Genomic DNA, 70,740 nt, shown 5'->3' with positions numbered 1-70,740 from the left:
TAATCCTTGTGTTAAGCAGTAGGTAGAACAAAATACCCTGTCTTCCACTTCTTGACATCTCTTCAGAGCTTGCAGCCTAGAATATAGAGTACTTTTTTTATTAGAAACTTGCCATAGCAGTCTATTTTCCGAGTTTGTTTTCTTTGAATGGCCAGGATACTGCACCTGTAGTGTTGTATTAGAATAATTATAAACCATAAACCATTTTCTCATAAGATTATTAAAAACCACAACGACTATAATAATAATACTGATACCTGTAAATCTGAACCTTCTTCCCACAGTAATATAGTAGTCTTTGCTTTATTCAAATACAAACAAACAAGCAAAATTACTCTTACCATCTACCTGATTCGTTCATTAGGGGGCACTGCACAGCTGTAGAAGAATCCGTGGGACTTAGAGAAAGTTGGATGCTTTTCCAGTTACGCTGGTTCACTTTCCATAACCTCCTCTTCATTCTGTCTGGGGGCAGTGCAAGATGAAAGCTGTTGCTGTAATTTAAACTCGGTCTGACTAAGACTGTTTTTGTTGGAAATTCATTATGATTATACAATATTAGAATAAAAACTTTCAAATTCCTTTTCAAATTCAAAACTTTCAAATTCCTTCTCTGTGTGCAGAGAAGTATCTTCATAGTAGTTCACAGTGCTATCTGATCTGCCATTTGTGTTGGTTTCACACTTTAGAAGACACCTCCTTCTACACACTACTTTCTAAATGTTAAACCTGTAGTATAATTACACTCACTGGACTTTGATTTAGTTTGTATATACAGTTGGAAATAAAAGTGACTTCAAATGAATTATGGATTTTTTTGGGATGAATGCCAACATTTTTGAAATTGGAGAGAAATTGCTGTAAAAAACATTCTATAAACACAACATAGGAGGAAATGCTTGGCAGTAATTAACATTAATATGTACAAGTTTGTTTCTGTAAAGAATGTACAGGGAGTCATTTTTTCTAGATATTTGAGTTTATAAAGCACTAAATTGAAAAAATTCCCTATTACTTTATAGCGGTTTATTTTTTTCTTTGTTTGGTTTAGTCCTCTCCTTATACACATTAACCTGTATTTGTACATAGGTTTTTTTGAGATTTTTCCAAATTTAAACAACTTTTTGGGGAGGGGGGGAATGTGGGCCATTTTTGTTCTACCTTATGCTAGGCACCATGCATCTGTGTTAGTTTGAAGGTTATATAAACAGGTTTTTAAAATAACAAAATAATGTGATATGCTTTGTACGGATTCAGCCTTATTTTCCTCAATTTTGTGCCTTTTGCTCCTTATCCTGTCTCCTGTGGTACCCTTGCAAGCAAATGGCAGAATATCATAGGATCTAATAAGGCTTGTTTTCAAGGAGACTCAGCTGAAACAATCTTGTCCTCTGGTGAAGGGTGGCTACCCAGAGATTTCATATAATCTGGCCCAGCTCTTTTGATGGAAGTTGGCAAAGAGGCAGCTCACAAGGCAAAGAGCCTCCTTTGAACTCTTGTGCAGGAAAGATGCAAAGCCTTAGAGGTGGTTACATGTTTTTTTAGCTTTGTGTCAGGACTTCTGCCAGCGGTGCTGCACCTGTCTCATTTGTCTGCAGCCCTCTTTAAATCTAGATGATCTGCACAACTGAAACAAAGGGAAAGATGATACCTCTAAATCTAGATACTAGAGGAATATGATGGAGGAAGTCTTTTCCTTCTTGGAAGAATGTATTCTCCCTGAGATCTTTTGGAAAGTAGTGCCTGGTACGTTGTCAAGCCCTGTATCAGTGGTCATTGCAGGAGTAAGTGCTCATGCCTAATGCTGATTAGGTCAAGAGAATGGCAGGTTATGCTACATAAATCAAAGCTGCCTAGAATAAATCTTGTGATCATCCTTATGACTGAAAACATAAAGTAGTCTTTGACATTGACAGCTATTGCTCTGAATTATTGACTCTGGTTAGGGAAAAACATAATGCTATTGTATGAGCCATTCAAATATCAAACATGAATATGCTGAATTTGGTTGGATGTTGGATTTTGGAGGACAATACTTGCTGTTTGGTTCCAGTGTGAAATGTGTGATTGTACTGTTTCCAATGGCATCTGTTATTCTGGTCCATGCCAGCCTGTCTCTTCGCTTTCACCACCTTTGTCAAAACAAATTTTTCAGTTGTGTGGAGCCAGTTCTTGGTGTGTAATAGTCTGTAATGCTTGTCTCTTAATAGTCCTGTAAATAGTTATCTCAGTTTTATTTCTAAGCCACAGCTGTAGTAATTTTTTTTGCTATTATGTGAAACATTTTATGCTTAAACAAAAACTTAAGATTAAAATCTTAAACATTAATTTAATCATAAGATAAAAACATGACAGATCTTGTTTTAGAAATCCTATCTGGCACAGTGATAGGCACAAAATATTAATACTAACCGTTCTTGTCCAGTTTCAGTTTATACCTTAATATTTTTTTTTGTACTTTAAGAAGAATTAAGAAGGCATTAAGGTAGCTGTGTACCCTGAGACATATACTCTGTTTTTACAAACTGACTATGGTTAGGTACCCCCATGTGTCAGATTAACACCTAAGCAACACCTCCATAGAGGAAAAACGCATACTTCTCCCCACTGTCCCTCTCATTATTGTTTTTTTTTCCTTTGTTGTTGTTTTTTTCATGAAAAATATCATAGTCTTTGTAGCTAATAAGCTTAACATAAGCCAGCAAAACACCTGTGCAGAGACAAAGGCCTGTATTAGCAAGAGTATAGCCATCAGATTGAGGGAAGTGGCAGTGCCTCCCTGTTCTGTACTGGCAAGGCTGCATCAGGAGAACTGTGTGCAGCTCAGGATCCTGTTGGCAGTGGTGTACAAGATCAATGGAACTGTTTTTCAAAATTACACGAGGAATGGAGCATGTGATAAGGGAGATGCTGGGGGAGTGGGCTTACTCATTCTGAAGAAAAGGAGACTTAAGGAGGAGGTGAAGCCTTCCCACTTCAACTGTGTGATAGGGTGGGGAAATAAATATTTCTCACAGCTGCATAGTGCTTCCACATACTCCACTATGAATGGTCAAGGAGGGAAATCCTAAGATGCTATTAGAAAAAAAAATATTTCACCATGAGGGATTTCATTCTTTGAAACGTTGTCAAAAACAGTTGTGGCCTCTCCATCTGATGAATTCAGAACACAATATGGCCCTAGGAAACCTGATCTGTGTTGGCTCTGTTGTTGAGCTGGAGGTAGGATAAGATAATCTTCAAGGTCCCTTCCAGCCTGAAGTACTGGTTAGGCTGTTGTAAATGAGGTGAGAGCCATTGTAATCTGTTTATAAATGTGATGAAGGAGTTTTGCTTAGCTATCCGTTCAGTTTTCCTGTTCCAGGAGTCTTTATATATGTTAAAAATGTACAGACAGCCCACAGACTTGATCTTGTGCTGTAGAATGGTGTGTATGTATGGTATGTATGTAAAATGTATGTATGGAGATCTCCTACCTCACATGTTACTCTTAAGGTTTAGCACCTCTAAAGGATTATTTTTTTTTTTTGAGATGTAACATAAATCATCTAGGTATGAGGTAAATAATGTGTGCCTGAGCACATCTGAGTCTGGAGGACTAGTGACTGCTGCTCTGGTTTTTACTGAGATTAAGTTCTTAGCAGACAGTTGTCTCTCTTGCCTGTGTCAGTAATGCACCTGGTTATTTCATTAATGTTAATAACAAGCAGGTGCATGCAAAATCAGCAGATGGTTGGATTTCTTCCTAGGTCAAACTTCTGGATTTGCACATACCAAAATGCTTGTAACTCTGTGTTTGACTTTCAATGTTCACAGCAATTGGAAGAAAAAAGTGAGGATGAAGAGGATAAAGAATGCTTAAAGCAAGCAATAACAGCCCTACTAAATCTTCAAAGCAGTATGGAACGGATATGCTCTAAAAGTCTTGCAAAACGAAGGCTTAGGTAAACATCTTTCCATTATTCCTGCTTTCTGCTCTTAATGCTTTGCTATAAATCCAGGGCTCCCAGTTTCCTCTTTTAGTAAACAATGAACAAAATAGTTTCTGACAAGCCTACTTTTTCAGAGGAAGTGACATCAAAGCCAAGATAACTTGTTATTGTTTTAAAACCATTTTAATTTCTGTGTCCTTGCATGCTGGTAGTTGAGACATTCTGAGAATTCACTGGTAAGTAGAAAGCTACGGAATTTGTGGTTTAATTATGCTTAGATAATATCCACCTAAAAATATTATGAAAATACATTTCTGTGTGATTAGAGGTGACTGTTCTTGAATTTCAAACTGCTTATTCTGAAAGGTGTTTTGTGCAATGGCAAGTTAAAATTACCACCGGATATTATATAGATGCATAGCTAAGCAGTACTTAGTTGCAGTGTTGTAGCAAATTCTTGAATTATACTGTCTGCTATTTTTAATGTTAATATTTGTGCATTTATTTGAACATGCTAAAACTTTGCTTTTGCTCTTAAAATTTTTAAAATATTTTATTTGCTGAACAAGTTCTGTGCTTCGAAGTGTAACCTTTAGGCTTGTACATGAATGCATTGAACAGCTTATTTTCTCTGAATGTGCTGCTTTCAAATCAGTGCAGCCTGAAATTGTTTGTTGACTATGGGAATAAGTGGTTTGTCAGGCTAAGAACCGGTAATAGCTTGCCTGCTTCTGGTTGCCTGTGTTTAAGTAAAACAATTGTTGCATAGAAAATGTATCAGATGAGGTACTTAAGAGAAACATTAGTCAAGGTTCGGTATGGTGCTGATACTGAGTGCTGAAATTGTATTCTCAGTGGAATTCTCTTCACTCAGAATGATGATCTTATGTTTTTGCTCTTAGTGGTGGTTGTGGTTTTTAAATACATGTATACTAATAGGCTGCCTTCCTCCCATCCTTCACTGAAGTGAATCTGCATGCCGATTCTATACTCAGCAGATGAAGGGGAAACAGCTAGCAATTAAGAAAATGAATGAAATCCAGAAAAATATTGATGGTTGGGAGGGTAAGGACATTGGACAATGCTGTAATGAGTTCCTCATGGAAGGAACACTCACACGTGTAGGAGCAAAGCACGAGAGACATATATTTCTGTTTGATGGCTTGATGATTTGCTGTAAGTCAAATCATGGACAGCCAAGACTTCCCGGTGCTAGCAATGCAGAGTATCGTCTCAAAGAAAAGTTCTTCATGCGAAAGGTACAAATCAACGATAAAGACGACACTAACGAGTACAGACATGCTTTTGAAATCATCTTAAAAGATGAGAACAGTGTTATTTTTGCTGCTAAGTCAGCTGAAGAGAAAAACAACTGGATGGCAGCATTGATATCTTTGCAATATAGAAGCACGCTGGAAAGGATGTTGGATGTAACAATGTTGCAAGAAGAAAAAGAGGAGCAGATGAGATTTCCAAATCCTGAGCTTTATAGATTTGCAGAACCTGATTCCGAAGAAAATATTGTGTTTGAAGAAAACATGCAGCCCAAATCTGGAATCCCCATCATTAAGGCAGGAACTGTTGTCAAGCTCATTGAGAGGCTGACTTACCATATGTACGCAGGTGAGACATTTTGTTTATACAGTCAAAACTTAAGGTGGTGACTAATGTACACTTCTCTTTTTGTGTTAAATACATGCAGGAACATATATGGTGTGTCAAGGAAATACGCTTTGTAGTGCATATATTCTAACATGCTTTTTGAGTATAGATTTTGAGATCTAACTACACACCTCTGTGCCTGTAGCAGTTAAAAATAAAATCCTGTTTGGCAGAATGTAGTGGTACATGCATGTGCATAGGGTTATTCTTGTGCAAGAGATGGGGGGGGCAGGGGCCTGCAGGAATTGAGCTCTAGACAATACTTTTTCCTGTATGCCCCAGGCTACAAGAATTGCCTCCCCTGGAGACTTCCAAAGCTGAAGCACCAGCATTGCAGGAGAGCATTATGGGCCCAATGTTTTCAGTTAAAGGTTATACTCTATCACTGTTACTGGTGTCTGTGCTGGAGTCTAATGAAAAGACCAAATATTAGCTTGCTAGAAGCAGTCATTTGTATAATTTGGCCTTGGAACTTTGCCTTAATCATAATTTCAGTGGGTATTTGATTAAAGGACTTTTGTCTTTGTGTTGAATATACATTTAAGGTGTTAGTGATCATCCAGTCCAACCTCAGTGTGTGTGATGTTTTTCTTGATAATCTCCCAGGATTTCATAGGCTGGACTGAAAATCGTGGGCTTGGTTTTTCAGTTTGGAGGTTTTTCATTATTTTTCTTACTCAACCTACTATGTCAGTTATTCTGAAACTTCAGACATCTTGGTATTAGTGCTTCTCATATTCAACTGTAGATGCTTTGAGTGTTTTTCTTCTTTTTACTTTTTACATTCTGATTATCCCAAATTGTTATTCTACAGATCAGTCTTATGGATATATCTGTAGATACCTGCATAGATCAGGAATATTTGTTAGGGAGAGGTGGTGAGCAAGCAGAATATAATTAGTGCAGTTTAGTACTTTTTTATTATTTTTTTTTTTAATGCTTGTAAATACATCTGTTTACTCCATTACGTTCATTGCTCTTCTCCACATTTCCTTCAGTTGAACTTTCTTAACTTTTGTTAAAAACCCAAATGCAATATCATGCTGGCAGTTTTTACCAAGGCAGTTTCTTGCCTGTCTTCATTTTCTTGTAAGTTTATAAACTTTTAGCTCTTGCCTTTGCATTTTCCATGCATGACTTATGACTTGATTTTATGGTTTTGGAAGTTAAAATAAAGCAATCCAACCTTAGAGAAAGGCAGACAATTTTTTAATTATTTTTTTTAAGAAAAAAAAGCTAGCACTCTATTTGGCAGAGAATTAGCAAAAATAATACTTAATTAATGCACTTGTGAAACTTTGCTTTGCTTAGTCTACCTTCTTCTCCAGGGAGAACTGCCCTTTCCATATGTGCTGGGACTTTAGTGCTGGGTTGGTGTAGCCTTGGCATTGCTCTAGGTGCTAGCAGTTCTGAGACACGTTGTCTCTGTCCAGGGAGTCACAAAGTACATTCTCCTGTTTTGTAAGCCAGAAAGGCCTGTCTTTAAGGACCATGTGGCTTGTTCAAATATGTCACTTGTATAATTATTTTTTTTTGCATCTGCTTGTCTTTTTGGCCTTTCTAGCACATAGCAAGCACATCAAGGAGGAATTCAAATGAATTAATTAAATCCACGTCCATCCAGAGTTACTTCAATTCCCTCCTTTAACAGGCCCTATTTAATAAAGCTTTAAGTAGGTTACTTGAAGCTTTTGTGACCTTGACTAAACTATGGTATGACAAAGCTGAGAATGTGGGTATTGAGGCTGAAACACTGAACAAAATAATAAAAATGATTGTCTCGTGATCTCTGTGGTCTAACTTTGTAGCCATAAAGATCGTAGTGCAACATACACGGACCTGATGCGGAATTGCTAGGTTGCACGTAATTTCTCAACATCCTTAACTTTCATTCTATGCCTTCTGTTTATAATTGATTTTCCATGAGGAAAAATACTACTCTAACCATTCTGTACTGTCTTTTCCAGGGAAGCAAAGAAAAAGATCTAGTGACTCAGCTAAAAATGCTCTGTTTTACAGGAAATAAGGTCCATTTACTATGTAAATCATTCAGTGTTTTGTTGCATTTTATGACATACAGCAACTTTCCCTAGTAACCCTTTAGTTCTTTTTTCATATCACATATCAGCAGAGTTCAAGGCTTAGATTTCACTTGGAGAAGTGGGAAGATGAGTACTCAAGTGATGTCTAGGTAAATGGCTACATACTATAGAAATGCTTTTCTTGCCCAACGTGTATGCATGATAGTAATTTAAAAATAATTTATTGAATTTATATCTCTGCCAGAATAGCAAGCCCTTAATTTTCTGAGGTGACTTCTCTCAAATATGCTGTGACCAGCAGTGATGGCAACTTGGATCAGGGAGTCTAAAAGCAGTGTTTGCCATAGATATGACTTTTCTCTAGGTTTTTATCTTTCAAGGTCACTTCTTTAATGAATAATTACAGATATAATTGTAGAGGTGATACGAATTTATGGCAAGTAGCCAAAGAGCAGTTTAGTTAGTTGCATGTTGAGGAGTGCATGCTCTGTGTTCATGTGGTCAGATCTCAGCTTTTGTCATCTGTGAAGATCCACACAGTCCAGCTCATTTGTATTTGAGCGTTAGACCTTTCTATTTTTCTTCCCTCATCTCCCTGACAATGCACAAACTAGTTTATCAGCTGAAATATTTCTCTAATTCCCTGTGAAACAGGAGTAGGTACAGGCCAGTAGCTCTAACAAAGCAGTGCTGCTGGGGGTAAGAGGTGTCCAGCCACTGCAAGAACTGGCCAAAAGGCATGGCAGACTGGCCAAAGCATCCAGTGGTGGAGAAGCAAAATAAGGAGAAATCTCCTTTGCAAAAGCAGCTTTCCATATTTTTTTATGTGAGAGAAACTGCCCTTCAACTAGAAATTCAGGTTCTGACCCTATTTGCATATTCTGATGGATTTTACTTGTTTTAATGTGTTTCTGCATTCATTATCTGCTCCTTTGCATGAATCTTGTTTAAGAAAATTGGATTAGGTGGTACCAAGATTTGAAAGTTGTGGCAATTTTTTTTCATCCATAGGGCAGTGCTCTTCTATTTTTAAAGCTTTGATATGTTGAAAGTGCTTGTGCGTCATCATGGTGTCCGTTTCCTTTCTTAAGGAATTCAAGGGTGATTATTTATAAATCCTTGTAGAACAAGTTATTGTTCTTTTTTAGCTTTCAAATTGGCTGTATTGAAGAGAGAATTATCACATGAGCAGACATCCTGACTAACTAGTGTTGTCTGTATTTTTTTAACGATTGCTCATATACCGTAAACTATTTTGAGCAACAGTTTTTGCTAGTAAGATAACAAGGTTAGATTTGATTTTCTGTTCTACTTCATTGGAAATTCAATATGTATTACGGATTGAAACACTGGCCCTACCTGCCTGTAAATAACAATAGTTACGACTCATAGCTTGCAGTTCTCTGAAAATGTTAGTTGCTATGGAGGCTTTCTTTTTCATGTAGACAAAATCTGTTTAGGGTGGATGCTGTGTACAGAATGCAAGCTGTGAAAGCGTGAGTTACTGTGCTTACTTCTGTACTTGTTTTTTAGGACAACAAAAATTGTGTATTTTCATGATGAGGATGATGGGGACAGGGATGACATTCTTCATGCAAAAGGATTTGGATTTTTGCCTTTGAAAAGGATTTTAGACTGTACAGTTTCAAGGAGAGGTGGGAGAGGCGTTATGATAAGAAAAACGGAATAATGAAGGACATAGATATGGTAAAACAGAATAGCCAATTGTTTAAGAAGCAGGAATTAGCATACTGTAGAAATGCAAGGAAATGCTGTGTTACACAATACACTGTTAATCTGTGCAACACATTACAGTAAACTGTTGCCCAAATGAAGATCTTGGTAGGATCTAAGGAAGGTAGAATGTTCATTCAAATGGACAAGATGCTGGTATATATTTAGGAAGGATTTTAAAAAAGCTTTTAAAAACCCATATTCCAGGAAACAAGTCTGATGGCTTAATATAATGTTAGGTCAAATAACCAAGGCATTATTTTTCTTCATTACAGCCTATAGGAACTCCTCCTTCAAATCTTGTGTGTTCCCAATTGGAGTTTGTTTTTTGAATCTGCATATGGATTCAATATGCAAGACCATTGCAACTTACTCAGGTTTTTTTGTTAGTGATAACAGTGTTAACCTTTCTAGTCCACTCTGTGCAGTGTCAGCAGGCTGTCACTCCCACTTCCTCATATTTGAAAACAAATGGGTTTGGTTTTGTAATTAAGGGAGACACTTCAGTTTTCTGTTTTAAATATTTTCATGTTTTTAAAATGCGTTTTGAGTGTTTTAAATGAACCAATATGTAATTAGTCAATTTAAATATATTGGTTTTCTGGAAGATGAATAAACATAACATCAAAATACAGCTGTCAGTTAGCTGAAAAAATACCTAGCCTGCTGTAACCACAACTGGTTATCAGTTATACCGGTTTAGGCAAAACATTCTCCCCTTGAAAAGAAGGGGAGCTACTTGCTCCCCTTGCTGCTACTTGCTGCGTCACTTGAATTATCTTGTTCTTATCATTGTCCAAAATAAAGTGTTTTAATACGTGTCTCATAAATAAATATCTAAAAAATCTGGTCTTTTAATAATTGAAGGGAAAGAAAGTCATTATTTTAATTTCCAACAGAGTAAAAGTAGTTATCTTAAAATTCTGCTCTGTATTGCTATTTTAAGAGGTTCTGAATTGTTACCAAAGCAATTTTGGTTTGTCATCTTCTCTGTAAATTGATAGGCCAGCATCCTTAAAAGGACATTAAAGGACACTTGAAGTTACTTAAATTATATTTAAAAAAAAATAAGGTAATAGCTGACATGAGCATAAAACTATTCTTTGTCTTAGATCCCAACTTTGTTCGGACTTTTCTCACAACGTATAGATCCTTCTGTAAACCTCAAGAGTTGCTGAGTCTGCTAATAGAAAGGTATGCCACTGTTAAAAATGTTGTTCATATGAAGTGTAAATTTTTTTGTTACTATTTTTAGTTACAATAGTGTTTGTAAAATTGTTGTTTCCCAGTTAGCTTTGATTCACTCCTAACACTTTTTAAAAGTTGTCAAATTCAAGGATCGCAAGTAAAATGTTCAAGTTCTATCCAGAAACTCTAGGATTGTTCAGGTAGCTCCAGTAACTTATAGCATCTCATGGATTTGTCTTTGAAGTCTGTTACTGAATTTAGCAAATCTTTCTACGTGCTTACCAAGATGTAAGATTCTCGCTTGTGGAAATGTTCTGAATTACAAGCTATCTTTAATCAGCATTTTATTTATGTGTGCTGTGAAAAAGATTAGTTTAATAGGAGCCTAATACCTGTACCCATCTTCTGTGCTAGATTTGAAATTCCAGAGCCTGAGCCAACAGAAGCTGATCGTATTGCTATGGAGAATGGAGACCAGCCTCTTAGTGCAGAGCTGAAAAGATTTAGGAAAGAGTACATTCAGCCTGTGCAGCTACGGTGAGTGTTGCATCAATGTGAGCTGAACTGACTGCCTTTACATCTTTTGATGTACCACATTTTGGATGCAGTGGCTCTTGGTGATACCAGGAGTCTGTCTTCTGCATGCTTTGATAGAGAGCATGTGTGAGCCATTTTGACCTTGCTACTTTAAATCCTGGTGGGAATTTGAATTCATTACATGAAAAGCTTGTGAAAGCCTTGTGCTGGTTTTTCAGACTACTAGTGTGCAAATTAGTTTCTTACACCTGCCATGTTTTTTTAATCCATGTTTCTGCAAGGCTGTAGAGCATAAGTGTACCACAAAGGTGTAGGCAGAGAAGACTACAGAGAATGTTCTTTTTATGAACAATAGCATTACTGTGACTTCTTTAAAAGTAGAAAAATGCTGTTGCTGGTCAAGAGCAGACAGTAGAAAAATTGCATGTGGTCTGCTGATTCAGGTATTTGTGTGAGCCTTCACCTACTTAAATGCTAGACATGAAGATAGGCTGTTGCAGAGCGTTTACGTTTCCTGTACTTTTGCAGAGTGTTAAATGTATGTCGACACTGGGTAGAACACCACTTCTATGACTTTGAAAGAGATGCTGACCTTCTGCAACGTTTAGAGGAATTCATCGGAACAGTAAGAGGTACTTAGGGCTTTTTAAGTGCTGGCATGTATCATAAAGCATCCTTTTTCAAAGGTATGAAATGGGATCACTTTTTCTTTCACTGAGTAGTTAAAGAAAAACAGGACTGATTGCTCATTAAATACTTAACAAAGAACAAAACAAACCTTAGTATTAAAAAAGCCACTGTTATTCAACGTCTGGCCCCTAACATTCAGAAGAAGAGTGTTAGTTACGTCTTGGTAAATAAGTGTTGGGTTTTTTATAAAGGGAGTGAAATAATGCAAAAAATAAGAACTGAGTAATGATCAGAACAGAGTAATTGCTTTGGTTGTCATGTTAAACTACACACAGGGCTAAATGCTTAAAAGTTTGATGGTCGAAACCAGTATTTTTTTGAAGCTGGGGTTTTCCATCTCTTTCACAATGCCTAACAGACCTTTAAGACACCTTTGTATTGTGATCATACAGATCTTTCTTGTTCCCTTGTAAGAAAAACAGAGACAGCTGCAGGAGCCATTGATAACAAAATACTATGTTAGAGAGGTATTTAATGGTTATTTAGCAATTAAAAAGAGGAAAAGAATGAGCCAGCTAGTTAAGTGTGGATGACTGGTAAACTTTCAATGGTCTTGCCATCTCGTGTATGAAATTCTTGTGGTGTAGAGCTAAACAAGCATTTGGCCTAATTGAATCTAAATGTAGTAGAGGGAGAAGCTTCCTATCCCTGTTCCCTGTGTTAGCTGCGGGAAGCACACACTCTTGCCCAAAGTACAAAATCCAGGGTGTTTGCTGAAGTGCATTTTGGAGAAAAGAGGACTAGTTCTGATAAACTCGTGGCAAAGTCAGAAAAGAAAGGAAGACATCTGATTCAGAGCAGGAGCCTAATTTGGGTGTCCTGAATTGTGCTTGGGCAAACTTGGCATCCTCAGTGTTGAAGATTTCTTCTTTGTGTTCCAATGCTGTGAGACTTGTGCAAAAACGACACTTAGGCACTTCTAAAGAAACTATGGTTCCTTTAAGGTAGCAGATTCTGGGTTTAAATTGAAAGATTACTAAATGATATTGACCTCTTTGGAAAAATGGTATTAAGAGTAACTAATCAGTAATTTTTTCTCTGTGTGCCAGGCAAAGCAATGAAGAAATGGGTTGAATCGATCACAAAAATAATCAACCGGAAAAAGCAAGCACAAGCCATTGGGCCAAGTCACAACATTACTTTTGAGAGCCCACCTCCAGCAATTGAATGGCACATAAGCAAACCAGGACACATAGAGACTTTTGACTTGCTCACTCTGCATCCGATAGAAATTGCTCGGCAGCTCACTTTGCTTGAGTCAGATTTTTACAGGTAACTTTCTTCCACTGAAAAGGACATGACATATTCTCCAGCGTGAAACTGTTTCTGCAGGCCTGTACTGTGAAGCCCCCGTGGTAGGTCAAGGGACTTTACCAATGCCATGTAATAATTACTATTTTTTCAGAAAAAAATAATCTAAAAAGCAGTATTTGTCTCCCCAAGTTAATGTGCCGTGCATGTGACTGATGCATACTGCAAATTGCATTGTGCTGCAGGTTTCTCTTGACATTTTCCGTGTAGTTCAGTGTTTGAGAAGTATAAATAATAATTAAATCAGTTTTCTTCATATCCTAGTTTTTAAAGCAAATTATGGACTGTGTCAGATCTCATCAGGTGTCTGTGAGAGGTGGTTCAGGTGCTGGAGGCTCACATTCTGTTACAGTGAAAATGTAGACTTCATTCTTCATATAGATGAACAGAGGTGGTTAATAGTCACATAAAGAAATATTTACACACCAAAAACAAAGTGTTGAAATACCAGTCACTTAGTCATACGGGGAGCCTAGCATTATGGAAGTGCTACCTTAAGAATTTATTTCCAAATGTGCTTTACAAAATTCACGGGAAATAAAGAGGTTTTGGGAAAATAATACCTTTTTTCCAACTTCTAATTACATGTGTTGATACCTGCATACTTTTCTAGAGCTGTGCAGCCATCTGAACTAGTTGGAAGTGTGTGGACAAAGGAAGATAAAGAAATTAATTCTCCCAACCTACTCAAAATGATACGGCATACCACTAATCTCACTTTGTGGTTCGAGAAGTAAGTGACTTTCCTGAATCTGCACCTACTCCATTTTTGGACATTTACAGTCTATTCAGAAATATACTGTGAAAAATGCTGTTTTGAGAGAATTCTAGTTTTAGGTCATGTTTATATGCTGCCATAATAGTCTCAGCTTTTTCTTTTTAGAATATTTTCAAATGTTTTTTCTCTGAACACTTTCTAAACTGTGTCAAGTTATTTGATAATCTTTTCATATTTGTGTTACAAATTAATAGTGTTGGAAAACTCATCAACACTTCAATACAGAATCAAATGTTCTTGTGTATTTAGGTGCATTGTAGAAACAGAAAACCTAGAGGAAAGAGTAATGGTAGTGAGCCGGATAATTGAGATCCTGCAAGTTTTTCAAGAGCTAAACAACTTTAATGGTGTCCTTGAGATTGTCAGTGCTATGAACTCTGCAGCAGTGTATAGGTTGGATCACACATTTGAGGTACAGTGAATATTTTCCATTTTTTTGGTATGGAAGTGTAATGCAGTGTACCTTAGCTACTCTAAAAGCCTGTGTTTTCAGTAAGCATGTCCTTCAATGAAGGAGCAAGGAAAGTAAATTTCCCAACAAATGAATCAATGAGTGTGTCATAGAGCGCATTTTTTTCTTGGTTTCAGAAGCAAGAAATCAATCCTCACTTAAGAAACACAGGAAAAGGTAGCAAGATCCTCAGATGGTTGGGCATTACCCTCATTGTCACTGTCTTAAGGATCAGTGGGAGACAGTTACTCTGTATTGTTGTTGGGCTACACTTTTACTCTCTTTCCAAGCAGCCTGTTTCATCTCTCTATTTAGCAAATTCCAAGTCGCCAGAAGAAGATTTTAGAAGAAGCTTATGAGCTGAGTGAGGATCATTATAAGAAGTACTTGGCAAAACTCAGGTCCATTAATCCTCCTTGTGTGCCTTTTTTTGGTATGTATGTTTGGTTTGAAAGAACTGTATCATGTATAAATATTTGGAAAGAACAGAGCTAGGGCACTAAACCAAATTATGAACAATAGTGGGTTTGAATTTCAGGTGCCCCAACATTAATTGCTTATTTGTGAAAGAAAAAGTAAAGTGACTGTTAATTGCAGGAGTAATTTGCAGTAAAAATAAGTATATCCGTTATATATTATTTACATATTTACTCATTCTTGCTTTGAAAATGGTTTGGACTGTGTTCTGACCAACTATAAATGTCTTAAACAGAAGGCAGTAACATGAGATGTATTATTGCCATTGGCTAGAAGAGAAAGAAGGACCTCTTTGCCCATCAAGTATTCCAAGGAATAAAGCTAGAGTTTTAATTTTTATAGTTTTTTATAGCTAGAGTCTTACCTGATTAAAAAGTCTGATTCTATAAAAACAGAGTTTGGGAAGGAAGCCTCTCCTTTATCATCAAACTTGAACAGTTCTTCTTTCAATTGCTTGCAGTTTCTGATGTTCAGCAAATTGTGAAGTTAAGCACATGGCCTTCCTGTTCTTTAGCAAGCTGTGTGGATGTTTGCAGCAGATCAATTCCAGCTCTGGGCATTGTACTTGTTCAGCACAGGCTTCAGGTCAAAACTGAAATAAAACCGTGTTGATGGCTTTTTTGGCCTTTCACAGACTGGGACAAGATATACTCCAGAGCTCTGCAAAAAGACATTAGATCATGTCCTGCTTCAGAGATGAGTAGAGGTTAGCAGGATCACACGTGAATAGCTTCAGTTATTCTCTCAAGTTAGACTTAAAAGAGTCATAATGACCATTCCAGATACATTATTTGTGGACCTGAGACTGGTCTTTATACTCATCAGATCGTTTGATGCAATTATGAAGCTAGGAGTGGAGAGTGGAACAGAAGAATAAAATCTGAAAGTAAATTTTGGAGCTTAGCTAGAGTGTCTAATGGAGTAGAGCTGAATTGAGGCAGAGCAATTGAGAGAAAGTACTCTTGTGTTGCAAAATGATAGTGGTGTTCAGTTGTGAGTTTTCTGAACAACAGAAAGATGTCCAGACTTGGAGATTTTGATGCAAAAAGGGGACCTTTTTGGGAAAGGCATATTAAAATATTTAAATGTTGTCCTTATTTGAAAATGACATGCAATTGACCCTAACAGAGAATTTTTCTAAATAATTAGAATGCCCAAATCAAATTGTTTAAGAATTCTTTGTATTCCAGTCATGTGACTTCCTCCTTGTTTTGTACTATGTATTGAGAACCTCTTCTGTGTGCTCTTTAGGGATTTACTTAACTAACATTTTGAAAACAGAAGAAGGCAACCCTGAATTTTTAAAGCGACATGGGAAAGAACTTATTAACTTCAGCAAGAGAAGAAAAGTAGCTGAAATAACTGGAGAGATACAGCAGTACCAGAACCAGCCATATTGTTTAAGAGTGGAATTTGACATCAGAGTAGGTGGCATTATTTCCTTGAGTCCATGCACCAGGCTTTTTTTATGGTGGCTCTGTCAGCTGATACACCATAAGTGTGTGTTGGTGGTGCTGATGTTCACATTTTTCTTTCTCCTAGTGTCTCCTCCCATCCTTCTTTCCCCCCTCCTTCATACCTTTAAGTTATATTCTTTCAGAGAGTCACAGGACAGGTTATCTTAAGAGATTCTGCAAGATTTTCTATTATTTTTTCTTCTCAAGGTTTGGCAGAATGCATTGTGAGAGCAATCTTCCGTGCATCCTTGTAAAGATGGACTACATACAACTTTTTCTGAAGGTGTTTGAGCTAACCTGGTCTGATTTTTGCACTGCAGAAAGTTTTTAGGGTACTTGCATAATTGATTTTTAGACCAAGCATAGCAGTAGCAATGCCCAGCAAAGGGCAAAACAGGTTTAATAACTTAAAGTGTATCATTCCTTCTGACTCCAGCATTTTCTGTCTTCTCTAGAATAGTTGGGATCGTTTGTGCAGTAGGAAAAAATAGTAGTAAGCACTAGGAAGTGGCTTAGCTGATGACTTTTCTACCTTCTTGTATTTCAGAGATTTTTTGAAAGCCTGAATCCCATGGGAAACAGCATGGAAACAGAATTTACAGATTATCTGTTCAACAAGTCACTAGAGATAGAGCCACGAAATGTCAAGCCTCCACCAAGATTTGTTAGTATTCAATTTATTCTTAGTTTTGTGTTGTGTTTGTTGTTGTTTTTTTCAAAAAATGCTTACATCTATCTTTCGAGATAGCAGAAGTCATTTCAGGTGTCTGACTTCATAAATACAAAGCTACATTTAGCTGGTCTTACAGCCTTTTGATTTTTTATTTTTTTTTGTCGTTTCAGCCCAAAAAGTACAGCTATCCTCTCAAGTCCCCAGGTGTTCGTCCCTCTAATCCAAGGCCAGGTACCATGAGACATCCTACACCCCTGCAACAGGAGCCAAGGAAAATTAGTTACAGCCGCATCCCAGAGAGCGAGACAGAAAGTACCGCATCTGCACCCAACTCTCCGCGAACTCCCTTAACCCCTCCCCCTGCTTCTGCTACTTCAAGTACTACAGATGCCTGCAGTGTGTTTGACTCAGATCCTTCAAGTCCCTTTCATGCAAGTAGGTGCTAGTAGATAGACTACCAAAAATGTATGCTTCTTTTTGGTGTTAGGTGAAAATCATGCTTAGTCTTCTAAGGCGACTACAGAAATGGTTTATCTCCTTGTGGCAGCAAAAGCTTTCAGTGTGTTTTATTCCTTTTTTTAGTAAGTTTTTATTGTAAAGGGAGAAACTGAACAGAAATAGTTGTGTTATGTAGAGAGTATTGCATGTCTTTGGAGAAGCTGTCAAAACAGAAGGCAGAGGTACATCTCTGCCCATGTTGCAAACAAACATTTGAGGAGTCAGCTGCCATGTGTCTATGCAGTGAATATATTCACTAAGAAGCAGTTTGATGGTGAACAATGAGAATAAAAAGGAACGTTTTGTGGGTGCCTTATTCTGCTGTCTGCCATTCTGAACTGGTTTTATTGCACGAGAATGTTCTTTTCTGCAGAACTTAAAATCAGCATTTCCCTGCTTTAAATCCATCAGGACCCATCCACACCTTTTTTTTTTTTTTCTTCTGTCTTCACCAACATACAAGAAAGCTCGTATTCTATGATGTGCTTTCAGTAACTTATAGTGGACATAGCCTCCAGTCATGTATGAGGGCTTTCAAAGGAAGTACAGGGTTAATCCTGCGTTCAGCTGGTTGCCACAAGGAGGTGAAATGACTTGCTAAAGGAAGAAGTTGCTTAGCAAAGCCAGTGACCTTGCTGAGCATCCGAGCCAGGTCTCTGGAGTATCTCTTCAGAAAAAGATATTTCTTCATTGTTGAGTTGACCCATTGACTGCAAGTTCATTGTTTTAGTGCTCTTGTGATACAAGAACAACTTAGTTGTGTGGTCTTGGTCTCGAAGATTGCTTAAGAATGAGCAGGAATTGATGGCCATAGAGATGATTGCAGCTCAGAAAAGCAGCTTGTTTGGAAGCTGCAAGTTAAGAGGGTTGTTTCATTGTCTTTCTTTCACATCCTGATTCATGCTACTTTTGAGCAATTACTTGATTATTTATGACACCTTTATGTGCAGCAATAAAGTAAATATAGTGAGTGGAACAAAAGTTCATCATTATCAGGTTTGGGTTTTTTTATGTCCACTAGGATCTGCCTCTGTGTCATCCATAAACTTTACCAAAAGTTCAGATGAAGCTCATGTCCCACCTCCGGTTCCTCCACGCAGACGACCGGAGTCTGCCCCAGCTGAATCTTCCCCATCAAAAGTAAGTAAGGAGAAAAAAAGGGCATTTTTTTTCTGGGAGATGAGGGCAAGGTATGATAGAAAAGTAACCCTTAAAGATAGTACAAGATTTTCAGAAGAACTTTTTGGAAATCTTTGAAATTTTTGTAGAACTGCAGGTAAAGACTAAGCAACCATGTATTTCAAGACTTCACAGTTCTGCCTCATTATGTCCCGGTCCCAAACAAATAAAAATTAACAAATGAGGTATAAATGTAAGGTTGGAAATGTCTCTTGTCTACTGATCCCTCACGTTGTCTGTGAGAAACTGAGGCTTCAGGCAGATGCTTCTGTATCTGATAATTATCTCAGGGTATCATTTTGGGGTGTATGGGTGAAGGTAAAGATCTGAAGAACAGCAATGATGGAAAGTGATGTACACATCTCAGTCCTCTGGAAGGTTCATTAGAGTATTTGACCCTGATGCTGTAGTGTTCAGTGCTTTTTTTCCCTTCTTTATTACCAGTCCTGTCTGCCTGCCTGCTTGAGCCATTGCTGCATTTTGCTTTTGTATTTGTCTGATGTTTGGGATCTGATCCAGCCTTTGTTGCAGACAGTGTCAAAAGTCTCTTGATTTCAGTGAGGGCTGGTTTGTGACTTCAGAGAACTGGGTGGATTTGAAAATCCCACTCAGAATCAGTTCAGAACATGTATGTCTTTGAAGAGAGCTTGTATATGACTCTTCAGTAAGTTGTTTTCAGACTACAGGCGACTATGCCGTCAGCCAGCGGAGTTAAACACCATGTTCCTACCAACATGTAAATGATTAAAATATCATATATGTGATAAGGTTTTGGAGACCTATGACCCTGTCACTGTGGTCTGCAGCTTGGGCACTGTTTCAGTCAATAATTCTGACTACTTAATTCCATCTTCTGAGCATAGGTCTTTTTTTCCCTGTTCAGCACCATCTCTCTCTCCCTTTTCTTCATTTTCTTGGAGAAATGTCTGGTGTTACCACCCAAGTGCTTTTTGATTGGGGAGACATACCTAGCAAGCAGACATGGAACTAGCATGGAAATTGTTGCTTTGACCACCATCCTTGCCTGGCCTCTTCATTCCTTCCATCCTTGGCTGTTAACTCATGTATTGATATACCCCTGCTTTCCTCCCGCACATCCAGTCTGTCTTTTGTGTCTGCATTGCTCTGAGAAACATGTTTTTCAGACACTGCCACTCTCTTTTGCTTCTTTACTCTCCATCTTCCTTCTGCAACTGCTTGCTGTGCCACCTCTGTAACTGGGTAAGAGAAGTCTGCAGGGCAGGAGCTCTTCTTCCATTTCACAGCAGGGACCTGTTCTTTACTGCCACTCTAAAATTGTACTGAATAAAATGTTTGTGTGCCTCAGATTTCTTCTGCGCACCTGGACAGCCCACCAGCAATCCCTCCTAGGCAACCAACCTCGAAAGTGTATTCACCAAGGTATTCAGTGCCTGACCGGACCTGCATCTCTGACCCCCCTGAGAGCCCTCCTGTGTTACCACCACGAGAACCTGTGCGAACTCCAGATGTTTTCTCTAGCTCACCACTACACCTCCAACCTCCACCATTGGGGAGAAAAAGTGAACTTGGTAACACCTTTTTCCCAAATAGTCCATCTCCGTTTATTCCTCCTCCCCCTCAGACACCTTCTCCACATGTAGCACGGAGGCATCTTCCATCACCACCTTTGATACCACAGGATGTGGACCTTCATTCCGTTGCTGGACCACCTGTTCCTCCACGACAAAGCACTTCTCAACATATCCCAAAGCTTCCTCCAAAAACTTATAAAAGGGAGCACACACACCCGTCGATGCATCGGGATGGACCACCATTGCTGGAGAATGCCCACTCCTCCTGAACTATCCCTTGCACTGGGAGTCGTGTTTTCCTGGTGCTACGTCTGTTGCTGGCAATGGATGCACTGAACCTGGTGGTGCCAAGGAGTTGGGATGTGTATGCCAAACACTAAAAACTCTCCCAATAGATTGGAAATGCAGTGTACAGAAATGGAATTGCAAAAAAAGACATTCTAGTGGAAAAATCAGTCACCTTGGTATTCTTATTTTAGTATGGAGGACACTGTTCTAAAGTAATTGGACAACTGATTGTACCAGAAAAAAAGACTTGAGGGACTTCTTTGGCCAATGAGCAGAGACTGTTTGTGTAATGATCAATAATGTCCAGTACAGGAAGGAAAACAGTCTTGTATCCATCAGTTCCATACAGTAGCACAGTTTTTTGGAATGAAAACATTATGCACTTTTTTAAAATCTCAAACAGGGAACTTTATATCCTTCTTAATTTTCCTTTTGCTTTACTCCCTGCTTTAAAATAACTTCCTAAAATTATGAGAAGGACTGCGAGGAAGATCTGGGGTACTGTCATGGTTTGACTCAGGATCAGCAATTAATCCAGCAACAATAATGCTCTGAACCCTCCCCCTCCACCCCGGTTGGGTAAGGAGAGAGAGAATAAAGAGAGAGAGACTTTCTGGTTTGAAAGCTAAACTAGACAGCTTTCATTAAAAACTAATGTTAAGAAAATATGTACAATTATATACAAATGTGTTCAGGAATGTGCAAATCCCCTATTGCCTCCCCCCACCCCCAGCAACTCCCACAGCATCTCCTGAGCTGTGAGCAGTCTCGAAATGTCTCGGAGCTGCCAGAGAGCGGCAGAGCAGCCAGGAGCTGAGGGGAGAGTGATGAGGGTCAGGGATGCATGAGCCTGGGGATCAGTGGTGATGGATAGATGGAGTCCTCCCTGGACACTGGCCACGGATGGAAGAAGAAGGAGCTTGACCTCCATAATCCCTGACCTTACACCGAGGTTACACAGATATATGGAATGGAATACTTTGGTCAATTTTTGCTGTCCATCTAGTGCACTTCTTCCTGCAGGAGGGCTGCAGATACGACTGAGGCCACAGAGCAAAGTGTCTTTGAAATCTTGGCAGTAACATAAACATTCCAGCGTTAACCAGTTCACTAGCTGGAAAACTTGCTGCTCATTAAAAGAGACCTCACTGAAGGAAAAAAAACCAAAATCAGTGAAAAGGAAATTGTCCTCATCCTGGCTCAAACCAGGACAGGTACCTTGTGGAGCTAGAATTAAGGCAAAGCACTGTATTGCAGTCCTGTTTACAAGTTGTTACAATGAGTAGTAGGGGGTACCTAGGCTTCACCAAAGAGGTACTTTATTATTATTTTCTGAAATGTTATGGTGCCAGTTCAAAAATAAATTTTTGCCAGGAAGCATAGTGTCTAATTATTGCTTTCTTTAGATAAAGCAGATGAAAGTCTTACATCATTAAGATGACAGCTTTTTCTTTTTTGTTTTTAAAGGCAGCACTATCATCCGAAGTAAATATATTGCTACATTTAGAAGACTGTTAATCTCTGCTAGGTTATGTCATGTTCTTTTTAAGGTTTACTGATAATCCATTTCATGGCTAGTAGCTATTCTTTCTCAGTTATGCCATGAAAACTGTCACTTGTGAAAAGGAGCACTCACTGGTCATCTTCCATAGCTATTGTCATGTTTTACTAACAATAGATTAATCAACATACATAGAATTGCTTTGCAGTTGCGTAAATCATGTGTATATAGTGAACATTGCATAAATATACTTGCAGATTGTTTTTAATTTAATTGAAATAAAGATACAGATATGTTTGGCTGACATATGTTAAGTTATTACGCAGACAAACGTGCAACTCAGTTTTTCAGTTAAGCACTGAAGGGGTTAAAAGTACATGATGTGGTACGTATTTTTCCTAGTTCAGTGTATCTATTTTAGTAATAAGAGTCTAAAGAGAAATTGTTTTTGGCATGAGTTACAGAGTAATAATCTAGTAATATTTGAGAAGCTGGGTTACCCCCCAAGTGAATTATTCTACCTTGTAAAACTTCTCCTGTATGACACTTGTTAGAAAATGTCAGACTTACTAATCTTTACAGTAGCTTTCTATGTCCAAAATACACATGATGGAACATGTACTGGTATAGGTATCATGACATGGATTATCCATAAACCTGTGTACTGTTCTTCAACATTATACAATACTGTGACAGTAATGCATGGCAGTTATTGAAAAAAAGAAGTCCTGTAATCTCCACTATGGTATGTATGTGAAGTGTGAAGTACTTCATCTTCAGTTACTGTGGCTGAGGAGTCAAAGTAAAATTCTATCCCATTTCCTCTTTGGAAGAAGAATACATTTCAGCATCTTGGAAAGCTGTGTCATTAGAGGTGGTGTTAGGCAAATGATGATGGGAATCACCTTTATGAATGTTTTCTGTGATGCCATTGATCAGTGCCCCTCAATCCTTCAGTGTGGTAATTGCATTTCAGAAAGTGTTCTGATTTCATCAGCAAGAATGGCAGTTTTCTTCATAGTCAAATGTTGACATTATGTCTTTAACAATGTTCTTTTGAAAAAATTTTCTGGCAAAAGAAGAAAAGTGAAGAACCTTGGCTTCGGAGGAGAACATTATATGGGAACTTTGTAAAAACCCTCAAGCTACAGGAGGCATAGTTTAGGTTATCAGTTCTTTGGATATAAACACCACAATGGACATACCGTTGGCAATGCCGTACCAGCTCATCAGTGGATTAGCAGGGAAAACTCCTTACATCTAGACTATCTGATCTGTGTCTCTTCTTCTGCATGTTGTCTGTGCTATTTCGCAGCCAAGGCAGAAGGAACAATCCAGTGGTTAGATTGCTCAGTTAGGAGAGGCATCACATGGATCCTGCTTATCAACAGTTTTCTTGAATGTCAGTAAGTCTCTCCCTTTGGGAAATGGGGAATAGTGTTTCACATCTTTGTGGCTGAAGATAAAAATCCTCTACTTTTTGGTAAGGTACTTGGACAACAGGTGATCATGGTCACCATGCAGGAACCTAACCTAAACATGCCTTGGAGCCCAACAATGAGTCAATCATACAGTTCAAAATTGTAGATTTGACTCAGCAGCCAACATGAATGGTTGAGAATCAAACCCATTGCATTTAGGAGTAAACTGCTAAGCCAGTGGTTTGTCTAATGACTGCTTTATTTCTGTTACTAATTATTTAATTTGGAATTACTTATTTGGACCATGTTTGCATTAGTGACAATACTTTCCATATAGAAAATTAAATATTTTTAATTATTCTATCTGCCCCCTTGGTAAAATGACCCTGGATGGTCTCATGTGGCTTGAGTTGATAATGTGGCCTGGACAATGAAACATGCTTGTGTGGAGGCTGGGTGAGTTGCTCTGTTACCCTAGAGTGCTGATATATGGCTCAAAAATCAGCCGAAACAACTGCAAACTGTGGACAAGGCTGTAGAGGTCAGCAGAATTTTATACATATGGTGCTTCACAATTTGTGCGTTTTAACCTCAAGGTTTCTACTGTATATGTAGACTAGTGCAACAGTGAAGCATAACCTGGGTTTGTTGTTTTTCTTCCTGATTGTTGTAGTTGTGTATTAGCTCAAGAAAATCCTTCTGGAAATTTGTAAGTGCTAGAAGTCCCAAGCGCAAGGTGCTGCGTCTCAACGCAGGGCAACCCCTGGTGTATCAGTACAGGCTGGGAGATAAAGGGATTGAGAGCAGCTTGCAAGAGAAGACTTGGGGTTCTGGTGGGTGAAAAGCTGGACATGACCCAGCAGCGTGCAAGCGCAGCCCAAAAAGCCAACCATGACCTGGGCTGCATCAAAAAAAGTGTAGCCAGCAGGGCAAGGAAAGTGATTCTGCCCCTCTTCTCTCTGGTGGGACCCCACCTGCAGTACAGTGTCCAGCTCTTGAGCCCTTAGCACAGGAAAGACATGGACCAGTTGCAGCTGGTACAGAGGAGAGCCACTAAATTATCAGAGGGCTGGAGCACCTCTCCTGTGAAGACAGGCTGAGAGAGCTGGGGTTGTTTAGTCTGGAGAAGAGAAGGCTCTGCGGAGACTTTACTGCAACCTTTCAGTACTTAAAGGGGACTTATGAGAAAGATGGGGACAGAGTTTTTAGCAGGGCCTGTAGTAATAGGGGGTAATGGTTTTAAACTGAAATAAGGTAAATTCAGACTAAATAGAAGGAAGGAATTTTTTACAATGAGGCTGCTAAAACACTGGAACTGGTTGCCCAGAGAGTTGGTAGATGCCCCATCCCTAGAAGCATTCAAGATCAGGTCAGGGCTCTGAGCAACCTAATCTAGTTGAAGATATCGCTGCTCATAGCAGAGGGGGTTGGACTAGATTACTTTGAAAGGCCCCTTCCAACCCCAAGCATTCTATGCTTTTCTAAGTGCCCTGTATTTACTTCTCTTCAGTATGCTGGATGGAAAGTCAGCCATCGTGCTGCATGGTGACCCCAAGGTATATGTTGTTGTCATGACGTTCAGCAGCCCAGGGGAAGTTATTCTGTTGCTGTCTTCTAATGGAGGAAATTATCCTGCTTCAGATTCAGTGCTGTGGAAGCATCTGAGTGCTCTGTCCTCAAGTGGCCTTCTCCACTGTGGGCTAAGCTGTTTCTCTGATGTGCCCCTCTTAAAATAGGGAGAGAAAAGTCTGTCTCAGTAAGAGTGTGTTTATGCTAATGCACTGGATTTAGATCTTTCAGCATTTAGTGACATCATGTGATGCTTAATTATTTTTCTTTTGCATGCATTTTAAATTAAAAGTTCTTTTGAATTGGCTCTGATTCCAGCTTGGTGACGTCACTGGAGGTACCACTATTGAAGGTTTATCGTGTTTCAGGGAGAAGGTTTTATTTTGTTACACCCAAGGAAGTTTCTTTTCATCCTGAGGAGGTGTTGGAACAAATTTGCATCACAGCAGGTTGGGTGGCAACACCAGTGCATTATAATAGGCATCAGTTCCCTTCTTAGTTGTTGTCTCCAACCTAGTGTGGCATTTTACAGAGGCAGCCTCTACTGTTGGTGTTTCTAGCTGCAATTTAAGTTCAAGTAGAATTCATGAAGGGCTTGCAAATTACATGCAAGTCAAATAAAATATTCCTTAATGTTTTGCTGCTGTGATTGGTGCAATTTGCTGCAGTATGTAAAAATCCATCCTTGACTTCCTTCTTGTTGCCTTTTCCAGCCAGCAGGGAGGGACTTGTTAAAAAAAGACTGGTTTAAGATGATATTTAAAAGTTTTGCAAATTCTTATGGTTTTCTCCCCTCAATTTTAGTTGTTGAATTGTCAGTTCAAAATATAGATGATGTGAGAGCTGAAGCCTTTTAATTCTTACTTGTTAAAGAATGAAACCTGTGGCCCAATATTATTGTAACAACAGAAGCACTTTTAACTTTGCAAATTTCATGCCTTATTTTCCTTTTAAAACAAAACAAAAACCAAAACCCTCTTAAGTGTATTTTGGTTTTGTCAACTGTGAGCAAATTTCTCTTTTGCCTTCAGTGGAAAACAATGCACTAAGTAGCCAGCTGCTGCAACATTATAAGGCAAACAAAATAAAGAGTAAGAAGAGTAAGTTGATTTTTTTTTAAATTATTCTTTTTTTGCTTTCTAGCCAGCAAATGCAAAATCCTGTACCAGGTGGTTGAAAAGTTGAAATGGGAAAATAAAATGTAAAAAGCATATGCCAGATGCATGACAATTCTAGTAGCTGCCAAATGTGCCTTTTATCAAAGAACATCAGTAATAATTTTAAAAAGAAGGGTAGATGAAAGTAAAACTATCAGGGGTGCAGTTGTTGGAATGGCTTTGGACAAATTTGTTTTGGAATAAGCCTTTTGTTGTTTGTGAAAAGAACACATTTTAGGTTCCAGTAAGTTTGTTCAAGTGTGTGTGTACATTTGCTTTGGATTACTTGCCAAAATGAGTGAACTTAACAGCTATGTCAGTCCAGTTGTAAAAAGAAAAAAAAAAAAGAAAAAAAAAAAAAAAGAAAGAGAAGTAGTAAACTTTAGCTGGCATATTTGATGACCTGTGTACGTAACTGTCTTTGTATGCTGTGTCTGCAGTGGTATCCAGATTGCATTTAAGTGAAAATTCAATAGTGGCTGTTACTTTTTGGCATTGAAAGTTATGTTCTAAAAATAAAATAATTTTTGAAAGCCCTATGTGTATCACAGAAGTGTACACTTTGAAATATGTCAGATAACACTGAAGGTGTTTGGAGTGTGAGACTGGCTTCCTTAAGTCTAAATATTGTGTGCTTTACACTAAGGACAATCATGAGTCTGCTACAGAAGTAGTTTTTGCATAGGATAGGAAAATATTAAAAGACAGTAGCTTGTGGGCAGAGGAACTGTATGGAGTAGAAGACAGGTAAGCAAAGTGTAGAGGTAGAGGACACAATCTTTTAACTGTTGTGCTCTGCCATGGGATTATTTGTCGTAGGTGCTACTCCAGCTCTGCTCCTTTCTTTTGAACTTACTGCCTCAAAGGATCTGAAGTCTAAGGGTAAATACTGTCTCTTCAGTTTCACTTCATTCATTTTTTAGGTAGGTACCTTCATGTAAGAGCTCACATTTCATCTTGTGTTTGAATCAGATCATGGTAAATAAAGGGACACTTGTATCTAGCAACAGGCAAAACATCTGCTTTCAAAGAACAGAGTAAGTAAATGAAAACCACTTGTGTGTAGAAACTGCTTAATAATCGTGGTAGTCCCCTCCATCTTGTCCACCCCACTAAACCAAACAGTGGCCAAAGACAGTACTTAGTGCACATGCCCCAGCTCCTGTGCAGGCATGACCAAGGCTTTAACAACTGTGCATCGGGTTTGGAAAAAGCAACTGGATTCCTTAGAACATGTTGATTGGGTTGTGCCCTTACCAGGGAATATCTGTACTTGTAGCACGTGCTTGACTTCTACTGAGGTGAAAATACTCCAAGAACTTGCAGTGGAAGCCAGGATTGCAACTCTGGAGAAAAAAGGTAGGAGAAAGAGCCTAAGTTACATAAACTTAGAAGTAGCCTCAATTATGCTGGCTTAGAGAAATGAAGTAGTGAGAGAATACATCTGACCAGCCATGGAGAGGTGATCTAGAAGAGAAAGCCACAAGAAGAGCAAGTCCTAGTGGGGGCTGTCTCAGTCTCAGGCAGTTTCCAGCTGATAAGCATCCCTATGATTGAAAGGGATTTGAGGAGGAAACATTGCAGTAGATTTGCACAGGAGTAAAACTACTTGTGCTGTTGATGGAAAGCTCTGCTGGTGTACTGTAATCTCTGAGACCACTGTCCTCGAGTGGCATGATGCTGCAGGGAGCTACAGAGCAGTAGAAGGAGTGTTACACATGCTTGCAGGTGCCAGTATGGGAAGGTGTGAGCACAATCCACTAAATTGTTCCTCTTTGTGCTGTCATTGCTTTGGACCTGCTGAGGATATGACAAAGGTAAGATAGTGTTGATAGAACTGGAATTATCTTTTTTTTTTTTCTAAAAATGCTATGTGACAGACATTGCAATATACAGGAAGATATTAAGATCTCTTAGAGTTGGATAGTTGATATTGAAGAGGAGTGTGTGTCAGTGAAGGAGGCTCATGGGATTTTTTTGTGAAAGCTCATGTGTCTGTAACAGAAGCAGACACAGGAGTAAAGGAGATGGAGGAAGGAGCTGAAAAAATGTCACAGTGAGCTGCAGTAACAGGATCTTGACCTGAAGGCTAGAGAGTGAATCAGCTGAGTGCTGGGTATAAGAGTTTTGGAACCAGCTGTATGGAAACAGTCTTATATGACTGTGTGTGCAGAGGAACAGGATTTTGTAAGTAATGTTGCCTCAGAAAGGGACCTGGGAAATGTTTCTTCTTTTAACGGCTGCAACCTTAGGGCTGATTCACTGCAAAAGACACATCAGTGTTAGTTAAAAGCAATGTTTATTTGGCACAGGGAGAAAAATAATCCAGAACACACATACACTAAAGGTGAATTTGGATCAGACCTTGCAAGAGGTGTTTTTCTGTGTGGTGCTGAGCATCATTAATTAATTTTATTTACATTTGCAGATTTGGAGCAGGTACAAGGAGATCTCAAATGATAAGTATCAGCCTGGAAGTAAGAACTCATACAGGATCAGAAAGAAATAACCATCAATTCTGACCATGCCTTAAGTCACTAAAACAGAAGCTAAAATCCATGTGCATTTTATAAGCAAGGATCTGCCACTTTGGAAGGATTTCCTCACCTAGGAGATGTTAGCTGGTAGGTTCTCTCCTTTGTCCTGTTTCTGTCCTGGTATCTGCCTGGTAAGTGTGAGGAGCAAGTTTGTTCGTAAAAGTGGTGTTCTATATGAGACCAAAGACAAAAGCATTGGAGCCCTTGACAATATCAGTGCACAGTGGAAACTTATCCACATTAATACAACTCTGGTTCCATGGACAAGCAAATAGGTCTGTCTGTGACTGATTCCTATGCAGAACAAGCAGGCTTTGCTGATTCTTCTGTTACAAGATGCTTCTATCCTGGCCCTGCACTCTCTTGACTGGAAGCTGCAATGTTCTAGAAGTGTCTTTGTGGTGCAGTGGCTGATGTGTGGCCCTAATGAAAGGACAGAGCAATTTGTAGTTTAATGGATGTGAGGGAGAGGGAAAGATACTGTTTAAAAACCTTAAATTATAAAAAAATCTTCCCAAAATAGTTGTAAAAGCTGTTGGGTGAGGAGATGATGATACTTTTTGTAAGGAGAAGTGGATTTTTGGGAATTGTTTTGGGGCTTGGGTCCAGTAAAATCTATAGGGCAGGTATCAGCTAAAACATTTTAATCTCTGGAGTTTTATTTGCTCGCTTTCTTGAACTATGGGGAAAACTTTGTGATAAAGGGTATTTTTTGTCTGTCCACAAGGAGAACTTGTGACTTCGAGCGTATGGCACCATCGCCTTTCCTGCCGTAGTGCCTCAGTTTTAGCTAGAAGAACTGCTCCAAAGCAGGGTGCTGCACATGATGAGGCTTTTAAGGTGGTGTCAGGCCAAAGAGAATTAGGAAAGAGTATTTCAGGTGTAACACAGACCAGGAGCTAGGACGCTGGTTTGACTGTGTCAGTGTCTGCATCGATCCACTGTGGGGACAGCGTGGAGAAGAGTCTTTGTCTCTTGTGGCAGGCCTTGGACTCAGCCTACATCACCTGCTTGGAGACACAGGCAATTCCAACAGCAGGAGCAGAGAGTCCACAGCAGGAGGCAATTCAAGAAACAACACAGCACTTGGAAGGTGAAGGAGGATGTTGGGGAGTGATGGAAGTCCAAAAGAAAGGAAGCTGCTGATTAAACAGTACGAAGCCCAGGTGCTCCAGCTGATGCTTCTTAGGCCTTCTTAAACCAGCAGGGTGTAATGCAAGCTGGCCTCCTGGAAAACATCTTTGATGGTGGTTTTTCTTTGGAAAGTGGAAGAAAGGGGAATTTCAGGCTTCTGACCAGGATGCCAAGGCTGCAAAGGTAGCCCATCCATTGTGGGTAAGCCCAGATTAGACCTGGCTTGAATTCAGAAGAGCAAAGATGTATGGCAAATCAAGCAGCGTTAGGGGATGAGGGGGAGGAGAAGATAGTGGGATTTGGCCAAAGCTTTCCAAAACTGAGGAAGGTTAAAGTCAGGCGGGGGTGAAAGCTAGCAAGTTCCTGTGCTTATTGGACCTGCTGGCTGAGCTCCCTTTCAACCGATAGCCTGGCCCTGCCCTGCGCTAGGAAGAGCAGGATGCGTTTGTAAGGCAGTTGTGACAGTCTCCTCTCCCCCACCCCTCCACCTACTGTGTTAGTCAGGGGGCATCTTGGGGCCTCGCTGTCTGTCTCCACCCTCAGGGACCTGGGGAAGCACTGTCGCACTTAGGCTGTGGCCTGCCTTTCTTGGGGCTGTTTATTTCTTTTTGAAGAGCTTGCGGAAGGAGCTCCGGAAACCCCCCTTGGGCTCGTGCCGTGGGTTGTGGTCGCTGAAGGATGTTTGCTCATTGTCATCCTTCTGGCAGAACCTGGTGTTGTCTTCTGCATGGAGCTCCTAAAAGGGAAAAGACAATTTAACCAGCATTTGCAACCTCACATCGTTGTTCCCTTGTCTCTCTCTCTCTCTGTGCTAGGAGGAACCTGGTGGATGACAAGGTGCTGGCAAGGCTGGAAGACAACAGGTCACTCAGGCCTTAGCAGCACTGTTACCTCTGCAGAGAGCTTGTTGCTGGCTCTGAGGCTGAGGCAGTGTCAGAGGAGCGGAGAGATAAGCCTTGTTAGCAGGAACTGGAGTCTTCCTTGCTAAGCTTTTTCTTTAGAGGGAGCTTACTAGTCCCTTTTCCAACAAGGGAGCAAGCCAGCATGGGGAGTGAAGGAACTTCCCACCCTCTCCTTGTTTGTGAGCTCTGTTTACCCAAGGGCAGAGAGGCTTCAGGCTTCTTGAGCTAAGAGTGTGAAAGACACTTCTGTTGGCTCTGCTGCTGCCTGGTTTTCTATCTGTGTAACAGAAGGCCTCATTAGCACACACGCCTTGTAGTAAATGTGCCACTAAAAGATCTCTCTCTGTTTCAGGAGAGTGCCAAGTTCCTCTCAAAATCCCTTTTCTCCAGTTCTGCCTACCAGTGCCACAGTGGTCTCCTTAGCTCCTGCAGTTCTGGACTAGCTCCCCATGAACACCCTGATGTGGGCCATAGCTTTGTGCAGGTGAGTGCTAAAGAGCTGACAGGCTCCTTTTTCTGGGAGGGCTGTCTCCATGGCTCTTCTCCCTGGTTCTGCCTCATCTCCCCACCTCAGCTTCCCACCTCCTCCTTCACTCTTTTCTTTTGAGGTTTCCTTGCTAGCTATTCAGCCAGACTGTTTGAACCATCCTCCCATCATCATCTGCATCTTGCCTCATTTTAAAAGGAGAGATTTTCTTCAGGCAGCACTAAGAGAACTAGCTAAGCACCTCACAGCACCCTCAGCCTCTTCCCCAAGAATTTTGAAGAGCATCTTCCCCCCTTTACTGTGACAGCTCAGAGCTGACTCTGAACAGGCAGTGCAGGCTACAGAAACATTGTTCCTGCAAGACCTGGTATCCCTGAAGGGCAGGCGTGCTGCCTGCCATGCCTGTGGTTCTCTGAAGAGCACTGATGGTGGGCTCTGTTTTCACATGGGCCTTAGCATGTGTCTGTGATCCATGCAACACACGCAGGTAAAACAAAACCCATGAGCCAGATCCTTGCTGGTGTAAATGGCTTGAGTTCAGTTGAGCCATGCTGGTTTACACCAGCTTAGGATCTGATACTATTGGTTTTCTTAACCCAGCAATCCTCACAGCAGGTGGAAAGGGACCTTTTTAACTGAGTGCTACCACGTAGCACTGATTTCAAACAGCCTTGCTCATACTGACCCTGATCAGAAGGAAGCTCAGTGACAGCTAGAGACACAGGAGAGACTACCTCGTCTCAGGGGTTTTCTAGCTGTCACTCAGCCAGCTGTGTGCTTCAAGTCCCTGCTTGTCCCTGGGGAAGACAGGTGTGAAAAGGAGCTGCCGTGTCCCTCCCTTGGCTTGTGCATGCCGATGAGTACTTGGAATGTGTGGACATGGAAGCTATTTTGCCATGTTCTGCCCTAGCTGTATCTCAGCTCTTTTCTCCTGCTGGTGCTGCTGCTTCTGCACTACCATGTGCCTTTTTTACTTTTTTTTTTTTTTTACTCCTCCTACTTAAGCCTCCTTACTTCCAAAAAGCTCGGTTTTTCACCCGCTCCTCTCTGTGGGGGGAAGTAGCTCCTCTGGGAGCTTCGAGATGAGGCTGAGATCATGTGAGGCTGGACATTCCTCTCCTGCTTTTGCTGCAGGCGGCTCCCACTGCTGCTCCGTGTGCTGTAGAGTCTGGTGCTCATGCCCTCAGCGCTCCTTGGCAGCTCCTTCAGGGACCTGCTCAGCTGCTTGCCTTTGCTGTGGAACATCTCACGCTTGTAAGTGCTGCTGCTTACTGGAGTGCAGCTCTTAGGCAATGGCTGTAAGGCATGATCTGTCCTCTCTGGTTCTGATGTGAAGTTAACAGGCCTAAGAAAGCAAATGTCTAAGCTGGACTCGGAAGAAGCCGGGGAGCAATTCTCAAAGAGAGCAAGGTTTTGGAAGGCATCATCTTCGTAGGGGCCTGGCAGGGTAAAAACCTCCCCAGGGTGTTCAAACTCTTCGTAGCTCGGCGCAAAGTTCCTCGCATCCTGCAGCAGCTCCACAGAGGTCCTGATGGCTCTCTCAGGGTTCCCCACTGCATCAGCTGGTGGTGCTTCATACTCCATTTCAGGGATGGATTGTAAGGGGGCTGTCAGAGCCTTGATTTCCAGGCCTTAGCAGCACTGTTACCTCTGCAGAGAGCTTGTTGCTGGCTCTGAGGCTGAGGCAGTGTCAGAGGAGCGGAGAGATAAGCCTTGTTAGCAGGAACTGGAGTCTTCCTTGCTAAGCTTTTTCTTTAGAGGGAGCTTACTAGTCCCTTTTCCAACAAGGGAGCAAGCCAGCATGGGGAGTGAAGGAACTTCCCACCCTCTCCTTGTTTGTGAGCTCTGTTTACCCAAGGGCAGAGAGGCTTCAGGCTTCTTGAGCTAAGAGTGTGAAAGACACTTCTGTTGGCTCTGCTGCTGCCTGGTTTTCTATCTGTGTAACAGAAGGCCTCATTAGCACACACGCCTTGTAGTAAATGTGCCACTAAAAGATCTCTCTCTGTTTCAGGAGAGTGCCAAGTTCCTCTCAAAATCCCTTTTCTCCAGTTCTGCCTACCAGTGCCACAGTGGTCTCCTTAGCTCCTGCAGTTCTGGACTAGCTCCCCATGAACACCCTGATGTGGGCCATAGCTTTGTGCAGGTGAGTGCTAAAGAGCTGACAGGCTCCTTTTTCTGGGAGGGCTGTCTCCATGGCTCTTCTCCCTGGTTCTGCCTCATCTCCCCACCTCAGCTTCCCACCTCCTCCTTCACTCTTTTCTTTTGAGGTTTCCTTGCTAGCTATTCAGCCAGACTGTTTGAACCATCCTCCCATCATCATCTGCATCTTGCCTCATTTTAAAAGGAGAGATTTTCTTCAGGCAGCACTAAGAGAACTAGCTAAGCACCTCACAGCACCCTCAGCCTCTTCCCCAAGAATTTTGAAGAGCATCTTCCCCCCTTTACTGTGACAGCTCAGAGCTGACTCTGAACAGGCAGTGCAGGCTACAGAAACATTGTTCCTGCAAGACCTGGTATCCCTGAAGGGCAGGCGTGCTGCCTGCCATGCCTGTGGTTCTCTGAAGAGCACTGATGGTGGGCTCTGTTTTCACATGGGCCTTAGCATGTGTCTGTGATCCATGCAACACACGCAGGTAAAACAAAACCCATGAGCCAGATCCTTGCTGGTGTAAATGGCTTGAGTTCAGTTGAGCCATGCTGGTTTACACCAGCTTAGGATCTGATACTATTGGTTTTCTTAACCCAGCAATCCTCACAGCAGGTGGAAAGGGACCTTTTTAACTGAGTGCTACCACGTAGCACTGATTTCAAACAGCCTTGCTCATACTGACCCTGATCAGAAGGAAGCTCAGTGACAGCTAGAGACACAGGAGAGACTACCTCGTCTCAGGGGTTTTCTAGCTGTCACTCAGTCAGCTGTGTGCTTCAAGTCCCTGCTTGTCCCTGGGGAAGACAGATGTGAAAAGGAGCTGCCGTGTCCCTCCCTTGGCTTGTGCATGCCGATGAGTACTTGGAATGTGTGGACATGGAAGCTATTTTGCCATGTTCTGCCCTAGCTGTATCTCAGCTCTTTTCTCCTGCTGGTGCTGCTGCTTCTGCACTACCATGTGCCTTTTTTACTTTTTTTTTTTTTTTTACTCCTCCTACTTAAGCCTCCTTACTTCCAAAAAGCTCGGTTTTTCACCCGCTCCTCTCTGTGGGGGGAAGTAGCTCCTCTGGGAGCTTCGAGATGAGGCTGAGATCATGTGAGGCTGGACATTCCTCTCCTGCTTTTGCTGCAGGCGGCTCCCACTGCTGCTCCGTGTGCTGTAGAGTCTGGTGCTCATGCCCTCAGCACTCCTTGGCAGCTCCTTCAGGGACCTGCTCAGCTGCTTGCCTTTGCTGTGGAACATCTCACGCTTGTAAGTGCTGCTGCTTACTGGAGTGCAGCTCTTAGGCAATGGCTGTAAGGCATGATCTGTCCTCTCTGGTTCTGATGTGAAGTTAACAGGCCTAAGAAAGCAAATGTCTAAGCTGGACTCGGAAGAAGCCGGGGAGCAATTCTCAAAGAGAGCAAGGTTTTGGAAGGCATCATCTTCGTAGGGGCCTGGCAGGGTAAAAACCTCCCCAGGGTATTCAAACTCTTCGTAGCTCGGCGCAAAGTTCCTCGCATCCTGCAGCAGCTCCACAGAGGTCCTGATGGCTCTCTCAGGGTTCCCCACTGCATCAGCTGGTGGTGCTTCATACTCCATTTCAGGGATGGATTGTAAGGGGGCTGTCAGAGCCTTGATTTCCTGCTCTGTGAGCTGGGAGGATGCAAGGATGTTCTCTGGCCTCTCAAGTTTCCTACTTTCCATTTCCCAGTCAGGGGGCTTTACAGCCTGGATGTTCTCTATCACAGTTGGCTGAGGTTTCTTCATCTGGGGCATCAAATGCCTTTAAAATAAGAAAAACAAACAAAAACAGAAGGAAGCGGAATACTAAGGATGACTGAGAGACAGTGTGACAAGCCCTCCTTCCCCCCTCCTCTATCCCCCAGCCCCATTCTCTTGCTTTTAAGGTATTTTCACATCTTTGAGAACAGTAACAGAGCTGCCACTAATAGAGATTGCCTGAATGGGTTTGCAGGAGACAACTTGCAGGAGTAGAACTGCTTATCCAGTAGCTTTGTCTAACTTTTGTACTCTACACCATGAAATGCATAGAAACTGAGATGAGAAGCCAAGTGCTCCATCTCTCTCCTGTTCATCTGCATTTTGGATTTTTATTTTCCTTCTCTTTATGTAATGTAGAGGCTGTGTCTCACTCTCCTGTGGTCTGATTGTCTTTTCAGGTGGACAAGGTTCCTCTCTTGGGTAAGATGACTCTGTCCCCAGAAGTGTGTCAGGAGTACTTGGAGGGCTTCTACCCTCTGTGTGTTCCAGTTAAGTTGTCAGAGGGTACTGCCTTGGATGAGGCATTAGGTTCAGGATGTGCACCTCCATGGCTCTTAACAAACACCTGTTAGGAAAGTCTCACTGCCATCTTCTGGGAACATAATGAATGGCGTGGGGGAACAGAAACCTTGTGATGTTCAAGATGTGCAGAGCTTGGCACCTGGGGCAAGATAACACCATGCATCAGACCAGGCTGGGAGACTGGGTTAAGTCCTACCAGCAGCCCTGGTATGAACTTGGGGTTATAGCCAAGGCAAAGATGAGCTGGCAGTATGCTCTCATGGCAGACAAAGCAAACCTGACCTGAGATGTATTAGGAGCTGCATGGCCAGCAGCGTCTGTTGAGTTATTTTCCAAACTTCTGTTCAGTGCTGACGAGGCCCCACCTGAGCCTATGTTGGGTCCTCAGTTCAGGATGAATGTGGGGAAGCTGGGGAGGCACCAGCTGAGGACCTGGGGCATCGCAACTGTGAAGGAAGGGAAGTTGTCTAGGGTAGTCTTGTGAAAAAAGGGGCTTGGGACTGATCTAATAACATTGCCACCCTAGAGGGACTCAGAATGGTGAAGCCAGGCTCTTCTTGTTGGAGGCAAATGACATAAGGAATCCCAACAGACACAAATTACTGACATAAGAATAAAAGGTAAGTCTAGTGTGTTTCTCAGATCATCATCTCAGTTGGCACCTGTCAGTAGGCTAGAAATGGTCAAAGATTGCCAGGTGCTACTGGTAACTGTCTTTTTGTCTAATGTCTTGTGTCTTTTTGAACCCATTTGTTCTTGCATCTTGTGACAGTGAATCCCATCATTAAAAAAATGGGCTGTGTGGAAAAGCACTCTTTTTTTTGCTAGTCTGAGACACTGGTCATATTTCCTGGCTCTTGTCATGCTAGCAGTGAATAATGCAGAGTGGCACAAGGCTGCCAGAGCTCAGAAATGTTTCCTGCTTGGAAGCCACATGGTAGTGGGTAGCAGGAAGGAGCCAGCCCTTCATCTCCATGCATACATAGGGAGTAGTCTTGGAAATGACAGTGTGTAACTGCCTAGAGTCACTGGCATAGTGTGGGTGAGGAGAATGTTTTCAGCCTACTTTGAAAGCCTACAAAGACAATAGGCTTACGGGGTGGTTGTCCCAGAGGAAGGTGCTGGTGGAAATGACTGGATTGTTTCTTCAGAGTGGATCCCGCTGTCCCGGATAGATGTCGCACTGGGTGTTGGGGAAACCTCTTGACTCGTACACTGGGAGGTGAGACCTTTGTACAGTTTCACCAGGGATGACCTGAGGGAGGAGAAATCCATCGTCGTGCTAAGAAATAAGGCAGGGAATAAGCACAAGCATGTAGAATCACAGAAAACAGGGCTTGGAGGGACCTTAATATTCCCATTTTCCTCTTCCCACCCCAAGAAGGGACCTGTTCCAACTAGTCTGTCCCAGTCAGCAGGGCATCCTGCTTTTGGTCCTGTTCTTAATGCCTCTCCTGATAGCAGTCCCTCCCCAGCAGTCTGTTCCAGCCCTTTGGAAGCTTCCCTTGAAGTCTGATAATTTCCTGCTCCCTCAGTGAATCATCACAAGGAGCAAAGGCAAGGAGATTTTTATTTTAATAAGAAGTCTTGATTTCAAGGATCACTTCTGAATCACAACTTCAGAATCTACAGTCAGGGTAACTTCTACTGCAGTTCATCTCAAAGAGGTTGTGAGAGGCTTTTGTTTCTTCTACCCCACCCCCCCCAGTAAAATAAGAGAACACTGCTCTTTCTTAGTCTTAGCCTGTGAGGGCTTCAGGCAACAGTCTAGGTGTTCACCAGGGCCCAGAGCTGCCAAAGCAGCTAAGTCCCCATGTATTCTTCCACTGGGGAGTGACTTTGCCATCAGCTTAAGGAACCAAATGTTCCCACGAAACATATGGCTGCTCTGTTTAGAAGGATTAAACTGATTTTCCTTTCACTGAGTTAGAAGGGCCCACCCCAAACCTGACCTCAGTTTGGAGGACAAATGCCAATAGCCTTCTCCAGCATTCAAATGCACTTTGTTTAATTCCAACAGAGCAATGTGCCCATTTCTCTTGTCTAAACCTAAGCCCCCAGTGTTCAGGCTTCCCCGCATCTCCCTTTCCCTGGTGATAGAGAGAATGAGCTGATGTTGTGCTTACTTCTTCAGCTTTTTCCTCTTCTGAATAAGCAGGTCTTCATTGCATTGGAAGAGGAGGCTATAGTGTGAGATGAAAACCCGAAGGCGCTGCACACACACTAGTAGCAGGTAATAATCAGGATGCTCTTGCTCCGTGAACTTCAGGACATTCTGGGACATAGAGGAGAGCAGGCTATTTGGAGGGTGTCCTAACCCTTTCTGGGGAGAAGATGCTATTTGGACCATGGAATAGTGCTCCAGAGTGCCCATGTCAGTGTAAGCAAGGTGGGATTACCAGTTTCTGAGGGACTTGGACAGGACCTGCTTCAGTGCAAATACCTAAGTAACCTCTGTAAATGTAATCCTGGGATGGATGTTTGAGTTTAGCATTGGATAAACAAACTGATGTCTTGTTTTATAGGGCTTTCTTTTGGTGTCATTTGCCTTGTCTGAAATGTTTTAGTACCATTCAGATAACCCTCCTGTGAACCAGAACTCTTTTTACCAGCAAGCTCTGTGTAGGAAAAGTTGTTGGGCCCTATGAGCCTCTGGCCCTCTCAGTTTCTCAGCTACCAGGCTTGTGGACCAGTCACAAAGAGACCATCTCTGTTACAGGAGCTAGGTCAGAGCTCACTGCGCCATCTCTGACCTCCTATTCTCCCAGAGCAGTAGGCAGCAGAGCTTTTGGCTTCCCAGGGGACAAAAGTTGGTTCTGCCAGGCTAAAGGTAGAAACTGGCAAACAGAAGCAAGCTTCAGGTCAAAATGGTTAAAATTACACCATTCACAGCTGGTTTTCCCTTTCAAATTTTTTTTCCTTTTTCTTTTTTTCCCCAGAGAGCCCACTGGCTTAGCCAGCAGCCCTTGACAGGCCTGAATACCAGCTCTGAGCTAAAAGCCACATGTTGTGATAAGAGTTCACTAAGACAGTTTCCATCCTGGGGCCCTACCTGTAGATGAATAAGGTATTCAGGGATTCGCTGGACGATATGGAAGAACAGAATGTAGAGATCGGACTTGATTTCTTCTTCTACCTGAAATAAGAGAAACCAACTTCAGGGTCTTTTCCACCCATAAAACCTGTCTGCTTCCAAATGATTCTGGGGTTTAATGAATATTTATGCTGTAAAGAGTTGTAACAATTCACAGGATCACACCAGTTGTGGCATTGGTGTGTGACAATACCCTGGTCTTCATCTTGCTTCTGAAAGGAATATTTGCAAAGACTTCCACCAGCAAGACTAGTCCTAAGAATCAATTCCTTAGATTGGGGATTGCCTGTGAGGGACACTCAGCATAATTAAGTAGGGGTGTATGTTAAAAATGCATTCATTCTGTTTCATTGAAACTCTAGGTAGATGCTATTGTTCAGAATGAAGTTCTTAGTTTAGGCTCAAGTGAATTGAACAAAATGAGATTGACTTTAGTTGTCTTGGACATCTTAAATGAAGATGTCTTGGAAGTGAACTGGTGTTTTTTAGTTATTGCACTTTAAAAACTACCTTTATATTTAATTTTCCTGGTGTAAATCAAGAATCAAGGGTATGAGACCAAATAGGTGTTTTCTCTCTTACAGCTTTACTCTTGGTCTCCCTGTTTGGATGAGTCCTTTATTTTCCAGGAGACACCATCTGCCTGGGACAGATCTGGATAGTGTGTACATAGACAGGCTTTCTGGGAGGTTTGATCTGAGACATTATGTCATGTCACAGAAGAAATACAGCTTTGGTTAAACACAGTGATGAACATGTCAGTTGCCTTTGTAGCTGAATCATGTCAGCCATAGTGACCTTTGTGAAACTGGCATTTGGTAACAGAACAAGGGGATTCACAGAAGAGTCCTGTCATGGGCAGGCATAACAGGAAGAGATCCTGACTTGCATGTCTGTGATGCAGGCAGGAAATTTACCTCCTTCAGGATCACCACATGGATCAGTGAGATGCATTCTGGCAGGTCCCTCAGGTAAGCAACATAGTAGTCCAGGAAATTATTCTTGAAAAAAAGAAAAGAACAAAGAAACTTCAGAGAGAGTTTTGATCATAGAGCCAGCAAGAAGAAGAAACCACTGATTTCCTGCTGTCACTCCTAGGAGCTCATCAGTACAGCAGAGCTTCTGTCTATATGAAGCTTTCAGGGTTTGGGACTTCTCAAGAAATGCCAGTTAATAAAGCACGTTCAGATGTTGAGCATGTTCACCCAGTTGTCATAACTCTGAGCAAAGTGTATTGGGGAAGGGGAGCATAAGCAACATGCTCTTCTCACACCCTCACGGTGAATACAGACATCCAAGCTGTCGAGGCTCATATCTGGCTCCTGCAACCAAGTCCAGACCTCTTGCATTTATCACAGGGTTGTGCTAGGTGGCTGCTTGCCCCCAGCTGGGTCTGGCATGTGGGCTCAGTGGCCAACCATGTACTCCAACAAAGGGGCTACCATGCACTGGGACCTTGCTTGAAGGAGGCTGACTGAAAGGCCTTGCCCTAGCCACAGCATCACAACACAACTCCTCTGCTGCAAGATACCCTGGGCCATCAGCACAACATTGTGAATCATAGCACAAGATTCCAGAGAGGCTTGTAACATACCTCATCATTTGTTAACTTCAGGAAAATGTCTCCTAGGATCCCTTGTCGTGGCCAGCTCAAGACTCGCTCCTGGAGAGCGTGAAGTAAATCGACGTGTTGCTGGACCAGGTATCTCAAGGAGTTGGGGAAGAAACTGAAGGGAGATGATATCAGACTGGTTACACAGAGCAGCAACTCAGTCTTAAGCATGTGCTGCTGGACTATGCATTCATGGGTGGTCAGCGCAGGCTTGCTTGGACATGGGTATTATTAACTACTTTGCGGTCCTGGCTGCACCAGAAGGCCTTGTTTTGTCTGCTTATGTACACACAGGTACCCTCTCTGGTAGGCTCTTATCAGTGTTTTGAAGGTTTCTTCGGCTTTACTGTCCAGTGCAGTGTGTAGCTAACCAGAATTTGCAGAACTAAGAAGCCTGGGGCAATGTTGCAGAGACTCATGGAGCAAGAAAATGGTCCTGAGCCATCCCATAGAGTCCTTGGAGAAGAGCTCCCCAGCTTTATCAGATGTCTAATTTGTGAGGCCCTTTTAACAAGCTGGTAAAAGTGTGCTACTACTTGTCTGTTATTTATGCTGGTTACATCTAGAATCGGAATGAAGATGTCAAGTATCAAAGTATTTTACCAGATGGAAAGGTCCCAGGGAAAAAAAAAAAAAAAGTAAAAAACTCACTTGGGACTCTCATGCTTCAGTTTGAACTGTGTGTGCCATGTAACTGCTTAAATGAGTCCACATCAACCCATGTACCACATTTTCTACAGTGGACTTCTGTCACATGGTTCCTTGGATGTGGGACTCCTACAGACAGTAGAGAGAGCCATAAAAGAGCTAGCAAGGATTGGGCTCCCCATGTGTATTTAGGGGCTAGAAACTCCCAGGATAAAGCTGAGTAAACTGGGGAGAGCTGTAGGAGCCATTCCATCCTGGGAAATAAGACACTTGTCACAGGGGATGGCCTTTGCAAAGAGCTGGGTTTTACTGCTAAGCTGGGTCAGCCCCACTCATCTTGTATCTGTGTGTAAATCCAGGTGTCGGTCTGTATATATTGACACCTGATGGGGGGCAGCCACTTATGCCCACAGCAGCTTCTAGAGCTGGAACTGTGGACTGGGAGAACCAGGCACCAAGCTTTGTTCCCATCCAGGAAGGAGGCATGCGAGAGTACAACAGGGGACTGAAATTAAGTAGTTGTGAAATGGTTTGGGCTGCAAAGTGGACAGGCAGGGAAGTCCTTAATCACTGCAAAAAAACCTTCCAGTGTCCAGTTTTCAACTAGAAATAAGCTCTAAGTGTTTTGAGATCTCTGTGTGGATGAAAGAAAAGTGGGAGAGAGGAATGAAATTATGTAGAAAGAATATTGACTGAAGAAAACTCCCCAAAAGAGAAAGCACACTGAATCAAATACCTTCTCTCTTTGGTGCTCCTTTTCACATCTGGCCCTTGCAACGTGGCCTTGATCTTCAGTATTAGGGAAAGGTTGATGACATATTTCCTTTCTGACTCCAGCAGCTCCAAGGCGATGTTCTGTCTTTTGGCTTCCAGAAGATAATGGTTAAGTTTAAAAAGAAGGAAATGCTGACCTCAAAGGCAGCCTCATGTTAAACTGGTGGTCTGGCATTAAGTCATGAAAGAAGAAACTGTCAAAATGTGATACTAATGTCTTGCCTATGTGTGTTTACTTTCCCAAAAATTTTAAATTCTAGCCTGATGCTACATCATGCCCCAGATGTGACTGGAGCTACATTTTGCTAAGAAAGCTCCAAAGCAAATGTGTTTTCTCCTACAAATATATATATTTTTTTTCCTAATAACAAAACAAGCAATCAAAGGCAAAACAATTCATACTGGGGATTCACACCCAGTTTCCTGCAGAATGAGAAGATGTATTTTTCACCTGCCTAAGCAACTGCACTGTCACAATTCCACAAGTACTGTAAATGTGCCAGATCTTGAAAAGGGGAATGGGTGTCCTGGGTGCAGAGTGATTCTGGCAATGGCACAGACCAGCAAATACAAAGGCTTTGAAGTCTTGGAGGCTGAGACCCTGAGACATATTCCCCTGGTAGGAGAAACTAGCTTGTGTGTCTCTAGAAGCTGATTACCAACCAGCTCACACTAGGTATGAATGCAGCTTTAAGCCTTTCTAGCTAGTTCTACATTCTATCTTACCAGCCAAAGAGGGTTCACATATAATGTTGTCTGATGAGCTGTATCTGCTTTGGCCCATGTCCTTCCCTCTCTCCGGCTGCTCTTTGGAAATGTATTCATCTCCCCAGTCCTTCGTGTCCTTGGGCTGCTTCCACACTGTTGATGGCAGATGCACTTTTGACTGCCCCTCTGTTGCCAAGGAGGGCTTGAGGCTGTCGTCTGTCTCTGTGGTTGCTCCTGCAATGACCAGCAAGCTGCATGGATTGACATCTACAGGTAATGCTACAGCAGGCAGCTAATCTGCATTATCATCCATTTTAAGTACTGGATGGAGAGTGAAGCATTCTCTGTGCTTCACAAGGGCTGTAGCCCTGCAGTGTTAATTTACAAACAGAAGTGCTGTTGGTAAGCACTTTGGCTGAACAAGGTTTGCACTCTTCCAGAATATGTTTTCAGGCTAAATAAGGTCCAAAATTAGATTTAAATTAGAAAAGAGAAAACATATATTCGAAGTATGGTTGCACTTCAGGGTTTTGGGACACTTCAGGACTTGGCAATACCACATTTATTGACAGGTGTTGTAGAAACAAAGTATTATTAGAATTTGCATTTAACTGCTACTCTCAATGGATGTAAACTGTCATGGCTCTTAATTATTTTTTTAGTGTGATGTGATTATACAGCAGCAGCAGGACTGATAGTTTGAGGCTATTAAATCACAGAGAAGCTATAGGAGGGTGCAAGTGAGTTGGAGACTTTGGGCTGGAATTACTTTAGTGCAAATACTTCGAATTTGGGTTGCAATGAACCATTTTCTGTAGCATTTGTTTTCTCTCAAGTGGATTCAAGCAGAAGAGTCATCCAAAACATTTTAATATTTCTAGTGAACAGTGCAAACACCTAATGGTTTTTCTCATGTGTCCTTTTGCTGGACACTATACCCTTTTCTTACTTCTGAGCAATTATTTTTTTTTGCCAGAAAAACTCCTCTATTCCTCTTCAGACAAATCTGCAAGGTATCTGGAAGCTGGTGAGTGAATAAACACCTCACCAGTTCTACTGGTGCATACTTACTGCAAAGATCATCTCTTCCCAAGTGGCAAAATCACCCTCTCATTATTCTTTACCATAACAAAAGTGTCAATTCTTTCTTCAAAGGCACTTAGAAGCTGCAGAAGCAGCAGCAGAAAAGCTTTCCCTGCCAAGAATCAATCCTTTGCATTGTCTGTCAGGTATTTGGCACATCTGGGTTGCAGGTTTGTCCTGACATCTCAACCACAGGTATCAAAATGGAGGTACACAGAAAAGTGAAAGACATTCCTGTGAATTTCCTGAAAGCACTTCTACAGTACAATAATGCAACCACTCTAATGGAATGATTCTCCTACTGTTTTTTGACAGTTCAGTGTTTTCCTACCTGGACCTGCTACGACTTTCACACTTCCTTCTCCCATTGGCATGATCCTGGTGTCAGACACTGTTGAAGAAGAACGGAAAACTTTACAAAGGAAGTCAGCTGAAGAGCATGCTTCCTTCTGCCAAGCCCAGCCAGTAGGGTTAGATCTTCCAGTCTTTCACATTTTTGCAATGGAAACACCCACATCAGTGTTGTGACTCTGGTTGTGTTCTTTGTTTCAGTAGCACCTGCAGGCAGCCCAGTGTGGATGTCCTTGTGTGCTTGGTGCTGTATGACTGCAGAGGAACATGAGCAGCCTTGGCTTGTCCTCACTCTGTAGGTGCATGTTGGGTAGAAGGCACCCAGCACGAAGAACGAGAGAATGGAGGCCTGACACAGAGACGTGGCTGCCATTTTGGGTAGAAAGGAGCTTATTGAAGAGTGGAGGGGTGAGACAACTGGAAAGAAATAAGCAGTGGGAGAAGTGGATGAGAAAGGTGGATTTGCAAGAGGGAGGTGAGGGAGAGGGCTAAATACCACCTCAGAGCAGGGCAGAGGGGAGCCATGACTGTCCAGATTCTGAGCAGAACCGAGTTGGAAACAGCACATGGTTTTCATCCAAATTATATCTTTGTGGACATCTTACAGGTATATCTTTTTAGTGTCTTCCTATCTGAAGATAGGAGAGATACTTCTAATAGATAAGGAGAGATACTACTAATAGATAAGAAGAGAATGGTAGACCAGTTTAGACCCCCAAAGTTAATTATAGAAGAAAAGGTTCTGGCCCTTTCTGACCTTTTCTTTTATTCCAACCTTCACAAGTGTTTGGCAGTTGTCAAGAGTTTTCCTGATCAGGGTTTAACCCTGACACCATGGGCTAACAGCTTCTGCAGCTATAAAGGGAGAGTGAATTATCCTAGCAGTGTGCAGATGCGAGGAGGAGTGACACCAGTAGCTGACTGTGTATATGTACCAGCTCCCATGTCCCCTTGTCACATCAACTGCTGGCATGGCCCTTTAATGACACCAGGTGTTCTCTATCAACCCAGTCCCTGTGTTCCTTCTTTTTATGCCTTAATCCCTTACATGGAAATAAATCCACATTTTGTAGTATTTTTATCAGGCCCCTACTTGGCTCTCTGTTTGTGCCACTAGCATCACAGGGAATAAGATCCAGCCTGCTTCCCTTTCCTTGGAGGAGGCAAGCAGTGGCTTTTGGGACACTATGATCACAGAGCAGCATCTCCTGAATCCAGGCCAGCACCACAGTTGCTATCCTGAGACCCTGTGGTGAGGTGTGTGCAGGGACTCAAGGGCAGTGCTGCCAAGGGGAGCGCTCCCATTCTCTTTTTTTGTGCTGCTGGTGCCTGAGGAAAACTTGGTGTCCTCTTACCCTAGTGACCTTTTTGAGATTATTTTTCTTCCCTGAGGGATGCCCTGCATTCTATTTCCTACCTTTTTCGTAAGTCACGTTGTGTAAAAGACTTGTAAAATCCTCATTGATCAGCACAGGTTCTGGGAGATTAATGGATCGAAATGGGCTGCCCTGGAGAGGTGTAGGCACTGTCTGTGACCCATGATCATCCTTCTGTGCTCTCCTGTACAAATACAAAGAATGAGACAGTTGGGAAGTCTGAATGCTACAGATGAAGCTCTTACACTACAGTTGTGGCAAACACCAGTGCAAGTACAAGCACAGAATCAGAAGCAGGACCACTCCAGCAGAAACTGGGAAAGGAGTTGGCTTTGAGGCAATTAATGAACAACGTTCTGGAAGTAACTTCCACTGGTGATTGGAGAATGCTATTAAAAGGCTTCATTAGCCAATGAGCCAGCCTGGATTTGCAAAGTATTGGCATCAGGGCAGCTGTACATCCATCATCAAAACTGGTTTTAGAAGGAGGCTAATCAGGGCAAAGGTGATTAAGCTGTCTGCTTTATCACAGCACTAGTGTGGCCCAGCTGTGTGCAAACATAGTCCTGCATGACCCTGCTCAGAGAAGAAAAGGCTGGTGACAGGAAGCAAAGCATGACTGCACCATCAGGAGCCTGCTGAGCCCTGCATTCTTGGAGGGGCAAACTGCAGTGCTATTGTCTGGATGGGGGTGGCTTAACAATAGCTTGGAATGGTGGAGGGTCCTAACTTGCAAAAATATTCCTGCCCCAACATGTCTCTAGCAGGTCTGTGTTTCACCAGGCCCTGGTTTCCCTCAGAGCTGCTGGGGCTGTTTTGCTGTTGGAATCCCAGTGAGGTGTTGGTGAGTTTCTGCTGTATTTGCTCTGGGGGGTATGTGTCTAAAAGCCTGGTGTGAACCGAAGGTTAGAGCTTCCAATAGTAAGCAGGGTTGATACATATATCTAGCCAGGAAGAGATTAAGAAATTAAGCTATAAGGAAATTAACAAAATGGATGCCACTGCTAATTAGCAGTTTGGAGTCCTGGAGTTTGGGCCCTTACTTAGCTTTCACTTTCCGTGATTCCCGGCGCTTCTCTTGCTGCAGCTGCTCAATTTTCTGTTGCATTTCCTCCTGCTTGGCACTGATTTCTTCAATCATCGACTTTGCATCACTGAGCTCCTCCTAAGAAACAGGCAAAAGCACAGCATTCCCAGGCTGCCCATCAGCCTTGCATGGCACAGCTTTGAATTCTGGCAGCAACGCTTCCAGGGTGCTGTGAAGAGTGGCTCTCTACACTCTCCCTGGGTAGGTCTGAGGGATGCTGTTAGTACCTGCCCTGCACAGCATGGCAATCCTTCATTCAGCTACAGACAACTCACCCAAGCCAGCATGATGTCACTTGGTGAGGGCACTGGTGGAGACACGGGGCTTCATCCACCATCAGTTGAAAGCATTGGGAGGAATCTTGCCTTTAATGGCATTCCAGAGGTGGACCTGAGGAGGTGTGTTTCCCTCTGCAGTTCTCCTGCATATGTATTCACATGTTGTGCTTGGTTCAGAGTCCAGTGTAATCACTCACATGTATTGCTAGTCAGCTTTGGAGCTGCTTCTTTTGCCTGGTTTGATAAGGAAATCAGATCCTCTGTAATCTCCCTGTCAGCACATCCTCCCTCATGCAGTTTACAACCAAGCCTTACTTGGATGTAGAGCTCTCTGATGCATGAAGTTCCTGCAGATTTCATTAATGTGAGCAGTGGGATGGAGGAGAGACACTCAAGAGTGTCTTGTAAATCAAAGGAGAGAGATTTTCTCCAATCAAGCAGGTGGCTTCACTGGGAGGTCAGTGTTTGGACAGTCAACATGGGCATGAGGCAGAGGGAGAAGAGCCTTTGCCCCTCTTGTTTCTTGCATAATTCCTTGTGTCCTTCTTTCCCCATAACAATGTCCTGGATAACCCTGTCTCTGGTTGCTTTGAGATCTCTGCCGTGTGTTCTTACACTTCTTGTCATCTTCCCTGCTCATCGTGGGCCACAGGGCTCCTTTTGCTCAGTGCCATCTGTCTCTCCCTGTCACAGGGTCAGTAAAGGGCTTTTCAAATAAGCAGCCTGCTCTAAATTCACAAAGTATTATTGACTCAGCAAAACCCCATGGGGAAAATTTACAACACAAACAATGAAACAGTTCCTCTGCCTGCCTCCTTGCAGGCAGTCATCCAGTTTCTGCATGGAGAGACTGGCTGGTTTGAAGTGTACATCAAGCCTTCTTGCTAGGGTCTACCTCCAGTCCTTTGTCTTTATCCTCTTGGGCTGGATCAAACCAGGCAGCACTTCCTCCCAGCAGTGTGGGAATGCAACTTCAAAAGGTTTAAGGGTTTTGTGTTAATACCCTGCTCCACGGTGGCTTTGGCTCCTGCAGGAAATGCAGGAGACCTGACCCATGAGAGGTATGGCCCAGTGGCAGCCTGTGGACAGGCCAGATGCCTGTTGCACGTGCAACCCAGAGTGAGGGTTGCTTGTGCCCAGGGTAGCTCACAGCACTGCTATCGAGGAGGCTGAACATGCCAGGGTTATGTTTGGGTTGCAGCAGGTCAGGTGAGACACAAAGCCAAAGAAAGTGCACCAGATGCATCTGAAACAATTGCCAGCTTGGCTTTTTTGGGAGTAGGCAGGACTGATGGAGGCACAGGAACGCTGCCCCGTGCCACCTGAGCTAATATGGCTGATGATGAGCCATTCTGACCCCCCCACAAGTCACGCTCCTACCTTGAATGTATTGAGGGAATTCTTCATCTCAGCCACCTTCTCTTCCATGGCACAGCGGCAGCTCTTGACCTTCTCCTCCAGGGCATACTCGCCATGCTGGATTCGCGACAGCTCCTGCATCGCTTCTGTGAAACCCGCTTTCAGCTCAGAGGCCAGTGCCTGCAACTAGAGGAACCACAAATGTGGTGGGTTCAGGCCCTCCTCCCAGACACAGGTGGCCGTGTCCCCAGCATCATCCACGGTTTTGAGTGGCATGAAGGCTGGGTTGAACCTATCCTATGAGGTGCTATCCTCTTTCTTCTCCTTCTGTCATGGCTGGGACACATGAAGGGAGGTTTGGCCCCTGCTGCAGCCTCTGTACAGGGTAGGAGGTGTTTGTCTTGGGCAGTCAATGTGCCCCTATTTCAACTCAGTATTATTCCAGGCTTCCTGGTAGTTTGCAGCCTGTCAGGCTGTAGGAGGAAAGGACAGCCTGAAACATGCCAAGAAGGTTTGCAATAAAAGCAGCCAGGTTATCAATCCCCAAAGCAGCTGAGCAATCAAGAACATTTTTTGAGCAAGTCCTTCTCCCCCACATTCTTGTGGGGCTGGTGCTTTCCCCAGACAGGTCTAACACCTCCTTACTCTCCAAGGGCTGAAGAGAAGTGCTGTCCTTGGTCAGCGGGCCCTTTCCAGGGAGCAAGGCAGCCCTTCAACTCATGATGGGGAGGGAGCAGGAGGTTTTCTCCTGGCATACTGTGCCCACTCTCCCTGTTTTCTGTCCCTAGCGCTGCTGGAAGAGCTCACAACCTAAGCTGGACACAGCTGGTTGATAGCTGGGCAAAGCAGAAGACAGACAGGGGCAAGCCAGGCTGGCAAAGCAAGCAGACAAGGCAGGTGTGGAGGTGGCAGTGAGGGGAGGCAGGCAGCTTGCAGCAGGAACAACCTCTTTGGGAGCAGCTTGGGCTGGCAGCCCTGAACTCTGCCCCCACTGCTGTGAGCAAGGCACTTGTTCTGCCTGCACAAAGCCCACAGCAAGGTCACAGCCCAAGGTGCTCAGGAACCAGTGGTTTTTACCTTTACAACAGAAATTCGGCCTAACATCTGGTTATAAACTGAGTCCAAAACTGGAACACTGATGGTAAGAGGACAGCCACCCCGGAGAACTCAGGCGCTTGAGTCCTGTAAATGGAGCAGAGATGGCTTCCGATACCTCAGGGCAATGGCATGCACCATCCTCCTCTGATGAAAGCTGGCAGTGTCTTCACACAGGACATCTGCCTGACATCCCCACTCCTACCCCAGTGCTTACCTCACCGTCCCCAGTCTGGTCTGCCTAGGCACACATTCCCAGAGCTGCCTGGGTAGGAGGAGCAGGGCTGACAGGAGCTGGGACAGTGCTGAGGGGAGCAGGAAGCTGAGGGCATATTTCCTTCTCAGGCAGTCAACTCTGACTCCCCAAGCCAGTTGGAATTCCAGATCCCTTGGTTCAACCCCTTCACCTGCCCTTCCTGGCCACGGGGTACATCTTCACGTGACACTCCTGTGTCACAGCACTTGTCACCTGGAGTGTAGCCTGAAGAGTTAGAAGGGCTGCCTGGGGCCATGGTTGCTAGTGGAGGCAATTACCATATTGCAGCCTCGGTGGGGTGGTGAGACAGATGGTCTTAGCATCATCAGACATCGTAACATCCATGCCTGGAGAACTGGTGGGACATGAAGGGCTGCAGCTGTGCAGAATGTTAATATTCCCACCCCTGTTCACAGGTGCTTGCCACACTTCCACACTGTGATGACATTGCCAAGGCATCTCCCTGCTGGCCTGCATCAGGCCCAGGCATCACACACTTCAAGTGAAAAGGGGTCTTTCTTCACACCTGCCCCTTCCAACTGGAATGTGCTGTGCTGCACATTCTATCCTGCTTCAGGATGGAGATGTCAGCTTCAAGTCTTTCAAACAGTGAAGTCTGGAAGCTGGCCCTGGAGATAACTATGTCTAAGGAGACATAGTTATGGAGACTATGTCTAAGGAGACATTAAATGTTTCTGCCCACAAGCCTGGCCATATCCTCCTTGGGTGCATCCAGAAAGGGGGTAAATTAGATCCTTTGTGAAGGATACAGGGATAGGAGTCATTGATGATTTAAAGGTTTCAAGAGTTAAAAACTGCTAGTCATCAGCAAAAGTCAACAAAAAAGGACCACTATAGAGACTTTGGTGTCCATGTGCACCAAAATGCTCTGTGACAACCAAGTTCAGGTGGCCACAAGGAAGATTTGGACTAGAACCTGGATTAAATACCCTCTGCCTCTCAGAGCAGTCACTTGGTATTTTGAGGTTCACTCTTGGCCAGTCTCTGCTGCTGCAGTCACAGTGCTAGCTGGGTTTCTTTGTTTATCCTTCCCAGTGCTCCAGACCCGAGCCTGGGTCTGTACTGCCCGGTACATTCATCCTCGACCCCATGCAGCTTGCAGTGACTATTTCAGACACTGAAATGCATCTTACACTTGCATTTCCCTTTGTTGCCGCTTGATGGATGAAAGCAGCCAGCAACACTAATCAGCCACATCTGCCAGGGCTTGGAAACCCTGAGAACTCCCTCCTCTGCTGCCCTCAGTGCTCAGAGCATAGAAAAGAAACACAAACAGCCTTGTGGAATTGGATGCAAGTTTGATCCGAAATTGAGTGGAGTGGTACAGGAACAACGCATTAAATTTGAACTCCTGGCAAGCACATTGTAGTGCTTGAGCTGTGGATTTTAGTTTCAGCTCATTTCTAATAAGATGTAGAAAACCATCCTTTAAATCCCATGAGCTGTTTCAACAAATGGAAGCCATTGAAGCATCAGTTCATGCTTATGTCTTGCCTACATGATTATGCCTACAGGACCAGAGAGACATTTCACAGGTTTGTGAACCACTGGAAGGTAGAGCCAATTCAGTATTTCTAAAGTACAACTCAGCCAGAAACAAACAAACAAAAAAAAGGGCAGATTTTATACTACCATGGAAACTTGGCAACAGCTTAACTGTAATGTGTTGTCCTGGCTCACCTACTTATGGTAATAAATACAGTTGAAGAGGAGAACATCTTAAAAAATCAGGTTGAACCACCTAACTACCTAATACCTAGAGAATATCTGGATGGTCACAGGGAGTCCTTAGAACCTGCCCAAGAACTGTTAAAAAAAAAGAAAGCATTTAGGCATCTAGGTAATTTAGTACAAGATACACATTTCAGCCCCCACATGCCTTTGGGCTACAAAGTCACACTCTGGAGTGTGGTCCTCAAACCTGACAAAGCAACAGAGTGAAGGATCCAGCACCATCCATCTATTGCAGATTTTGTCTTTCTTGAGAGCCCTGACTCCCATTTTACCTGCTGCCCTGATGTTCTTCAGTTCTGTGTGGAAAGACCATGCAAGTAACTGCACTGTGCTCTGAGGGTAGCTGCCCATGGGGAAATGAAGGATTCTCCTCCCCTATTTCAATTACTCTGATTAATAGGACACTCAGAAGCAGTCACTCATAACTTTCACTTGTTCTCCAGTCCAACAGGAATATGAACTCTCTGTTGAAGTCCAACTAGAGAGGGGAGTAAGCATTTTCCAACATGGTGGAGGGGAACTATGACCACATGGAGGAGTTAATGGTGGCTAGCAGGAAGGAGAAGGGTGAGACTGGAAGGCATACAAGGAGCATTTCTCAGCCTGGTTTTGACTTTACTTTTCAAGAATGGAGCTGTATGTGTACGTATGTGTGTGTGTGTATATATATACATATATATATATAACAACTGTGAAATCTCCTTTTCTGAGCCTCTACTCTTGTCTCACCTGCTGTACTGTTCTCACAGGCTGGTCGGGACTGATGCTGCTTCCAGGACCAGAGGCAGCAAAACTGCAGGGCCTTCCCCCCCATTCTCCCTCAGTGGCTACTAGCAATTTGAGCCATTTGCAAAATATAGTGACCATCCCTGCAGCCTAAAACTTTGTTCAGACTTTGAGGCAGCCCAGAGAAGGTGGTTGTGGCCAGGAGACTGGAACGGCTTTTGGAAGGAAGGACTTGGATGGAAAGCAAAAGACAGAACCTGGTTGAGCCAGGTTTACTGGCCTGGCTGCCACTGAAAGGATGAGAACCCTTGCTTCTGTAAGTAGCTGTGTCCCTCCCTACATGTCTCTTCCAGCATTAGTCAAGCTGTCCAGGGCTCTGTGTCTCCAAAGGGATGGCTATTCGCATCTGCTGCCCTTGGCAGCTGCCTAGGGTCCTTACACTGGGCCAGGGCCTGCTCTCAGGACCCTTGAGCTGAAGCCTGTCAAAATCAATAGATAACAGGTTCATGATGAAGAAATAACTGCACAGGAATAATTCTGCTGTTATAAATACATCCTAGAAAAGAGCAAAATGTTCTGTGGCCATGAAGGGGTACTGCTTGTTACTTTCCTCAGCTTATCTACTGTCCATCACTTAGCACATCTTATGTGGCTGATCTGAAGAAGTAAACATTGTGTTACTCAAAAAGGCTGCCTGAGAACACTGCCTGAAACTAATCTGGCACAAAGTCCAACACATGCCACAAAGCCTTGATCTGATTTTTCTGAGCTGTAGGGTGTGTGCTTGTAACATGGAAAAACTAACTTCTAGCACAGCTACTGACTGTGCACTTCTACAGCCATGGGCAGCACTTCTACAGCCAAGCATTAGGAAGGCTTGCAATGTCTGATAGTGGGAAAGCAGCAGACCTGTGCTGATTCACAGTAGTAGAGAACCTGGCCCTAGGACTAAATCCAGTATTTATATTCCTAGGCAAGGATGGTAGGAATAAAGACAAAGCAGCAGGCTGAGGACAGAGAGAAGGATGGGAGCTGCAAGCTCTCATTTCACAGCCATGCAATCTTTTTTGGTAATTGCAGTGTCCATAGTGCCCTTGCTGAAGCAGAAGGAATCAGGTGGCAAAATTAATTAAATGGATTCATTAGGGTATCCACATCTCAGCTGGGTTTTTCTGGAAAGCAACACATGTGCATGGTGTTCCTAACACTGTCCCATCACAAGCATGCTAGCTTTCCAGGCATGCTGGATGCACTGTGGTGGGCCCTTCAGCAATGCAGTCACAGTTCCTGCTTGGAGCTCTCTGGATGGGAAAGAGGATGAGACCAGAGAAGCACTGACTAGTTAGTGGAAAGCAGTATCTTATCTGCCTGCCATGGTGCACTTGCAAGCAATTACAGACATTAGTGTTGCAATGGTAAGGAGGGAAGTCTCAAATAGTCAGGGTTTCCAGCTCAAGAATATGCTTCCTTTTCAGACTGTGGTTCCATATTGAACCAAACCAAGGTTTAAAGTGCTCAAAACTCTGTTGCATTTCCTGCAGATTGTAAATGTGTAGGAAACATAACTGTGGAAACACTGAAACTGCATCTTACAGGAAGATTTCTCCCTGGGTTGTGGTACAGACAATCTTGTTGCATCCGTGCAAGAATGTTAACTCAAAGAGCAGCTGCAGAGCTCTGGAAGTCCTGATCACCTTGAGCCAATATGGCCTCAAAGCCAGGGTTTCCAAGCTCCTAGAGACATGCAACAAGACTCAACACTCTGGCTGCCCATCTGATCTGGATTATCAGGCAAGCAGAGCACCCCATGGTCCAAGGAGCTGTAAGGTTGTCAGGATAACCCAGAGCCCTCCAGAAGACTTGGCTCCCTGCTCCCCATGTCCATCAACACGTCCTTGCTCGTGGGACTGTTCATTTGGTTTGGTGAAAGCTCATCAGAGCTCAGTCATGAAATCTCTCTCCGGCCCAGTGAATTGACAAATTGGTGCTAATTATGCCATCTATTAATTAGCTGAGCTGACAAATCACCTGTCTGAACACAACTAGTTGTGATATATATGACATTTATTCAAGTACTGTATATATTTTAGTTGCCATGCTTCTTTTAAGTGCCTACATTTTTCCTTCCACTTAATTTAGCTTTTTAACTACTGTTTTATCTATTAATAACTCTTTAAATTCTCTGAGTTATTTAGGGCATTTTGCTCATCTTTACCTGGGAAATCTGTGTTGCAGGGGTACTCACGGGCACACTTTCAGTCCCTCCTGTGGGAATAAAGAACTTCAGTCAATTAAAATGACTTATTATGGTTGCTATAAATAACTGAAACAGAGGGTTTGAAGTCCCTTTTGAGGTACAAATCAGTTTTAAAGGACTCAAGCCTCACTTTAGGAGCTGTGAACACGATATCATTTGTGAAATAAACTGCAATTATAAACCAGAAAAGGCTCACTTATATCAGACATCAGATTCACCTGATTTTTCTGTCCTGTGTCCAAAGCTGAGCCATGTGAAGAGGAAAGAAACCTTGTATGTGCAATTAGGACTAAACTGCTCCCTGTGAAGTTCAGTTCTGTATACCAGCCTTCAGTATTGTTTTTTTTCCCTAAAACGTTACTGATCCATCTCTCTTCTGAAATTGTGGCTTTGATCCTCTACACATATTTGTACATTTTTCTATTAGCTCCACAAAGGGCTGCTCTGATCTGTATATTTTAAGCCCTAAGTTATATTTTGTCACAATTCCAAGCAGTAATAATGTCTTTTGTAACACCAAAACCCCCCCATCTTCTCATCAGTTTTAAATCCCTAGGTTTTTGTGGCTTTGTTATCCCACCTGATCTTGTACAATGGAGGCAGCCTTAACATTTCTGATACAGACTTAGCTCATGGAGGAGCTTGTATCTATTTTGCAGAAGTGTTTTTGACACCGCAGAGACCTTATCTCTAGGCATTAATGGGTTCTTGATTGAAACCAAGAAGTCTGTATTTATTATTTCCTCTTCCAACATTGTATTTTCTGTGCAGAAATCATCAATTATCCAACAGAAATTATCGCTGGTCATGCCACCGTTGCACTTTGAAGGAATTGTAGTCCAAAGGCCATCAGTTCCTATGTTATTCCCTATGTCAGGCTCCCTGGCTGGCCTTCATTCCAAGAAAATACAACAACAATACTACCCAGTTTCTCATCTGGATCACCAACAGGTCACTTCAGGAAGTGGGTTTTTTTTCCTTGCCTCCAAGAATTTGATTCATCCATCTCTGCTGTCAGTCACAGACATAACTGGTGACCTCATGTCTAGTTCTACGGTCAGCCAAGCTCTCTCTTTCCATGCTGACTGCAGATGCTTAGTGCCTTACTCACCTGGGCCTTTAGGGCCACAGGAATTCAGTCCTGCAGAGGCTTGAAAGGCTGTAGGGAGGACTCTATGTAGTCAGCAAGTGCATGAAAGATGAATGATGAAGCCTGGAATCAGAGCTTCACAAGGCACAGCTACGTTTGGATTTCTTTACCCCTGAGGGGGAATATGGGTTACTGCCAAGGGCACCTATGAATTGGCCTTGTTCTGGTCTGTCTCTAGGATTTGTCCTGATTCAAAGGAATGTGAGCAAATTCCCTAGTGACTCACAGAAGTGAGAGACAGAGAAGGAGAGGCTGTGTGCCCCTGTCTGCCAATATGCCACCTTCTCCATGTACTGGCTGTTGTTGCAGCCGTGGGGTTGAGTAGCAAGGTCAGACATGGACCCTCTGGGGAATATCCTTGAGGTTCCACCTGGTGAAAACAAAGGGCAGCAAGCTGACTGGATGAAGTAACCAAGGCCCCAAAATGCCAGCTGTTTTTCAGATTTTTCTCTGCAATCCCACAAACTAGAAACTGATTTTTTTGGCCTGAAGTGAATGATGAAGCTTTCTCATGATGCTTAGTAGTTTAGGCTTGAGAAGACAGCCAGTGTCTACTGTGATCCTCCTGAATAAAGAAAACTGAGGTACACGTCCATTCTGATGCAAATGTTACTGCTGGACTCTTACTGTGGGATGGTAATGACTGCCCTGAAAAGAGCAAGAGGACATGATTCTTAATAAATAGCACAATGCAAACCAGATTCTGGAAGGAGAGGGAGATGTTTTTGCAAAGTGGTGGACATATGGAATGCTGAGCTTTGGGAAGGGCTAGAGGTGCCAGGTAGAAGACCAGCACAGCAAGGAAGAGCCACGATATCTCCTCACATTTTCTTTCGGTGGTTTTCAATCTGATATGTAACACAGAGGACTTGATCTAAGCCCTGCAAAAGTCTGTAGGGATCTTTCATTTGGATTTGGATACCCATTAGTCTATAATGTCCTTGGACACCCTCAAAGCGAAGAACTGCTTCTGAACAAAAGCAGAAAAAAAGGTTCCCTGCTACTGTGATTTTACCTCCCAGCTTTGCCATGAGCATGAGCTGAAGCACTCTCTGCATGTACCCAGTCAAACCCCAGATAATTGCTATAAAGTCACTGCTTAGAGCTGGAGCAGAGGCAGCTCCTCACAGTTGCACTGTGGGAGCAAGGGACTTTGTGGTGATCTCCTAATTTCTGCAGTGAACTTCTGCAGCCCATGGGGGCATACCAATTAATTGGAAAAAAATCCCTGAATTAATTTCCTTTTCAGCCTTCTGTAGTGCAGGCACCTAGGTACACAGACCTAATTTAGTCAAACTAGGATAATAATAATAGAGAAATTAACTCTTCTGTTACCTGTGCTATGAATGAACTAACTGTCTTTTAAGAGGGAGACAGGTGGTCCAGGCTCTCTCCTGAGCTGATAGTTATGGGCACCCCTAAAGCTGCTCCTCCTGCTCCTCATAGTTTCAAGAATTCCTCAGTATATGGGCCCAGTCACTTCTGGGGTGGCAAGGTAAAGAACAATGCTGCAGGTGGTGAAAAGCAAATGCCACCAGACCCACATTTCTCTGCCAGAAGAACATATAAAGCTGATAACCACTAAAACCCTGGCCTGAAAACTCTGAGCCTTGCAGACCTTCTGGAAGTGCTGCTGACTTTAGGAGGACTTGCTGCATGCAAGCAGTGTGGCCTGGATGCATAATGGTGCTTGCAATATCAGGATTAGTGCAGAAGTCTTGGGTTGTGGCACTGACATGAGCAAGAACCCCTTGAACCAAAGCATGTTGGGGAGAGATGCAGATCCTCATCACAGTGCCCTCGTGTAAGATGTAGATTTGACTGCAGTCTGTGTACATCCCAAGGAGAAGGTGGGTCCAAGGTAAGAGAGTGGAATGACTTGGACATTACATGTGCCACAGGATTATTTTCCAGAGGAAAGAGTGAGGTGTTTCTAAAATAAGAGATAAAAACCTCAAATCCCAGATTTTTCTAAGAAATTAAAAGAGGGAACAGGTGCCTACAGCTGCCATGGCTAAGAGGTGTTCTCACAGGGCTGGCTGGCAGCTGCCAACAGACAGGTCATATGAGAGCAGGTTTCTTCCTTGCTGTCTTTCATACTATCAAGAAGTGAAATAAGAGGATGCTTTACCTTCTTGTTTGTTTGAGTCCATGGCTGCTATAGGATGTGCGTCCATGCAGGGACTCCTGTCCTCACTCTGGAGGGTTCTGGCTGGTCACTGGGAACATCCCATGGCTTAGAGCTGCTCACATGTGAGCTCTGCGATAGGTCAGCTGGTCTGAACCCTGAGTGCAGAAAGATGCAGAAAGGATTTATTGAGCAGAGATGCTCAAAGTTCAGAAAATAGAGGGAAGAGGAGGGATTTGAGAGGTAATGAGGAATCTTAAAGTTTTGTTCGGATTCCCAGTGCCTTCACAAGGAGAGTGGGCACTGGTACAAACACTTTCCTCCCAGCCCAAGGCCATTTGTGCATATGTGGATGGGTAAGTAAGAGGCACTACATAATCCCACAGAGACTATTTGCTCAGCAAGATGCTTCTTGTTCAAGCACAGAAGGAAAATGAGATGTATTTTGAAGGGCACATGAACATCTTGCACAGGTGCTCTGCATCAAAGAACCAGCTTTTTCTATGCAACAGATCATGCAAAATGTCCTCCAAACTGGTGTCTGGACCACAAAAGATACTGCCTTCACAATGCTGCTGCAGAGCCCTGCTGGCAATTTTGGAGGTGTTTGTGCTGCCATGCTTGCTTTCTCTACCAGTTGTCTCCTTACATTTGGAGGCACAGGAGTCCTGGAAGGCACCTCAATGTGAAGAGCTACAGCTTCTCTGGAAACCAGGGCCAGCAAAGCATGATGCCATGCCCAAGTCACTCCCTTGGTAATGCATCTCAGCAGTCCAGTAATGGGATTAGGACCTTGAGAACAGTCTTAAGATAATGTCTGAGTAGTGACATAAGCAGAGCCCCAGAAAAATGTATTGCTCCAACTCATGCTTCTCTTATCAGCATGGGCACTGCCCCACATCCATGCTACATCTCCCCAGAGTTTAATTCAAGTCTGTTTTTGACCAGCCTTACTAGGAAACCAGATGTGATTTAGGAGTCTAGAATAACCTCCTAACTCTACTCCTGTTAGACATAGATATGCCCAAGGCTGATGTGAGTTATCGTTAACTTTGCTAATGGGATCGGAGGAGCTAATGTAATTATCGCACAGAGCTCTGCTGACACAGCTATGCCAGGAGGGCTGTGGTAGTGTGGAGACGCCAGGGGTGATGTTTTCAGGGAAGCAGGGACAGAGAAAGTCACACAGCATTAAACAGATGGGAGAGATGCAAAAGATGCAGGAGTCCTGAGTGGCTTTAGGAAATCACTGCAGAAGCAGTTGCTGCTGGTGCAGTCAGCGGTGCAGCTTGGGGGTCATACACATTTGGCCTGACAGCTTTCCCAGTGTGGAACTCCCAAGGGAGCAAGGGGGCAGCACCATCAGGGTCCCTAAGATGAAGGCAATGCTGAGCATTTGTGAACTGTGGCAATGCATGTTTCTTGTGGTCAGGCTGAGAGTGGTACAGCCATCAGCATACTCAGCTGGCATACTCTTGCAACATCAGCATACTCTTGCTGAGGGTGTGATGTAGACTGAAAGGTTTCCAGTATGGAAGCATGGACTTGGGGTTTAGCATCTTCTTGAGATTGAGGATTAATGAAAGGATAAACTTCTTATTTGTAAGAGAGCTGCATATGCTTATGTTATCTCCTCCTAAGAAGATCTGCTATCTTCTCAGGACAGAGGATCCTTTGGTGACACATGCGAAAAACCTGAGCAAAACTGGAGAGGCTTTTGACTTGGGCTTTGTACAAACAAGCTGGGAAAGGGTCTAGGTGGACACCTGGTTACAGTAAGATAAATGTAATTGTTTATTAAATCAGTTTTCTCTCAGCAGATAGTCTAGAAGTTTGTTGGGTTCGTTTGGGGTTTTTTGAGGACTCTCAGGTCCATGGCAGAGTTTAGATGTGCAGAGACCTCTGGAGTTATCTGACTCAAAGCAGGGCTAACCCCAAAGCTAGACCAGATTGCTCAGAGCCACATCTAGTCAAGGTCTGGGTATCTCCCAGGCTGGAGACTTCTCAGCCTTTTCTGGGCCTGTCCTAGGGCTGAACTTCTCCCATGGGGAAAAATCTTTTCCTTATGGCCAGTAGAGGTTTCATCTGTTGCAGCTTGTGCCCATGGCAATTTATCCTTTCATTGTGTCTGTGAGAAGAGCTTGACTGGCTAGTCTATAACTCCTGTTAGGTACTTGCAGGTGGCTGTAGGAACCCTCCCCTTCCCCAAGCTGAACAAACCCAACTCCCTCAGCCTCTCCTCCTATGCTGTGTGCTCTAGCCTTCTGTAGCAGGAAATACATATATGTGTGTGTATATATATATGTATATATGTGTGTGTGTATATATATAAAATTTGCTTTTTTCTGATAGGTATTCCAAAGAATTACAAGACTGTGATTTGGTTCCAAACAGCTAAATATGCAGTTGTTTTTAAAGTAGCTGAACTTCCCCTCCAGTAGGTTTGAGAAGAAGGCACTTAACTTTGTGTCTCTGAGCAAAACAAGACTTTTAACTTCAGTAGCAGCTCATTTTGTAGCAAAGGGGTTAAACTTTTCTCCCAGTTTAGACTAGTCAATGCCATAGCAAATTCCTGAGGCTTTTGGTTTGGGGCCATTGAGCTACAGCTTGTTTCACATTGAGAATTGGTTTCAAAATTCGTAGCAGGTTTTGCAGTGTTGGGGGAAAAGGAACAATTTTAAAAGGAAAAACAGATATGAAAGAAGCATAAACCTTCTCTGTCATAAATATTTCCACTGAAAACAATGAAAATGGTTTTTTGCCATTTAATTAATTACATGTTTTCTTTTGAACAAAGACATATTTTTACCCATTCTGCTTGTGGATCATTATTGTTTTATCATGCCATTTATAGCAATATAACAGTACGTAATTGTTTAACTAGTAATAATTAATAAACATCAATTAGTGTGGAATTAGTTACATTAACATGCCATTAAACACACTAACTACATAACCTGTCTTAAAGATTTTGTAATTTTACTATCCACTTGCTGAATTGTTCTGAAGATCCCTGAATCTCCAGTAACAATGTGACATTCGTGTCTCTGGCCTTCACAGGGTGACCATACCCTGCCAGTATCAAGAACATTTCTTGCTGGAAGCACACAAAAATGCGAATCTCTAAACCATACTGCCACACAGCTTTAAATGAGGGGGAGTCAAGAGACTGTAGTGCATGAGGAAACAGTGTATACACAGGTTGCAATGGCAGGCATCCAAGGTGAGGAAAAGCCAGAATTAAAGCATAATTCAGTTCCACCAAATGGAACTAATCAGCTACTTCCACTCTTATACCAACCCCTCCCTGGCATCTGAGACCTCAAAATGCTTGTGTCTCTGTCCAGGTCCCACTTCAGCCCGTCCTCCTGCCTGGCAGATCACCAGAGTGATGCCATCACTCTCACAGGTGGTGGGTGAGAGGGAAGAATGCAACACAAAGAGCATGCGTGGCTACCCTTCACCAACACATGGAGACCTGCAGTTGTCATGAGGAGTGATGCACCTAAGAGGAGAAGCTCACAGGAGGGCATTCCCACCTCTGCTATGCTACGGGTGATGACATGAAACATCTTGGGTCCAGTATAAAGAAAGAGGTTTGTCTGATACGGAGAAAAATAACCTACATGAGGTTTTAATGAGAGAGAAGTAATATTTGTAGAAGGGCTTATATGAAGATGTCATTGCCCTGTTATCTGTCTTCTCTTCCTACATGCTTTCAACTCAGGGCCACATAGGACTGGAAAGGAGCCCTTTGGCACTGTATCTTCTTTCTGGTTGTAAAAATGCTGTGGGTTCCTGGCATCAGAAGCAATTTTTCCTTCTAGAGGGAATGCGAAACAACACCTGTACAGCATGGAGATATAACTGAGAAGCTTCCACATCATCCTCATGCAGACAAGGACAATGTTTGAGCACAGTCTCTGTCCTCTGCAAAGCTCAGGAGTGAGGCACTGAAACTGGGACACTGGGGATGCCACCATTCCCTCCTGCTGCAGGCACCACCAGGAGCTTTGCTATATGACCGCACCTCAAAGTAGGTTGATCTTGGTTAAGTGGGTCCAGAAAATCTTTCCTGTTTTACCAGAGTAACTGTCTTTCATGTGTCCTCTACCTGTAGCCTGCAATTTCCTGAGTCACCCCCTCACTTCTTTGTTACATTCACTACTTGCCAGCATTTAGGGCTCACTACTGGATTCTCTGAATATATAACACTGCCTGCCTGCCCCTGATTCTTCTGACTTGCCAAATATAGGGAGCAAATACATCTCCCTCATCATTAAAACAAGAAAACATCATGATTTGGAGTGGATGCTTGTCATCTGTTTCCCCCGACTGCCAGGTCAGGAAGCTGTTAACATTATCCTCACCAGGGACGAGGGCTTTAGTCAGCCTGAGTTGGCTTAAGAGTGTCTGGCTTTTTCCTAATGGATTCAAAAAAAGGTTGGAAAATAGGACTGACATTTGGACCTAAGGCCCTGGATGTAGGCTGCTTGGTCAAATCCTACCTCACCAGCAGCAAACAAGTCATAAGCTCACAGCAGAGTCTACGTGAGTAGGGACCCTTGTATGTATCTAGTCAGTTGTATGTGTCTACTCTTCCTGCTCAAAATGAGGCTAACTCCAAACCACATCAGGCTCCTCAGGGCTGTGTCCAGTTCAAATCTGATTATTTCCCACACTGGAGACTTTGCAGCCTCTCTGGGCCCTCTAATACCCCAGGAAAGAATATTTTTTCTTATGTGCATTCAGGGTTTCCCTTTGCTGCAGCTTGTGCCCATTGCCTTTCACTGTGCACCTCTGGGAAGAATCTGGACTCTGCTTTATAGCTCCCTTGAGGGTGTTAAAAGCTGGAAGAGGATCCCCCCTTTTTCCCAGTACTGAGCAAGCCCCACACCCTTAACCCCTTCCCATATGTATGTGCACATAAGCAGCAAGAGCAAACCATCCTAAACTACCATCAGGCTGCCTCAAATCCAAATGCCTGACACGCCAGCTCACCACAGGGTAGTTTTCTCATGAACAAGGAGATGTGACTCTGCAAGCTCTCCACTGAACAGGCTCAACACCCAGTCACATGAAGCCATCAGCAGACTGCCCTGGCCTGCAACCCAAGCCCATGGTCTCCCTGCTTTAGGGACAAGAAACTGCAGAGATGTGCTTGTTTTTTCTGAGCTGAGGATTAAAACCCACTAACCCTCCTGCAGCTCACATCAAGTTAGAATGACATCTCTGGAGCAAAGCCCAGAAAATAGTTTCAGGGTAATAAAGCCACCAAATTCCTCCACTGTGGCAAAATCAAGTTTTTTCCTCTTTTGCCTCTATCTTTCCTCCAGCAGCCAAATCTGATGAGCCCAAGAACCAATGTCACCTCTGCCACTAGTGATCACCATGATTCTGGCCACTGGTGTCCAGCAAAGAATAGTGCCCTGGTGCTCTCCATGAGCAGCTGGTGCTGTAGCCTCTCCAGAGCAGAGCAGGCAGTGTGAGCAAGTTAAAAGAGCCTGAGTCAGCACCTACTTGCCAGAGATCCCCAAGGGAGAAGGTGTGGATGGACAGGGGGGTCCCAGTTGCCTGGGGTTACCTTCTTTAGCTATGCCCCAGATCAGAGTCAGAGCAGAGTGAGGTGCCATTGAGGCAGCACAATTCCCACATGAAGCTGTGCATGGGGGAGGGAGGGGAGGCAGGTCCCACAGCCTGCACTGCATTAGGGTGACCATGCTCACCCTTCCAGCAGTCCCCACACATGGAATGGCACAAGTGGGAGAAACAATCAACTGTGCAGAGGATGGCTTGTTTAAAAGACCAACCGAATACCCCAAGCATGAACATGCAAACAGGCAAAGGTCAGTAAAGCATTTACAACCTAGCCTTGATGGACAACAGTTACTATTTGGCTTTCTGTCCCATTTTGCTTCTGAAATCATGACATGGGCAACAATGCAGGAGAATCCATATGCATTTTTGCTACTTCAGTTGTTAAACATCCACAAGATTCCTAAATAAATGCTTGGGAACTTCCTGGTGACTATCTCAATCCTGCCAGCTGAGATTGCTAGTTTTAGTTATCCCGCTTGGAGAACAACCCCTAAAAAGCCCCTTTTGCTAAAGAGAGCAAAAAATCAATTATTTACTCTCATCACTATCATGCTTTGTCTCCAGCTAACTCTAATGCTGTTGTCATTCAAATACTTCAATTCAGCATGAAACCTCAATTTAGCTGTTAAATGATGAGAGCAAAACAAGGTCTTTTTAACCTGGTATTTTAGAGACCTTACTATAAATGCAGCCTCACAAGATTCTCCAGCAGTCTAAGAAGCTAGATCTCCATATACAGTCTTAGAATAAATCAGCTGGAAATAACTGTGGGCACAGAAGATGCAAGATACTTCCAATAACCATTTTATCCACAGCACATGCAATATTAAATATCAGAGCTCTAGCTTTTTCCAGAAATAGGAAAAATTATATTATTAATCCCAGTCTTCATCCCATGCTGAAAACATTTAAAACTTACCCCAGGCTAGCTGAAGATTCTTCAGAACTGACAGTTGCCAGAGTTGGGAATTAGCACTGTGCAAGAAAGGAGAGAGAGAGGAGAGCAATGGTGGCTTGACGTGTCCCAGGATGGGACTGTCACATGCTAATCACTGGTTGGAAACGCAAGCTTAACAAATGCCTTCTAATTATGTAATCTTCAGGTCACATCCTTGCATCCCCATACCAAAATCAGGACTGTGCACTTGGAAGAAGACGATACTGACTTCTTTCCTTTTTAATTAGATTTGCACACTGCTGCAAAGGGAGGGTGAGGAATCTTGTGAAGTGACAGGCAGAGGGGGCTGTGTGGTTTCTGCTATTTCACTGAGCTCAGAGACTCTTAAATACCTCCTATAGCACCCAAGCAAGACAGCCTGCAGCTGGGGACAGGGAGACAGGACCAGCTCCTCCCCACCTTCTCTGACACCCTCAGTCTTGCACCATGCATGGCCTCACTAGGGATACCAGAGCCAAGAGGGCTTCCCTTCTTTCATTCCAGGTCTGACAGCAAGGTTGCCAAAGTAGCCAGGGCAGAGGAGCAGCAACCACCACCACTTCTGCATTTTCTGTTGTTAGATCATGAAAAATTTCCTTTGAGTAAAAATAAAGAAGAACTTGAAGGGAGATGGAAGAGTGGGAGGCAGCAGTCCTCCATACCAGCTCCATTTCCTCACTAACATCCTGCAAGACATTTTGCTTCGAAGAGCATCAAGAAAGCAAGTAACTCAAGCCCAGAGATGCCAGGAAAAGGTTTGAGCAGTCCAGTGGGTTACCCTGAAGCCTAAGAGCAGAGAGACATCAAGGAGGAGAAATAGTAGTAAAAGGCTAAAATAAAAGAAATTAGTAAAAGAAATTAGCCTAATTTCTTCCTGAAAGACAAAGATCTGCTTCAAATACAGCCTTCAGGCAGAAAACCTGCAACGTAAAACCACACAGCCTCCTTCAGTATAGCTGCTGTGCAGCACAGATACATGTGGTGATGTGGAGTCCTAGCAAAGGAGCTGAAAGGACAGGCTCATAGATGAGCAGAAGCTCTGTGGAAGATGCTACTACCTCTGAAGTCAAGGACTAGGGACAGAGGACATTGGTTTTTTTGTTGTTTGGGGTTGTTTGTTTGTTGTTTTGGAGCTGGCTGTTTCAGGAGGAAAACCCAGCAAAATTGAACATAATAAATAATTCTGAAGGACTTTGCTGGAAAGTCAAAGATGCCTGTGAATTCAACAAACAGCTCAAGCTAGAAGAGATTTATTTTTTTTTTAAATAATAATAAAAAGAAAAACCTTTGGTTTCACAAATCTATGAACAAAACATTTAAAATAGAGATTTTTCCTACAGACGGCTTTGAGAAAAAGGGCTGAAAGGTGTTATATTGAAAAATTATCCATGAGGTGCTTTGTTTCAGATGGCCCAGTATGTTTCATTCTACTGATAATAGGTTGTTTTTTCATTTTGCTAAGAAACCACAGGGCCCAAGATTTCTCCAGATCCCAAAAAAATGAGTTGAGCATTTGAAGGCACACCTGAAGGAAAAGCAGCTGTACATTTTGTCTGCAAATGGAGGCGAGGACAAATATTTACAAAAACTCCATTAAATATCTGGCCATCAAAGACTCAACACACCTTTTTTTTCCTGCCAGCACTGGCATGTTGTAGCTATTTGTTTTGTTGTTGTTTTTCTGTTGTTGTTTTTTTAACTAAAAAGCAGTTTTTCTGCTTGTAAAGTGAAGTGTTCAGATTCGTAGTGCACAGACTTTTGTTGACCAAATGCAAACAAAAATAGAAATAGATTTTTCAGTGCATTAGACTTTCTGATGGTGCATTGGAAGCAACCAGTCTCCTCTGTGTGCTCTCCTGTCTACTTCCCTTCCCTGAGAAAAGCAGCTTTGGTGTATGGTAGAGGTCTGTCCTTGAGCAGTCTGGTACCAGAGCCTGGGGTTTATGGGCTTGACCTGAGAGGAGTAACTGCCATGCTACAGCTACCCTTGCTGTCTGCTTTGACTCCACTATGCAACACCTGCCTTAGGGTAAACACGATCATATGAGCACTGTTTGCAAAAGCTTCTGTGGGTGGAGAGGTTTGTTTTCTGGGGAAAGTTACAAAAGCTGAGCATAAATTAGGCTTCATTAGTTGCTAATGAGTTTTTTTGAAACCCAGGGAGAAAGGTATTCCTAGGGCAAGTTAAAATACAAAAAGAATTCTAGTCATCAACTGTTCCACTTATAAAGTCACCCTATCCAACTTAATTTTTTTTAAGTTTTCATTTAGGAGACTTCAGCTGATTTGGTCTGAAAACAAAAATAATTTTCTTCGCTGTTGTCATGCATCCTTAGGGATTTTTTTAAATAAATACATGATGAAATCAATGCCTGTTGAAAACTGGTCATAGCTGTTGATCCCAGAATGCAATCAGATCCAAAATGGATAAAAAAATACCAGAACTGTGCCAAACAGCTAAATTTTCAACTTCTGCCTCATTCCCACTGCTGCTGAGCCATGAAATAATGCCACTCCATTCCATTTTAATCTATAGTCTCCTTCACCTTCCATCCTGTAATGACAGAAATCCAGTCTGTTCAGAATGCCATCAGTTTCTGGCAGCATGGTGATGTGTGTGCTATGTAGATAAGCAAATTGCCAGGAATCAGAACCTTACTAGTGTAAGCACCTGCCTTAACTTTCTCCCACTTTTTAGCCTGTAACTACAAAACACAAAGGTTAGATATTCAATAAAGATATTCCTTTATTTGCACTAATATTTATACTAATGCCCTCCCCTGAAAAACTTAATAGTCCCATTCATGATTTGAACTTACCAGGAATTAAGTCCTATCAAGTTTATCCCGACTTTAATCAGGAGCATCTTAAGGATGTGTAAGTGTATCCAGCTAGTCACCGTGTAATCTTCTTGCTGTACAAATCCATCCTCTCTGTCTCACTATTTTGCTATATGCTGCTATGGCAAAATGCTAAGATTTAGAGCCACTTGCAGGAAAAAAGTAACTGCTGTGCCCTCATAAACCACGTTTCTCCTGATCTTTGAAAGCCGTGATCATTATACCTGAAAACTGCTTTAACAAGGAAATGTATATTCATCAGCATCCCTTGCAAATGAGGGAGAAATACATTTTTAAATCAACTACTGGATATTTGTTTCCCTTCAAAAATAAAACCACCTAGCAACCACAGCAAGCTGTTATGGTTCTGCCTATGTATGTTCTCTCATGAAAGCCACAGTGATCTGGGGAACTGACACTTCATATGAGCACATGGAAATTAGCAACATGGCAGCAAAAGACAGGAGTTCTGGAGCAGATTGTAACATGCCACTGTAACAGAGGTGGAACTTAACCCAGTCTGTTCTAAGGCATTGAAATAAATATATTTCATTTTTCCCCAAACATTTGAGTTTGTCGTACAGGTTCCCATTTTGTATCCAAGTACATTCTGTAATGTAGATTTCCTTCTGTATCTGATCATTTAAAAATAGAATTGGCCATCATTCTAGTGCTATTGTGGCAATGATTTTTGGTCAGCAGGGCAAGACAGAGTTGTTGTTTTTTCTTATGAAAGATCACATATTAACACACATACATTTTAGATTTATTTCAGATACTAGACTGAGGAGGTACTTAGATAAAAAATAAACCTAAATCATACCTAGCAAATTTGACAGAGAATTCATTTAAGAAGCATAAATAAGAATGTTCTCATGTCATTTTTTACAGCTACCTTTCTCATTAAATCTGCTTTGTGGATTATGAAGTGGGTATTGACTTCTTGCTTTAGGAAAAGATGGTATCTTGGCAATTCAAAATCCACAGCCTTATTCAAAATAAATTAACTTAGCTGACGTTTATGAGTGGCACTAAAATATTTTATTCTGAGCTATGAAAATAAACCTCCACATTTTCCCATCTCTTTGAAATTTATACTTTACCTCAAAAAAGAAGTAGACACAAACTTTGCCAACTACCAGCCCGAATCAGCACTGTCTTTCTGCAGGTATCTGTAGGCAGACAGCTTGAAACAACAGCTCTGAAAGAGGACTCACCTTCTCTGTTTCTGTGAACTGTGCCTGATCCCAGACACTGGGTAACAAAAAGTAAGTAGGTTGAAAACTTCTTGAAATACAACAGCATCCTGACAACTTCTGACTAGGAGTCAATCACAGACTTCAGAAACCTACTCCCATGTTGGGTGAAGTTGATGTGCACTTTACAGCTTATAAAATAAAAACTAATAGAAAAGACCACATGACTCTTCCACTTCAAACTTACTTGTTTTATTTCAGTGGTCCAACGTGTTGGAAAATAACTCAGAAATGTAGAATGATGTGGTTATTTTGTGTAAGATGCACTCTGTATATATATACAAGTTCAAATTGCAGTTGGGGTGCACACAATTAGTACCACAGCACTGAACAAGGACATCCTGCAATAACCAGGCCTTGAAGAAGCAATTAATCAAGAGGTTTCAAAGATGTTTTGTGTACATCACCAACTTGGTAAGAGGATTCAAGATCTATTGGACCTAAGGAATGTGGGATCTGATAAAAAGAACAAAAATCAAGGAAAGATTGACTAGTGATCCAGTCTTGGGCAGCTGGAGTTAGAGAATTTGAGATATTGTGTCCTTTTTGTGAACTTAGCTCATTATAATCCTAAAAATCATACCCCCAGGTCAAAAAGACCCCTACTCAGGTGAAGACCCTTCCCCTGAGTTTGGGTTATAGCAGAAATAGTGGTGTCACCGTATTATAATTGTATGTAAATCGTTAACCAATCACTATAGGGAGGATGGACTTGGAAGCTTGCTAACGTTACAGTTTTGTGTATAAACATGTCATGAAAAATCTCCTTTGTTGTGCTTGATTTGTGGGAAGGCACCAAGCACCCAGCTTTGCACAAACCTGCAACTAGTAACAACGTCTCCTTTCTAAAGGCAGTCCCTTTGCATTTTAGGAGCTATCTTTAAATGGTAACTAATGTATTTTACTCCAATTGGAAATGTGTAGGTTCCAACCCCATGAAAAATGTTGCCTTTGAATTCACCTTCATAAACTGTCCTAGAAGGATATTCCAGCCTTCTAGCCTTTGATCTGCATTTAATGAGTGATGAAGGATAAAGAAACTGGTTCATGTTTATGCTTAGAGCATTTTTTCCTTTCATTACAATATCCTTTCAGATTGCTGCCTGAGTCTGCTATCATATTCAGATATTATAATGAAGAGGAAAGTGACTGTTTCAGATGTAGGCAGGTTCCTGCTTCTACAAGGATTTAATGTAAGAGCTTAGAAGTTTTTCAGCCAGCCACAGTGTCCAGTAAACCCCTCCTCTGCTGGTAATCTCACAGGATTTTAACAATCTATGTAGCATGAAACTGCTGTCCCCAGCCCTGCAAATAACTCATCTACCTGGACAGGCTGAGTCATTAACTAATTTTTCCAGAATTCCTTTCTGTGGATCAAGGCAGATAATTTGTTCAGCCAACGCTACTAAGCCATGCCAAGGGGATTTAAGTCTGTGCTGTAAATCACTTCTGCGACATAATCTTAGTTTTTGTTATTGCACCAATATTTTTGCAAGACACTAAATAAAAGAGGCCAGAGTAGATCTCATAAAGTCACTGGTCTCATTTCAAAGACTCTCTCCAGCATCAACAAAATAAGCAGTTTTCCTGTACTTACTAATTAATTCCTGGGGAAGTCAGTAACCAAGGGCAGCCAAACAATGGTGTGTTTGTCAGTGGCCAGAGCTCCCCTGTTTGGTTGTGGGATGTGTGTGTGGTGTATAAACATGTGCAGAAGGGCCAAGTCTCACCCACTAGGAATGCACAGCTCATTCATGCCATGCTGAGCACCACCAGGGACACATTACTGGGTGTTTCACTAGCACCTGCCTGCCAGAATGACCAGTGTATTTGCAGGAGCCTCAGGAGTCAGCAAGACATCTGAAGACGCCAAGTGTCTCGAATCTTCAGACTGGGCTGTCACAAGATTCCCAGGTGGAAGAAGAACCTGCAGCATTGGTCTGATCCTTCTCAGGTTATGACTTTCCTTTCTGTGTCTTTTTAAGGGTAGATATAGTGAGACACACTCCATTCCAAACCCAGAGAATGTTTAAAATGAAGGAATACTTTAAATTACCTTGCCATTTTTCCAGCTGCCAACATGGGTAGTTCTGTTGATGCTGATGTAGATTCCATGACCATTCCTCTCAAGCTCACCCTCAGGTATCCTTCTGGATTCCCCATGTAGGAAACGATAAGTGGTAGAGGACAGGTATTTTAGCTTCAAGACAGAGAGCATCTGAGAGACAAAAACCTATGGGATGGTGCAATGTATTTCTTCCGTTGAAGGACACAACTCCTCCCAGAGCTGACACTCCACCTCCTGTGGACAGGCTTCTCCCAGAGATGCATCCTTGGAGCACACAAGCCCCACGGCACTAGATGCCTTTGGGTGCCGCGCAGGGAGTGTGAGCCACCCACAGTCCTGCTGCCTTGGGCAACAGCCCCTTTCTGCTGGGAAGCTTTTTTTTTTTGCTTTAAACTGCAGCTTGGCACAGGTTGCCTGGAGGAGTTGGGGAGTCTTTATCCATGGGGATATCCAAGATCCAAAGGGATGCAGCCCTCGTGGCTGACTCTGCACGTGCAGGAGGCCTGGGGATCTCCAGAGGAGCTTTCCCACCTCAGGTCTACAGCTCCGGGGTCCCTCGTCACTTTACAGACACCTGAAAACAGCGCAGGTTTCCCCTGTTTTAATTCTACAGGAGCTCACGCCCGCAAAGACTCTCTCCCCATTCCTGCCTCCGATTGGGAATACGGACAGGCTCTTGGCAAGCGCCAGCGGGAAGCGGTTGCCAGGCG

The 70,740-nt window shown here is 42.8% G+C and overlaps 3 protein-coding genes across 3 annotated transcripts in view; 1 reads left to right on the top strand and 2 right to left on the bottom strand.

Moving 5' to 3' along the window:
• The window catches only part of SOS1 (son of sevenless homolog 1 (Drosophila)), a 42,835-nt gene extending 20,580 nt beyond the window's left edge, over positions 1–22,255 (top strand). Inside the window, exons 9-23 of the mRNA XM_010008680.1 lie at positions 3,817–3,944; positions 4,900–5,555; positions 10,483–10,564; positions 10,973–11,095; positions 11,624–11,727; positions 12,835–13,057; positions 13,710–13,829; positions 14,124–14,286; positions 14,641–14,758; positions 16,054–16,226; positions 16,807–16,923; positions 17,103–17,367; positions 18,452–18,570; positions 19,937–20,948; positions 21,665–22,255. Of these exons, the coding sequence (XP_010006982.1) occupies positions 3,817–3,944; positions 4,900–5,555; positions 10,483–10,564; positions 10,973–11,095; positions 11,624–11,727; positions 12,835–13,057; positions 13,710–13,829; positions 14,124–14,286; positions 14,641–14,758; positions 16,054–16,226; positions 16,807–16,923; positions 17,103–17,367; positions 18,452–18,570; positions 19,937–20,431 (2,886 nt within the window). The 3' untranslated portion in view covers positions 20,432–20,948; positions 21,665–22,255. The remainder of the gene's footprint in view (positions 1–3,816; positions 3,945–4,899; positions 5,556–10,482; positions 10,565–10,972; positions 11,096–11,623; positions 11,728–12,834; positions 13,058–13,709; positions 13,830–14,123; positions 14,287–14,640; positions 14,759–16,053; positions 16,227–16,806; positions 16,924–17,102; positions 17,368–18,451; positions 18,571–19,936; positions 20,949–21,664) is intronic.
• Positions 22,256–30,367: 8,112 nt separating this feature from the next.
• Positions 30,368–49,068, bottom strand: ARHGEF33 (Rho guanine nucleotide exchange factor (GEF) 33). Its single transcript, XM_010008527.1, has 14 exons — positions 49,042–49,068; positions 47,986–48,150; positions 46,284–46,405; positions 45,282–45,424; positions 43,845–43,904; positions 42,449–42,664; positions 41,685–41,814; positions 40,283–40,415; positions 39,606–39,689; positions 38,647–38,730; positions 37,721–37,869; positions 36,691–36,876; positions 34,320–35,073; positions 30,368–30,505 (listed from the first exon to the last, which is right to left on the bottom strand). Exons 1-14 carry the CDS (start codon positions 49,066–49,068, stop codon positions 30,368–30,370), a joined length of 2,391 nt encoding a protein of 796 aa, XP_010006829.1.
• A 19,739-nt stretch (positions 49,069–68,807) lies between these two features.
• Positions 68,808–70,740, bottom strand: part of MORN2 (MORN repeat containing 2) — a 3,298-nt gene continuing 1,365 nt past the window's right edge. Inside the window, exons 2-4 of the mRNA XM_010008669.1 lie at positions 70,019–70,162; positions 69,768–69,889; positions 68,808–68,970 (exon numbers count right to left, since the gene is read on the bottom strand). Of these exons, the coding sequence (XP_010006971.1) occupies positions 68,808–68,970; positions 69,768–69,889; positions 70,019–70,162 (429 nt within the window). The remainder of the gene's footprint in view (positions 68,971–69,767; positions 69,890–70,018; positions 70,163–70,740) is intronic.

This window comes from Chaetura pelagica, unplaced genomic scaffold, assembly GCF_000747805.2.
Source record: "Chaetura pelagica isolate M959 unplaced genomic scaffold, ChaPel_1.0 scaffold350, whole genome shotgun sequence".
NCBI classification, from domain to species: Eukaryota; Metazoa; Chordata; class Aves; order Apodiformes; family Apodidae; genus Chaetura; species Chaetura pelagica.
The sequence above is the reverse complement of the archived record's forward strand: the minus strand, read 5'-3'. Positions and strand labels throughout refer to the sequence as shown.

Coding starts and splice junctions, on each gene's coding strand:
- ARHGEF33 (XM_010008527.1), bottom strand. CDS start 49,068: ATGTTAGGCCGAATTTCTGTTGTAAAG. Junction 48,151..49,041: donor GCCGAATTTCTGTTGTAAAG/GTAAAAACCACT, acceptor TGGTTCCTCTAG/TTGCAGGCACTGGCCTCTGA. Junction 43,905..45,281: donor CAACGTGACTTACGAAAAAG/GTAGGAAATAGA, acceptor CTTCTTCAACAG/TGTCTGACACCAGGATCATG.